Source organism: Rhea americana, unplaced genomic scaffold (genome assembly GCF_003343005.1).
Source record: "Rhea americana isolate MKP2758 unplaced genomic scaffold, rheAme1 scaffold_433, whole genome shotgun sequence".
Lineage (NCBI taxonomy): Eukaryota > Metazoa > Chordata > Aves > Rheiformes > Rheidae > Rhea > Rhea americana.
The window spans coordinates 77,123-149,211 of record NW_028186572.1 but is presented as its reverse complement, the minus strand read 5'-3'; the positions used below and the strand labels follow the sequence as shown (position 1 = coordinate 149,211).

General features: G+C 40.8%; 3 protein-coding genes across 6 annotated transcripts in view; 1 reads left to right on the top strand and 2 right to left on the bottom strand.

Annotated features, from left to right (window-relative positions):
* Positions 1 to 175: 175 nt before the first annotated feature.
* On the bottom strand, positions 176 to 10,424 carry JPT2 (Jupiter microtubule associated homolog 2). The gene is made up of 5 exons (XM_085315664.1): positions 10,294 to 10,424; positions 5,786 to 5,934; positions 5,161 to 5,303; positions 3,331 to 3,376; positions 176 to 2,617 (listed from the first exon to the last, which is right to left on the bottom strand). The coding sequence occupies exons 1-5, from the start codon at positions 10,335 to 10,337 to the stop codon at positions 2,433 to 2,435; spliced, it is 567 nt and encodes a 188-aa protein (XP_085171790.1). The 5' UTR covers positions 10,338 to 10,424; the 3' UTR covers positions 176 to 2,432.
* A 3,765-nt stretch (positions 10,425 to 14,189) lies between these two features.
* CRAMP1 (cramped chromatin regulator 1) lies at positions 14,190 to 65,209 on the bottom strand. 4 transcript variants are annotated; one of them, XM_085315660.1, is made up of 22 exons: positions 64,910 to 65,209; positions 62,869 to 62,940; positions 62,066 to 62,421; positions 52,776 to 52,969; positions 50,317 to 50,470; positions 48,117 to 48,200; positions 45,966 to 46,014; positions 38,929 to 39,014; positions 38,098 to 38,221; positions 36,919 to 37,000; positions 34,630 to 35,895; positions 31,933 to 32,110; positions 28,350 to 28,531; positions 27,455 to 27,529; positions 26,327 to 26,408; positions 25,481 to 25,585; positions 24,253 to 24,431; positions 23,721 to 23,804; positions 22,117 to 22,351; positions 21,699 to 21,863; positions 20,921 to 21,066; positions 14,190 to 18,884 (listed from the first exon to the last, which is right to left on the bottom strand). In XM_085315660.1, exons 2-22 carry the CDS (start codon positions 62,916 to 62,918, stop codon positions 18,720 to 18,722), a joined length of 4,041 nt encoding a protein of 1,346 aa, XP_085171786.1. In that variant the 5' UTR covers positions 62,919 to 62,940; positions 64,910 to 65,209; the 3' UTR covers positions 14,190 to 18,719. The 4 variants fall into 4 exon arrangements, with proteins under 4 accessions (XP_085171786.1, XP_085171789.1, XP_085171787.1 ...); XM_085315663.1 differs by lacking the exon at positions 62,869 to 62,940; XM_085315661.1 differs by lacking the exon at positions 64,910 to 65,209 and having other exon boundaries at positions 52,776 to 52,966; positions 62,869 to 63,026.
* A 4,200-nt stretch (positions 65,210 to 69,409) lies between these two features.
* The window catches only part of IFT140 (intraflagellar transport 140), a gene marked incomplete at its 3' end in the record, with an annotated part of 79,553 nt that continues 76,873 nt past the window's right edge, over positions 69,410 to 72,089 (top strand). The window contains exon 1 of the mRNA XM_085315667.1: positions 69,410 to 69,495. The remainder of the gene's footprint in view (positions 69,496 to 72,089) is intronic.

Genomic DNA, 72,089 nt, shown 5'->3' with positions numbered 1-72,089 from the left:
ATGCCTCCTGAGCTACCTGAAGGAGGATGTCCCACCTCTAAAGCCTACCTCACACTACAGAAAAGTCTGGGACTACTGCAGAATTTTTCCACTTTCAGATAACAAATTTCACCAGTGTTATGTTGAACTAGGATATGGATCAATTAATAAAGAGCAGACACAGCACACAATGGAGTAACAAAATACAGAGGTTTATTGACAAGTTCACGATTTATCAGTTGATTTCCAATCCCCTTCTGCCCATTTAGGACGAAAAAATGTTCTTATCAAATTTGCTGGATGAGTTTAAAACATGGTTTTGATTCCAAAGAAGAAAATATAAGAAAATGAACACAGTTTAGCTAATTTAAGGCCTAGTTGGAAGTTGCTGTTTAAAAGACAGGCACTGTAGCCAATACACACCAGTATTTCTACCTAATGTTTAAGGTACTAAACGATGCCAAATCTAAAGTGAGTTAATTACAGCCAGACCCTTCAATGAACATGCTCTTGATTTGTCTTATCTAGTTACCTCTTAAAACCCTGTCAGTACTGAAACAGATATGAAAGACAGAAACCTCTGAGACTCAGCCAGGTGTGAGACTCAAGAATAGCTGGTAGGAAATACACATTAGGAAGTAACGTAACTCCAATACAGGGTTGCAATCAGGATCACTGTATGTTCTCCCAGGGAGGCAARTAACAGGGAGCTCCACGTCTATCCAAAAGGTACAAAGGCATTGAAACTCCTACTTTCCAGGGCTATTCTTACCCTTACCACTACCCCCAGATACTCCACTTTCACCAGCTAGCAGCTAGATCTTTATACAGTCATCCACCTCTTCTGACATGAGCTGAACAGAGCAGTATAACAAGCTCTATAATCAGAGGATGATCAGCACCTGGCCCAGAGACAGTCTCCTCTAAAGAGTAGTAGTTTTTAGGGAACTCGGGCTATAACAGCAGTGAATAAATGCAGATAAGGCCACTTGTTCTTTGGTGTACCTGAACAACTCCTGTTTTGATATGTCAGATTTAAAAAGTCATCATTAAACACAYTGATCAGTCTAAGCAGTTAGTGTTAACATTCAAGTATCAAAGCGTGGTATGATCAGAAAGTCCATTCAGAGAATGAATGATGGAGCAATCCTCCCCAATGCAGTTTGTGAAAAAACTATACGCACCTCTTCCAAACATGATTTAMGGTAGCCAGCATGCCAAGAAGGTCTGTATTGCTAAAGTCTTTGTCCAGCTAGGATAGTCTACAGTGTGTCTCACAGCTATAACTGTGGCTTGGGGGATAATCCAAGTTGCTCTCACCCCTTACCAACAAAAGTCTGAGGCAGTCAAAGGCAAAGATAAGGCTGACTAAAGACATAAGAATTCACTAACGGAGTCAGCACAGACAAACAAAAAAATTGCACTGTGGTGAAGACAGTAGAACAATCCTGGTTTCCGCAGGGCACAAAGGAAAAACCTCTGCAGAAGCTAAGGCATTTCTATAAAGGTTGGGTCAAAGCTAGCTAACTAGACATCTCAGTTTATTCTCCATGCTAACTGTATACTTAAAGTTGCTTCTGTTCAAAGACAACCATAAAGCTACTGTTTGCACCCAAATCCTTACCAGGAAATCTGCAAATACTCAACCAAGATACTTCAAATAAAAGTCTTCTGGAAGCACCTACATGAAATGGCGTATTAGACTGATTTTACCATTTGTCAAGAGCTACTAGTACTCAGGACATTACTGAAGGCAGCAGAAAGGCCTGAATACTCCGAGGACACACTAAAATGTTTACTAATACATGATGGCTTATGAGAGTATAAGAGAAATTTTCAAAATGTTTTGCCCTTGTATTAGCAATCATGTACTAAGAAGGAAGAAGGAAGGAGAAAAAGAACCGAAGACTACAGATGCTCAAGGACACAACAGCACTAATTGTCCCAATGGAACACATTTACATTAAAGTGACTGCCAATCAACTCACACCATGAAGCTGCATTATATTACCTAGGGAAGAGCATGGCCTACTGCTGTGCTTAAGACTATTCCAGACCTGGCCTTCAGGTCCCTACCCAATCACAACGCTTTACACACTGAATGCATGGAAAAGCCTGACTCCACAAGAGTGTCCTGAGCCACTAGCTAGCTAAGAACCTAAGTCTGATGAACTCACAACAAAGCAGCATTTTTTTTCCCCACGATATCACACTAATGTCCCTCTCCACCACCCACCCAGGTAGTCTGATACTCARAAGTCTTCCACATGTCACCCTTTCCCTCCCAACCCTCCCTCCCAAAATTATCAGGTTATCCTTTCTACACTTTGGCATAACCCTCATACATCTGCCTTAAGAAGAATCTGTCCACAAACAATAGTCTATAAACTGACCTCACAACCACAGACAAGAGTTTCTGTGCAGACTCAGTTAGTGAAAGTGAACAGATGTCCCTAATAGAATGCAATGCTGGATTTCCCACCAGGGGGATTGAGAACTTTGTTGTGCGAGCGTGGCCTTGGCCCTAATCTGGGCTCATGATTGTCTATCTTGGGTTCTGGTTCCTTAAGTCGCTCCTCTTTGCCCGTATCTTTTTTCTCACCTCCACCTTCCAGCTGTGATTTGTTGTTTTCTGTAGCTGAAAACAAACAAACAAACAAACCTGTTATACTGTAGTGTTACATGTCTCCCATCCACAGCACACTAAAAATTTTTTCTCAACACCTGTTCATTTCTCCCGACAGGAACAGGTACTGAGCAAGAATCTCACTTCTCTTGTTCTTACCAATTTCCCTTCCTTCAGCGGTCTGTACCTTCAGAATTATTTTGGCAGTTTCTGACAATTAGGAGATGCACCGTACCAGTTACTGCTTTCATACGAGTTTGAAAGCAATGCTCCCATCACTCTTTAACAGCAACGAGAACAGCAGAATGCATTCTGTTTAAGTAGCTGTAAATACCAAATAACTGACTTCAGGCCAAAATTGCACATTTGAAGGAGATGGCAAAGGAGGAAGGAGCAATCTGGTAGGATGCTTTTCTGTATATACAGATTCATATATCAATCTATCTATAAATATTATCAACAGTTAGGCCTGTGTCCTCAATAAGAGGATACTAAGAGTTAGTCCTCAATAAAAGGACTATTTCCCAGAACTAAAAATGTAAGTTTTTGCTCTTAGTCAGAAATTCACTCAGTTACATTATCCTAAACATCAGCCTTAATCTTATTTTTAAGAGGAAGCACAAACAAGACAAACTATTCCTTAGAGAATAACTCAAAAAAAACCCCAACCAAACAACCCCCCTCTCCGCCTCCCAAACACACAGAAAGGGGTTTCTCTTGCTGACCTTCTAGCTTCTTTGGTGTTTCATCTTCTTTCAAGACAATATGATCCTGCAATGAAACCAAAATCTATCTTGATATATCACAATTCACAAACAGCCACTGTCACAAAACAAATTCCTCCTTTCCAAAGGATCTTGTTTCTGATCTAATGGCTTATAATGTTTTTTGCAGTAAGAGTCAACAACTGCACAGGCTGCATGCCATCCTTCCTCTCCTCTACACCTACATAAGCCCCTAAGCACTAGTAGAAGCTCTAGAAGAAGTTAACTCTACATAGATGAGCTCGTCTCAGACACAACTCACTCTCGTTAATTTTCAGAAATACAGAGCAGCACTTCAGAAAATACTGCACGTTTTTCCACTCACAAAATTCAAGTTGCAGTAATCGTTGCAAATACGCAATCTCCCGTCCATCTCTGTATTTACAATTATTCCACTGCTCTAGCTAAATTCATTGGAATTTCCAGAGTGCTGACCTCTCTCTAGCCAGGAGTTCCTAAGAACTAAGATATTGCATAAAAAATAAAAAGCAAGAACACTGGGGGGAGCCCAATAAAGAAATAGAGGAACAAAGCAAAATTTTTTCCTATCTCCAAAAGCACTATTCCCACCAAATCCTAGCTCCCAGTCTTTTGTTTTTCTTATGACTCAAATCCCCCAATATATTCTAGAATCTGCATTAAAAAATAAGTAAAATAATGCTACCAGCATATTCAAATATGGAGGAAAAGAGAAGAGGAAAGGAATTAAACTGGACTAATAGTTTTATCCTAAAATCCCAGGAGAAAAGATGTTGCTACTACTTTTTTTTTTTCCCTCTTCTCTCTCTCAGTGAAGTCTGCTGAAATAGCCCACTGAGTGGAGGTGTTCATGGGATGCTAACTTTCAGGAGTACTTGACATGTCAGGAACATTGTCAGCATGGTAGCTACTCACTTAATACTATCTTAATACTATCTTATTTTATTTATTTATTTATTTTTTAAGTGTAAGGCAGCAGCTTACAAGTCCAAATATAGGACATTTAAATATAGAAATATTTGGCAACATTTCCTCACACACAGAGAGAGAGAGAGAGAGAGAGAGAGAGAGAGAGAGAGAGAGAGAGAGAAATAGCTACACCCCCCTCACCGGAGTTTATACATCCTAGCTTTAAAACTTACAAACAAAATTTGATACAGTGACAAATGCTTGTGTCTGACATAAAAAAAAAAAAAAACAAAAAAGCTCAAGCTGCACCTCAAACTCAAGGTTGATCTTTAAATTAGCTTTTTCACTGCTGATCAGTTTAGTTTAACCTTCTGCTAACATGCTTTCATGTTGAATGTAGAAACATACATTAGACATACGAAGGGGATAGCTAGTTCACACGAAGATTTGTGACTAACTCACTGGTGTTCACTGACTCACAGAAGCAGGTGTCAAAACCACCTCTCCTGAACTGCAGGACAAAGAAGTGTTGTCTTGCTGCTGATGCTGACAATCTTAAATGCCTCTTGGCTGTGTGCTAAAAGCTATAGTACTGCACAAAAGCCCATGTACTTTATCTAGCTCCTAAACCCTTTGGCCTTCCTTCTGCTTACACATCTACAGCATAATTAATAGGGGTTTTTTGCAAACTATGGAGCACATTGAAAGCCAACACATGAAAGGTAACAGGCTAGCAAAAAAAGGCCTCAGGAATAATGCTGTCTAATTTGAAGTTACCACATGCATAATTTAAGCCTGTCATCTTAAAAAGAATACAGGTACTGCACTGCATTGCTGACAAGGCTGTATGATGATTCACTGAACTGCTAGCTTGGTTTGACAGTGGGAAAAAAGTACAAATACCTTAGGCTTGTTTGGATGCGCTCGCACAACACTAGTAGATACTGGAGACCCAAAGATATCGCTTGTCTTCCCACCAGGTGGATTTATACGTGGACGAGGCTGAGCCGAACTAGGATCCTCAAAAATGCCACTTTCTTTCCCCCCTGTGAAGTAGTAGTTAGAATTTTGTTCTAGATGAGTTAGTTTTACCACACTATATTAAAAAAAAAACTATGAGCATTTGAAGACTTCTAGTACCCTACTGCCTAGAGGCTTACTTTTGCTTGTCAGAAGATACAGCCTGAAATCCTTTGCTACAAAAATTCACTAGAGGATCTTAAATTTACAGCTGTACTCATTGCAGCTAACTGAAGACAGATCTCTAGAATGAAAGCAGTTTCCTTTCATCATTTCCTAGACTTCAGTACTAGGAAAAAATTAGACTAAGATAAAGTGCTAAAAAGTCCGAACATGCAAATCACTCGCATATTCACATCTCTGAAAGTGTGAATAGATTTAGTGCTCAAGCACACTTAGTTTGCAAAATGCAATTTAGAAAAGACAGATCACTGTTCCACTGTGAGAACACGAAACCAGCACTGTTCTGCAATTCAAAGCCCAGCCATGCTGAGGATGGTGCTCTTACCTGGAGGGTTTGTTCTTTTTGGAATGTTCTGAGGTTCTTCAGATGCTCCAAAGATATTAGATGCCATCCGGTGTGGCCTGCTGGAAGAAGAAACTTCTTCTGCATTCCCAAAGAGATTACTAGAACCACCTCCAGGGGGTTTTAATACCCTATATTGTAGAATGAGAGATGAAAGAGATGAGAATTTTTTTGAAATTTACAGCATTCAACGTATCTGTCATGTCCCTTCTTGTTCCCCCTATATGTTACAATGAAATATTCCGACTGGAACATACCTAATTTTAAGTCTATGACGTATCTACTTTTCAAAAGATTCTTAACTCAGTGTTCCCAAGTTTAGCATAAATATTGCCAGCCTCCTAGTCAATCAACTCAATCATTATGTTATCTAGCATTACTTGAAACAGTTATAGCATAACAATTTGTTCTGGGGTTTTGTTATCTGTGGTGTTGCAGAAGCAACAGGAGATTAAAACAAGACGTATGACTCAGGTTAGTATTTTAAAATAACCATTACACAGTATCAGACTTTTTGCTAAACTTCACATACTGACTTAGCATCTGTGATACAATTCAAACCCATCAGCTTTTATTTAAAAGAAAATAATGCAGTCAGAAGATCCCAAACACTAAAAAAACCCTGCTAATTTCAATCATCAATCTTATTAGTTGCTGTAGAGTTTGGAATGGAAAGGTGGAACCCACAAGAAGCCGCACCTTTAGTGGTCAATATGCAAGGGCATTAAGATTACAACTCTTAAACGGATGTATATCAAATGGATCCTAATAAAAATGGAGATTGTAGTAGAACTAGACTGGCTTCTTGAAAACCTACTAAAATTTAGGCTTGCCCTGGAGTAGTAAGTCTACAACTACTATCCATGCCTTGGTCAGCAGCCTTCAGCTCCTATTCTGAAAGAAACAGGGAAAAAAAATGTAGGGATACTTATGTATCAAAAATAGCAAAGAAGTGGACCTGACTTTGAAGATTAACTGCCTACAATCTTAGCTGAGCAGAGTTATGCCTCTCCTCACCTGGACACCTAATCTGGGACCTAAGCTAGCCTTAACTTTTATCCAAAAAGATGATGTATAAATTGTGTGATATCCACCCTGCTCTAGACAAGCAGGACCCAAACGTCAGCGTAACCAAATTAATACAACACATCTCCTTGACGGATCTGTGACAGAAGCCAGACATTTCAGGTTAAGTGTCTGCTGGGTATTATAAAAAGGCTCCTCTCAGACTTAACTTTGAATAGAAGACCTCGGCCGAAGTTAACTCCACAGAGGCAGTTATTTGGGTGCTCAGTCAGAGAGGAAGTTTTGTCAGCACTTCAGATTGTAGGATGAGTACAGCTCTTTGGGAGCTCAGGGAAAAGAAGTTCCTCTTTTGGTCTGGGTGTAGTTTATATAGTCACAACAAGCTCCAGAGAGACTGTTGTTATAAATTGACTTTTTTAACTAGCTGTTCAGTAAACAAAATAACCATCTTGTTCATTGCATAGGTGAGATCAGGTCTGAGCAGAGGGTTTATTCACAATTTAGTGTTCAGCAGACTCAAGATCGAGCTATGCTACAGGCTTTCCTTGTATTTTAGAAAACCTAAAACTGTAATTAGAAACACACATCACATGGCCAAACTAAGCATTTTGATCATTCAGAATGGTCCAGAAACCATAAAAGGCAGTTAGAGTATTTCAATTTGGGAGATGCAGGTAAGAGAGAAGGAGACAGCGAACAAACTAGAGGAGTTTGAGAAAGGCCTGTTAAGAAAGTAGCTCTGCTAGTTTCCTTGTATCCTTTAAGCAATTTCTGACTTCGTACATTCTTCTCAATTTTTTTTTTATGGTTTTACCTCATTGAATTCATCTAAAAATACAAAGTGACTGAAAGGAAGAGAAACATGTAGTTTATACAGATGGAATTTCTTACCATCCTTCTTAATAGGTGCCTATAAACATAGGCAGAAACAGAGGAACTAAATTTATGTTTTTTGGTTTAAGGAAAACAATCATAAGAAACAAATTACTTCTGGTTTTTGCAACTAGGTTCCTTAATTTCAGACTATAAAAAAAAAAAAAAAAAAAGGAGAAAAAGAAAAACTAGAGAAGCTCTATTTAGGACTAAAAATCTTGATTACTTGGTTAACAAACTTAAATATTATTACAACAACGAGAGTTAATCATATGCTATCTTACTTTCAGCTCAGTGTCAATACTAAGAAAATTCCCCTGCTGCAAAAAACAAATCAGACAAAACTTGAGATGTTTAAGAGGCACTTTGAAAGCAGCACGATAGAAGCCCGCTTTTGCGAGCATTACCCGAAGGAACGTCTGGAATCCACACACACATTAAGTGGATTTGCCTCCGTGGTTTCTGAAACTTCCAGTCGCTAGGAACCTCCCAGATAATCTGCAAGCACTAAGCTCTTTCAAGTAATAACAGTAGCTCTATAAAGTTCTAAGTAATGTAAAGTCAGGCCACTGAGTCATTCTCAAGCACTACAAAAAAAAAAAAAAAAAAAAAAAAAAAAAAAAAAAAAAAAAAAAAAAAAAAAAAAAAAAAAAAAAAATCGGGAAGTATGGCAGCAAACTTCCCCTTAGGAAAGCAAGGGCAACAGAGTTGCATACTCTATTTCAGCCAGATGCAGGGGCAAATACAGAACCCTCCTTCTCGCTGTGTAGCCTCTGTGAGCACTGCTCACTTCCTCGCACTCTAAGCTTCACTTGGCCCTAGATCGGAGCGAGATCTGCAGGTCTACCACACCAAAAATAAGACATGCTTTGAAACCAACCAACAGAAAAATATCACACTAAACTAGATAAGCCAACAGGAGCTGCTTCAGCAGAGTACAAAGATGTCTAAGATATATGTAAAGTCATTTAACTTTGTATCAGTGTCACAGGAGTTTACATACAGAGAGGTTTTGTGGCTCCTACCTAGAGAGGCTGGATCCTGTCCTTGCGGCAGAGGGGATCCTCCAATCCTCTTTTAACTCCATCTCCTTCCACCTCTGCCTCCCACTCCCCTCTTATCCCCATCTCCCCAGTCTGACCCTGCTCTCCRTTCCCTTCTCCTGTCTCCTTCCCTCTCCCTGTCTCCATCTCTCTCCATCCATCACTCCTGTGCTCCCACTCCCTCTCCCCACCCCAGCTTCCCTTAACCCTCTCCTTACCTTGTTCCCTCTCCCCTTCTCCCTAACTGCCCCCACTACTTCACCCCCCTCCCTTGCTGCCTCACCCTCTGCTCCCTCACTGCCCCCAACCCCACCTCCCTCTCCTCCTCCTTCTGCTACTCCTTCTCCTCCCCTCCACCCCTTCCTCCCTCCYCGCTCCCTCTCCCGAGCTCCCTCTTTGTTTAATCAAAATAGAACTAAGCAGTTAGTTTAATCCAGCAAAGTATTTGTTGGCTGTATCACTGTACACACCAACTGCATGACTAAAGACTCAGCTCACTGGATGCTTTTTAAGTAGTAGCTTTCATTTAAAGTATTTTTAACATCATTTTATTCTTAACAGCAATACCCCTACATTATGAAGCTGTAAAAAGGTAAAACATTTGCTTATTACCTCATTTAAATTTGTTTCCTGAATTACAAGGGTTCTGTATTAGCAGTTTTTTCCCCCCTTACTTCCACAGCTTTTGGTGGTTGTTGGGGATTTTGATTTGGGCCCATGGGACTTTTACATGTCAAGAATTGCAAAGGGGTTTGCCTTATCAGCAAATAAATCTGTTTGGAGACCGAACAGAATAAACTTTGGGCAACAAGGAGTCCTTACGACCTCTTGCTTTTGATGACACAGACTGCACAGCATCACCACAGGCGCTACCTCACAGACCTCTCTGCAAAAAGGCAAAAACCTGGCGATGCAACGCACTGCACTACTGCAACGCACGTGCCGGCCGGGCCAGGCCTGCTTACACTTTTTTTTTTTTTTTTTTTTTTTTCCCCTTTTTTTCTGTGTGCTACGAGAGACCCAAGAGAGGTTCCTCGCAGGCCTGCCGCGACCCCGCTCGCCGTTAACCCGAGAACTGCCGCAACCCGATTTACGGGTTAAGGCGGCTCCGGAGGGACCGCGCGAGGAGAACCGAAGCTTCCCGCCGGCCGCGCTGCGGGCAGAGCTTCCTCACAAGCCTTTCGAAACCCGGTCGCAGCTTAAGAAGGGYCGAAACGGGGAGCGGGGGTAGCGCACGGCGCCCTCCCAACGCCCCCCCCGCGCGGCACCGCCGCACAGCGGCAGCGACCGCTCCAGCTCCGAGCGGCGCGACCGTTAAACTTCCCCACGGGGCGGACGAGCTGACGCGTACTTGAGGCGGCCCCTGGGCCGGACGGCGTCCCAGGGGCTCCGCCGCCGCCGCCGGGGGCAGCGCTCCGGCGAGCCTGGCGGCGGCCCGGGGCCGCGGCCGGCCGCCCCTCAGCGCGGCCCAAACCTCTCCCCCGCCGCGGGCCGCGAACAAAGCCCCCGCCGCGGCTCCTCCCTGCCGCCCCCGTCCCGCCGCGGCACCTGGAGCTGGGCTTGGCCGAGTCGGTCTCGGGGCCCTGGAACATGGTGGCGAGCGGGAGGCGGCTGCAGACTCCGCCCGGCTCCGCAGCCCCGCGCGCGCGCGCGCAGCGCTCCCCCCCTCGGCTGCCCCGGCAGCAGGTAGCGCGGCGGCCGGCCCGCCCTGCCCTGCCGTTGGCTGATCCCCATGTCCATCATATCGAACAACCTATGGGAGGCGTCCTACCGCCTCGGGATCCCGCCTACCCGGTTTCCCTTCCAGCCTGAAAGGACCCGCGCCGCCGCTCGTCCTGGCCGCCTCTCCATTGGAGGAGCCGCCTGTCCCGTAGGGAGAGCTGCGCGGCCGTTGGCTGAGGACTGGGGCGGAGCGAGCGAGGGGCGGGCGTTGCAAGGGGCAGGTAGCGCGGCCGCGACGCTCAGGGTGGCGGTTGCGGAGTTCGCCGGCCGCTGCGCCGTGTGGCGGCGGTGCCGCCCGCGGGGGAGCCGCGCCGCGCAGAGCCCTGCGCAGGGGGCCTGCGGCCGGCAGCCCCCGGGGCGGCTCCGGCCTCTTTAGTTCCCTTCCCCACAGGCACCGCTCTGCCTCAGCTCTGGGGCCAAAAAAAGCTTATTTTTTTCGGCAAAGGGTTGCGGCAGGTCGGAGACGGGTCAGCTTTCGTCTGTGCTTCAGGGGTGCAGTCGCGTGGTTTTTATACAGACATTTCACCCGAAAACATCCATTAAAAAAAAAAAAACACGCCACCGAGAACATAAAGCCCCCAAATCAGGATAAAGAGCGTCCTAAGAAATAAGCCCACGGGAGATTTTCTAGCCTGCTGACTTTGGCGTGGTGTCCGTGAGGGATCGGGGGTCTTGGCCCAGCGTTCGCAGGGGGGAGGAGGTCGCGCCTTGGCYGCCCCCACGCTGCCTCTTCCCCGTCCCAGGAAACGGGGTCAGCAAACGGCCCGGGCAGAGGCAGTGAGGGCAAAGACTGCTTAAAACCCATCAGCTCTCAGGAGAACTTRTGTCTGGGCTCTGGTAAGCTGATAGGGGTCCAAGTGCTTGTTTAGCTGTTCTTAACCAAACGCGTTTGCTTGATGGTTACCTTACGGTGCTTAATGTTTGCAGACGAAGGTGAAGGTCTTCTTTAATGGTTTGGCAGCTTTCCGCAAATTCAGAGGCAGCCTTATTGCTGATTTTATCTTGAAGGATTGACGAAAAGCAGCATCTTGCATTATTCTTGTTTCTTACCCTAACGATAGTTCTTAGTTCTGACTCATACTATTCCTCCTACTTAGACAGTGTTAAATTTTGGTCATTAAAGGACAGATTTAGGTAAGCTCTGAAAAAAAATGTTAGGATACACTTTATCTCAGCATTGGTAGAAAGTGGAAGAGTCAAACATCTCTCTTAGGTGTGAGCGTGTGTCACGAGGTGGTGTAGGTGTGGAAGTTGAACAGAAAAAGCTCCAGCTTGGCCATCTACTCCAGTTTTCCCTGTGCACAGGTGGTAGGGGGCACCTGCACTCTTTGGGTGGAAAAGAGGCATTAAATAATACTCGTCATGAGCTCCTTTTTTTGTTGTTTAATTCTGCTTTTATCAACCTAATTCTCTAAACCTCCTTCCACCCATAAAACAAATCCAGACCATTTCTTCATTTGGAAAAAAATAAACTACTCTGCTCTAAGTCAATCAYATGGAACTGTTTTAAAAGCATAAAGACCTCAGATGGTGAACATTAAAACCCACTTCTTGATCTTTTCGTGAAGTTGTTTTTAGACCCATGAGGGACAAGAAGGCGATTGGGAGCAGTCCCTGTGGGTTTGAAAAGGGGAAATCCTGCTTGAGCAACCTAATGGCCTTCCATGATGGAATGACTGGCTGGGTAGATGAGAGGAAAGCAGTGGATGTTGTCTACCTTGACTTCAGTAAGGCGTCTGATGCTGTCTCCTGTAACATCCTCAGAGGCAAGCTGATAAAATACGGGCTAGCTGCTCTGGCAGAGCTCACAGGGTTGTGATCAGTGGTGCAAAGTCTAGTTGGAGGCCAGTAACAAGTGATTTAACTCAGGTGTCAATGCTGGGTCCAGTCCTCTTCARCTTATTCATCAGTGACCGGGATGAAGGGACCGAGGACACCCTCAGCAAGTCTGTGGATGATACCAAACTGGGAGGAGCGGCTGATACAGCTGAGGGCTGTTCTGCCATTGARGGTGACCTTGACAGGCTGGAGCAGTGGGCAGAGAGGAACCTCGTGAAGTTCAACAAAGGCAAGTGCAGGGTCCTGCACCTGGGGACGAATAACCCCAGGCACCAGGCCAGGCTGAGGCGTGACCTGCTCAAAAGCAGTTCTGTGGAGAAGGGCCTGGGTGTCCCGGTGGACAAGAAGTTGACCATGAGCTAGCGATGWGTCCTTGTGGTTAAAAGCCAGTGGTATCCTGGACTGCATTAGGCAATTTTGCCATCASGTTGAGGGAGGTGATCCTTCCCCCCTCTGCTAAGTCCTGGTGAGGCCATATGTGGGACGCTGTGTCCATGTCTGGGCTGCCCAGTACCAGAGAGACCTGGATCTGCTGCAGCAGTTCCAGCAAAGGGCTACTGACATGATAAGAGCCTTGGTTGTAGGAAGAAAGGCTGAGAGAGTTGGGACTTCTTAACTTGGAGAAGACTAAGCGGGGGATCTAACTCACTTGGATTTAAATGGCAGTAATCTCAAATGAGAATAAATATTCTCATTCAGAATCAAAGTATCTTTGATTTGGTTAATTTCAATAAAAATATCAAATTACGGTAATCTAAGTTCAACAGGAGAATGTCCAAAAGAGGGATTTTGTGTGGCTTACCTAACATACTTTAAATTCTTATTTTTAGTTAATTCTGTACCAACTTTTGTAAGCRTTCCCTGTAGACAGCTGTAGTTTGAGATTTGTGGTATTTTCAGTCATGACTAAATATCTTCTTCCTCTTTCGTTTATTGTTGCTTAGCATAAAATGATACTATATTGCTTTTAGGAGAAAAGTGGTGGTATGGAATAAGACTCAATTATCTTTAATATGATGAAGGAGGAAAAAATGCATGATGTACCAATTCTTTGCTGTCTCTGGTAGTCTGCTGTGGGGCATCTGGTTTAAGAACAAGCTTGCACTTTTTCAAGACTTAATTAAACTACAGCTGCCCTTGGATGTTGAAGAGAAAGGCCTGGATGTGTACAAAAAGGAACCAGACAAATTAATACCATAGATCACAGGATAATTCAGGTTGGAAGGAACCTCGGGAGGTCTCTTGTTCACCCTCCTGCTCAAAGCAGGGTCAGATACAAGGTCAGACCAGGTTACTCAGGGCTTTATCCATTCTGGTCTTGAAACCTTTGAAATTGAGACTGCACAACCTCTGCAGACAATCTGCTCGACTGTCCTCAGGGTGACGAAGTTTTTCCAGTGGTAGCTACATAAACCCAATGGCCTGGGTGCAACCTCTACCTCTCAGCTCCTGCTTATCAGAAGCTGTGAGGAGGTGCCAAGGGAGAGATCAAGATACACATATCCTCTTCCTTGTATCCTGTCCTTTGAGCAGTTGCTGGTGACTACTCTGAATAGGAATTTCAGTACGGAGAGTCCTCTGGTTTGACCCATTTCTTAAGCTGGGACACTGCTGGGGAGGGAAGCTGGAAGGTATCGACTGAAAATAATAAAAAAAAGCTGAACACTTTCTCACCATGGAAAATATAATGAAAATTCTGGGCTGAGGGAAATCAATGGAAATTGTGCCACTGATCTCAATGAAACCAGAATTTTACCTCAGAAAGCTCAAGACTTATGGACAAATGTTGATCCACAGATTCTACCGGGGCCACAGCTATGTCAATAAAGGTTAAATGGAAAATGTGATAAGGCAGGAACTGCAAATAATACACGGGACATAACTTAGACCAAGTATTAGTATGTATTTATGCACAAGAATAAAAACAGCTTTACAAGTTGAATTGGAAATTTAAACAGAGAAGTTTAACAGCTTTTGTATATTATATTAAATAACCAAAACACCTTTTTCCAAAATTGGTAAAGAATAAATAATATAATTTACAATATGGTACAAAAAATAATCAGTAAGGACAGGCATTCTGCTTTATACATACACTATATAGGTATATTTATAATCTATAAAACAAATTCACATCTCAAACAAGCCAGAAACCTCAGATGATATGGCTTAACTATTATTAAAAGAAACAGCATTAAATTTTGCTGCCAGAACCATAAGCTCTAAAGCAGTTATCATGTTTCAATAATTAATGATAACTTATTGCCGTAGTGCTTGCCAAGGTTTCACTTAGTTAACATTTACAAATTGCTGTGAAATTAAGAGATTCAAAGGTTTGAAAAGGTTAAAAAAAGTGCAGTACTTTCCTTATAAATGCATCTGAAGTCTGAGTGTAAAAAATAAAATGCAACTTAATTTCCACTCTGGGATCTGTGAAGTCAGTGGATGAAACTTTATAGATTACGTYTGATACAAGCTATTTAACTGAATTTAGAAATATAAAGAAGGGTGTCAAGAAAAGGCTAAACAAGACCATATTATAAACAGTTAATATTCCTATGCCTAGTAGATTTAGTGATAAGGGATAAAATGAACTGTGCACTTAATCAGGATGCAACACTCAGCAGACAACCCACTGTTAGCGCACACATGGATACACAGGCAGATCTAATTCTTAGGATGTGGTACTGCTTTTCACCCAGACTGATGATGACAAATACTGAATTTTCTGCCTTTCACCGTGGGGAACTACTCAGAACCTCCTTATTATACATATGGCCACTAAACCAGCATGGGGCAAGCCTACCAGAGGTTTAAAAATAAAACCATTAAAACCTGAAGCCAGGAGCAAGCCTTAGAGCAGCTAACAGCAGAAACAGAGACCAGGTTGTTAGTGTCCATTTGTCCTCTCCAAATGTCCTTCTATGCCTTGAAAATAACAAAGTTATCTTTTCCTTAAAAACAATCCTGCCTGCATTTCACTACCTACTTGCTTCTTGCTTGAGTATCTGTGTGGGATAAGCTGACGTGATTACAGAAGTGAATCTTGTTACTTCTGTTGGGGAAACTGAAATTATTAATATTTTAAAAACATTCTGGATATTACTTAAAAAAAAAGAAGTTACTGATTTATCCCTTGGCAGTCTTGGACACAAAGTGATGATGATCAGCAAGTAAAGCACACCCACCTGAAGTCTGCAACTGGTGGAGTCAGAAGTGCGTTTACATGACTTTTCACATAATAAGGATAACAAATTCCACATCAATGCAAAATTTTCATAATGATCTAAGTTATTTTCAAAATTTTCCCTGATAAGATTTACTTCTCCTGAATGGGCTTTGTTTCTAAAATGCAGTTTGCAGAGCATTACATTTCTGAAATCAGAAGCCAAATACCAAAAGTCTCTGGGAATTGCAAGTCTCAAGAGGCAGGTGGCTGCTAAGAGAATTTGGTATTAAAAAAAAAAAAAAAAAAATCTGTTTTTATAGTAAGAATTTTTAAGAAGCTGATGCTAAACACAGTTTTAACCACAAAAATTTGAGTGCTGAACAAGTACCTCTGTCATTTCCACTTTGCAATGGCAAAGCCTCATGTTCCCAGTCTACTCGCAGAGGTTCAGGATATTAAAATCTTCTGATCTCATGGACACCACTAAAAATAGCCATTATACTGACATTCATTCTACAACATCATTATTCCCCTATGGCAACTGGATGAGCTGAGAAGAGGCAGCCTGTCAGCTCCCCGTATCAGATGGCAGAAACCCACCACACATTCTGATGTACCTTGCCATACAGGTGCAGCAACACGCGCACCTATTCCAGACAACCTAGAGTGAAAATCAGCGTGACAGCCACTCCACTGCCAGCCTGGGGAGAGAGCATGGAAATGGTTGTCAAGGTATATAACCCACTGGAGACCATCAGGCTGATCTTTCAATATTTAGAAGCTTAAGAATAACAGTTCAGATTTTTTTTATACAGCACTTGATTAGAGCGTATCACATCTCCTCCTGCGTCTTGTAATCGATGGCTACAGCTATAGCAAGAGTCCTCTGTTTTTGTCCTGAAAGTTGGAAGGATTTTTGGAGGTACAGTACCTAGGATAAACAGCATTACTAACATGAGAAGCCAAAACTAAGAGGAAACACTCTGGGAAAGACTGAACCAAAATATATCCCAACTTTAAGTAAAACGAAGTTGTAGATGGAGTGACTCTTGAGATTAATGGGTGCCCTCGTCATACCAAGGGGGGACCCTCACAAAATGATACACTTAGCATTCATCTTTCTGACAGCCTTCAACTTTTTATATTCTAGGTTTACATGATCTGCTGATAACTGCAACAGAGTTCTCCAACAGGGCTCAGTAAGGGTAACAGAAAAATAAYGACAGAATAACTTAAGAACTCACATGACATGCAGTAGGAATAGAAAGCTAGCTCATGGGCATGAAAATTCTCCCTTTTTCTGGTACGGACTGTCTTCTTGCTAGTGATACGCACTTGATTCCATGTTCCCTTCATCAGAAAGGAGAATGTAGTAACCTCGCATGTGGGTTTCTTACAGAACGAATCACAGGAATGTCTTCCAAATTCCACTACCTTTAGAGTGAAGTCAACAAACTCTGGGCCACTGAAAAGAAGCATCAGAAAATGTTACAATTTCTCTTAATGATAGAGAGTGCAAGGCAAACTACGTAGCAGTAAAAAGCAAAATCTGCATAAGCAGGGTAAAGTGACTGGGAAAAGGGTGAGCCCAATCAGTGCACTGTGAGCAAGGTTACAAGAAACTCCCAGTCAAATGCTTTGTAAAAGTAGCTAAAGGCAGGTAGAACTACATCCACCAAATATAGTGCAAGTTGGGAAAACGAACCCCTGATAATAGCCTAAGAGATGGAGAAGTTTTGATTATTTATTAACAAACAGCTCTTATATAAAGTTGAGGTTTATACAGGACTAGCCCCTTGGATAAGTTCAGAGCTACCTAAAATAGCCAAGGGACATCCTCTTACTGGAGGAGCAGAGAAGTGCTTAGAAAAGGGGCACAGTAAAAGTATCCTCTCTCAAGACTGGTAGGAAAGGAAATAGGAAAAGTCTCCTGAGTTATAAAGGCAGAATCAAAGGAAAACCAGCTGTAGAGAAAGTAAGTTTAGACTGCTTTGAACCTGCTGAAATCAGGATCTGGGTCTTTCAGATATTAAAACACTACCATTAAATGCATAGGGATTTCATAGAGGGAGTACCAGATCCATTAGTGCCCAGGAGTGACTGTAATGAAAAATGATGCCCTGAGGTACTACAGAGCACCTGGAATTAGCAGGACAAGGAGGAAACAAGGAGGGACTAAGGGATTAAGCTAGGCCTTGACACCTTTCCTTTTATGACACAAGACAGATTTCAACAGTTYTAGCGTTAAAATATTATTTGCATCTATACATTATTCTTTCCTATTTCCTCTCCCAGGAAAATCCTCAGTGACATGCTGTAGCTTGCATTTTTGTGGAGAAAGATGGCAATATATACAGGTTTTGAGCAAAGCCAAGACTAATTATGACAAAGCTTTCCTAGTGATTCCCGTAAGAGCTCTTTTGCAGTGTTTCCTGACTGAAAAAGCAAACATCCTTGAGGGAAAGCAGAAAAACACCCTCCCACTGGTGGGACGAACGGTGAAATGTGATGAAGACTCTCACTTAAAAATGGAGATGAGTACAGTCAGAAGAATGATGACTGCGACACGTGATGGGGTTCAAAAACAGAGGAAACTCCCCAGGGTTCCATGCAATCTGGGAGTAGGGTGAATCAGAGCTCCCCTAGCAAACGAGAAAGCAGGTACGTGCCCTTGCTGGAATGTTCAAACAACAAAACATTGCCAAAGAAAAAAAAATGGTGCATAACAGAGTCATAGCGCGTTTGGAGAGAGTGCAACAAACTTCAGTTTGACCGATCCATAAAAAGAGTGCCAACTAGGACGTTTCAAGATGCAAAATGCTTTCCATACCCTGCCCCCCCCTTCTCCGCAACTTCAGTATGAATCCCAAATCATAGCATTTTGATTACTACACAAAAAATAATTCATGTAGGGGAGCTTCTGGCAATACCCTTTCTGCTTGAGCTGCTTCTTCCCAGGCCATTCCCCAGTACAAGTCCAGGACATAAACCTGCCATCTTATATCACTGATGCAGGGGACACATCATTTCCTACAATACTATTCCACGTTTTGTTGTTCCGAGCATATTGCACATTCCAGGACTTGCAAGTACTTCTTCAGATCTTCGAAGACAATGCTGCTCTTTTAGAAAGATGGTACAGCTGAGCCTCAGCTGCTTCTCCACAACCTGCCCCTGCTGTGATCCAGCGTTGCAAGTTCCACCGTAGCTGAACAGTCTCCACTAGCCTGTTGGTCTCGTGTGCTCACTGTGAGAGATCTCCAATAGGGGGACCACCACCACCTCCATCAAACAGAATTTCCCTCCGGGTGGGCTCAGGTATGGATAGCTCCTGGGCAAGGTCATTAAAACGAGATATGTAATCTATGCTATTCTCATTCATCATGCAAGCCAGCTGGGAATCCACCACCTAGAAAACAGGTAAGAGAAAAGAGCAGTCACGTATCAGCAGAGATTTATCTTGCTTTATCTGAGTTAGAGAATAGTTCCTATCTGTGGGTTAATGGGAGCCTCTCAAGATACTGCAGTCTGAATGGGCCTTACCCACACAGCATTACAACTACTCCTTAATTCAGCATTAAGATGCACTTTCAGAGACACTGATCAAAAACTGTTTAGATAATGCATCTTATGTACATAACTGTGTTTGAAAAGAAAACTTGATTCTGCAGGACAACAAAATTCTTTCAAAATTCTCCCTTCATTAAAGCCGATGACACTTGCTTCCTCTACAGACTCCTACACAAACCCACATTTGCCACAACAGCAACAAAATACTGCGGCTGCTCTGGTGTGCCTAAAATGGTGGCTCACCCTATTTTCCTCTGAAGGCAGTTTGTTAGATCAAGGGCTCCAGTACCATTTAAAGTCCACACAGATTATCATACACTTCTTTAATTAACACACATACTACTTAACAGATTCTTGTCAATAAAAGTAAGCAGAATCTTCCTATTTAACCCTGGAAGTGGAGCTGTGTGTGAAGTCTGGACCTGCCAAAGCCACATTAAATCAGCATTAATTTGCTGCAGCTTCTAGTTACAAGGTGTGTAGAGAAGTTCCTTATCAATATCCAGAGGGCAAAGGAGGAATGGCTTTTTCCTTTCCTCATGGCACAGCCCCTGTGGAGTTACAATGTAGCCTTATGTTATGTTGAGCCAATGACTGTAAATGATAAGATAATTTAGGTTACAAGGGAGATTAAGAGGTCTCTAATCCAACCTCACAATGAAAAGGTTTTTCTTTGCATCGAGTCAGAGCATCCCACATTTCAGTTTACATGTTTCCTCTCTTCCTCCYACCACATAACACTGTGAAGGGCCTGGCTCCCTCTTCCTGATAACTTCCCTGCAGGTACTGGATGGCTGCTATGAGGTTCCTCCTACCCCCCCGAAGCCTTCTCTTCTCTGGCTGAACAAGACAGTACGCTCAGCCTCTCCTCACCAGGCAACTGCTCCAGTCCCCTGACCATCCTGGTGGCCCTCTACTGAACTTTCATCCATTTATCCATGTCTTTCATGGACTGGGGGCTCAAAACTGGAAGCAATATTCTAGATAGGGTTTTACAACTGCTGAATAGAAGAGGATAATTGCTTTCCTCGATCTACTGGCTGTGCTGCTGTTAATACAGCCCAGGATGCTGCTGGCCTTCCTTGCTATCATAACACACTGATGGCTCTTGTTTAGCTTGCTGTCTACCAAGACCCACCATGTACTTCTCAGCAGAGCTGTTTCCCATCCAGTCAGTCCCCAGCCTGTACTGCTGCCAAGGGTTATTCCTTCTGAGATGCAAGATCTTGCATTTCTCCTTGCTGAATTCCATAATGTTCCTGGTGGGACATCCCTCCAACCCGTCTAGGTCCCTTTAAAAGTCAGCCCTGCCCTCGAGGACATCGGAGCCTTAGTAACTGCTGGTCTCCACTCTACCTCTGCGAATGATTTCAAAACAAAGGATAATTCTACCTACAGAGAAAATAATTCAGCAATATGGGGCCTTCTGCCATTCTTTCAGGTAACTTAGCATCAACCATTTCCTGATTCTTCCTCCTGGGCCTATTTACTTTTCCTACCAGCCCTGCAACTGCAGCTGCATCAGTATTAATCCTTTTCTCATCCTGCCTCTATAAAGCAGGACACACAAAACAGAAGGCTTAAAACTCTCAGTCAAAACAACGCTTATGTCCAATAAGGCAAGCATGACCTCCCCCATCAAAAAGAACATGGGTCAAAGGTGCTCACCACAGTTTCATGTAGCAGCTCTGCTGCAATATATCCTCACATCATTTTGTGTCTTTTAATTAAGACCCTGTTTTGCTAAGCTACAGTGCAGATGTCAAGCACCTCTGCTTTAAGGCAGGACAATCTCAAGAAGGTATGATAAATAATATGCAATAACACTGCACTAAAAAAGAAGGAAAGACAGCTGAATGTAATTTATTCACATACCTCTGCTACATCTGCCAGAGACCGTGATACAAAAGAGTCGCGTGAGTTTCCATCCAGAAGGCTAGGTCCTAGTAAGGAGGTGCCACTGGCAGTTCCAACAGGAGTTGGCAACATTTTTCGGCCTTTCTCAGGGGAGATGAAACTTGCTATAAAGAACAGGCATATCAGTAAGTCACTGCACTCAGTGTTTGCAACTGAGAGGTCAAAGAGAACAGGGAAATAGAAAATGAAGGACAACTATTTCTTCTGTCTCCTGAAAGATATGTGTTACCAGCATGAACGCCTTCAGCAGGCTGCTAAGAGTATGAAGAGCCCCATTACACTGGCACCATCAAGTGTTAGCTTACAGAACTCTCAGACAAACCCAGTGATCTCATCTCTTTGAGATTATGCTCACCAAGCACAGAATGAAGCCTATGTTCCAACAGCAGAGCCAAGGGCATCTTATCACTTTGGCAGAACAGCCAAAACATCTCAACCTAACTGATGAGTCAGGCTCCAAGCAGACTACAAAGAAGTGCCAAGGAATTATTTGCCCCAGGGTATAGGCTCTTGCCCCACTCTAGCGACAGGATCATTTCAGGAATGGACTTGCAAAGAGAAAGAAAGCACATACAAGACAAAAGTGTTACAAGGCAAAGCAAGAAACATAGGGAAAAAAATCTACAAAAGTCCTGCTGAATTTCCTATTTTTCAAAAGATTCACTTCTAATAAACAGGGTTTTTTTTCGAAACAGAAGAGCTTTTTTGTTGCAGTTCTTTGCATACAGATACTTACAAAACAAGCTACTGAGAGACGAGTCTGTGGAGTCATTGGGGTACCACTGGGGATCATGGCTGGGAGAGGCAATCCAGTTCTGCTGAGGACTACTGGATGGGGATGGAAGACTTTTAGAGCTGTCACTGCCATTCAGCTTTGCAGGAGAGAGAGAAACACCTTCACCTGTAAGCCAATGTCAGGAATCACTGATTCAGTCAATGTAGTAAAGTTACAGGACACTGCACTGATTTTTTTTTTWWAAAAATCCCATAAAACTACATACATCAGAAGAGAGAGGCCACCAAAAATTATCTTTCCAATAGATATTAAAAAAAAAATCCAATAACTGTTTCTTAGAAGTTTATGCTAACATCTAAGATGATAGTAATTTTTTTGAAAATTATTAATAGGAAGAGTTTAGCTAGCTCAGACTTACTGTATTGACCAGAGCTGATAGCTATTTCAATGATAGAATCACTGATCTGAGTGGCAGGTTCTCCTTGAGAGAGCACATCTTCAGGTGGTCCGGGCAGAGAAATATCCAAGAGAGCAGAGACATTGGGAGGAGAGAGACGGGTACTGGAAGCCTCTGATGAGGGAAGTGGAGGGGTGGAAAGACCATTCTGGAGAGGAGTCTTGGTTAGTTCTGACAGAGAAAGGACTGATGTGCCCTGTTGCAGAAACAGATAATTCCTAAGTTTATGAAAGACTTAGATACATGTCTGAAAAATGACAGCTTGCATCCTAAACATCAGATTAATATCAGATTTTTAAAAAAAGGACTAGCAAATTATATTCTTAATGTTCTTTGTTCATAGATCCAAAAACTCTTGGAAGTGTTTTCCTTCTCATCTAGACATRAAAGATTAGTTGGGTCCACATTTTGAATATCATACTAACACATGGAAATTGCATTATTTCTGAAAATAATATCTGTAAGCATAAACAAATATTCCTCATCCTATATCCTGCTGATCTGTCTGAAAACACATGAGTTTAACATACCAAAGAACATTTAATTTAACCTACATAACAGAAACAAGCACTCATACATAGCAACAGAATTAACATGTTTTTTGGGGGAATTTACAAGATAGTTCTTAAGAATTAAGGATTACATTTGCCTTTATATAGACAAGAACTCTACAAATACTTAAATAAGATAAATATTTTAAAAGGTTAACTCACTTTTCTGTATAGCTAGACTTGCTGAAAATCAATCTTTTTTTTTCTTAAGGAATTTTGGTTCTAATTCCTCGTCATAAAACTCTGTCGGAATTTTATCTGATGTAGTCCACACAAAGCAATCTTGAGAGWTGGAACCAGAACCTAAGACTGCCCTACCTTAAATAAATACCTAGGTAAACGTCCTGACACAAGTGCTATAAAATTTTCCTCACTTTTATGCTCTTGGTCACATTAGTTTTACCTTTTTTGCACAACCTTATCACAGGAAAAGTGGAAAGTGCTTCTATTAAAACAAACAAACAAACTGTATTCTGAGTGCTAATTAGCTAACACGAGGTCCTGGATCCCACTGGAGAAGGAAGGTGGGGACAAGATGACAAGACTCTTAGAACTTATGTGCTACTACACTTACAGTTTAAATATCTACATCTTATTGGATCTAATGTTAAAAAAAAGGGATTCTTTTAAGAGGATGCAGGCATTACAATCATGCTTTTAGTCTTAATTTTCCTTCTTCAGCAAGCAGGGCTGCCAGTTCCTGAAATCTTTCTTTGTGGTGTTTATAAATGCTTTGCTACATTCCTATCCCAAATTCCTCCACTGGATCAAGCATTAAGTAAGATTTGTTCATCCTTCAGAGATCAGAGCCTGTCAGCTTCATTTTGCTCTTTTACAGAGAAATAAATGTAAGCAGCTTTCTTGTATTTTGTTCTTTAAATTCCATCAAATGTTAGAGATTTCCACTTCCACAAAACGTAACAACGGTATACAGTAATCTAGGATCAAGGGCCTCTAACTGGTTTTCAAACTATTCTCCATTTCATACAGCTGTTCTTTCAACACATACTCTACCTGGAAGCCATCAGGAACTGCCTCCTGCTGCTCATGCCGTGTTGGCAGGCTGATGAATGGAACCCGACACCCAGTGCCTGAGCCCTAGAGAAGCACAATAGGCATTATGTGAGTGACCTAACTTTACATGAGGCTCTGCAAATACAGCTGGGGCTGTAAGAGGCAAGTGCACATCACTGTTTATGCATGCTTTGTCTATATAGCCTGCCTTTCAAAATGGTCTACATCAGATTCTGTCCCTCAAATGATATTGTTTCTTTTTGAATCCAGATTCTGGATGGCCAGCTTCCATTGGCTCACCRATGAAAGCTGCTTTACAGCATGGAAATTTGCTATCCTGTGCAATGATGATTTGATCCCTCAACCCCTAAATGCATAATACCCAACACAGATTGGGCTCACCATGACRAGAACATCTAACAACAAACCCCAGGAGAAAGCTTACTGAAGAGTCATTAATAATATGKCTTTTTACACAGTGAAAGAACAGGATGCTTAACTACTTCAAAAAGCAAGCTCAAGAGACACTGACCTCCACGGTGGTGAGGGACCCTCCATTCTGATGTGCTACGGTTGACTCCTGCCCTGTTACCACTGCGGTCACTCCGTCTGGTGACAGTGGAGATACACCTGACAAACCATCTGCATCCAGAACAGGCAAAGGGCTACCAGGGATAATACCGGCACTTTTAGCTGCCAAATCAATAGCACCTTTTACGAAACAGAAAGAAAAACACATTAGAAGCCTTTTCTTCACACAATTACTTTRTTGTGACTCTTTTCAAAGATCATTTTAAAAATATTGGCCAGATAGCCAAAATTTAACAAATGCAAAAGGCAAAAATGGTCATTATCTGATCAGCTATGTCAGCTTTTTCTTTTTAGAAAGGATAACATTTCTTTCAGCTGAATGTTTGTAACTTTTCTGCCTTGCTCCAATACATTACCAAGTATATAAAAACAGTTTGGAGAAATATCCCTGTTCTTTTACCCCTTTCTCTCCTCTACCAGTAACATCTACACCTCTTAATAATGTTCAGATAAAAAAGTAATAGTTGTTGGTTATAACATTTCTAGAAACTTCCAAAGATTTACCAGAGGAACTATAAATATAAAATAACCTTATTTTGTTATCTTGTGTCTAGAAGCCATTTAGCCTCAATATACAAMTTTATCTAGTTGCAGGGTCAAGCCCCTCCAGATCTTTTAAAATCCAGTTAAAACATCTGAATGCCTTCCTGTGGCAGTGAATTCTCCAAGCCTATTATAAAACATAGAGCTATTCACTGTTTTCAACTCACTAACCATCCTAATTAAGGGACATACTCTTTTGTTGTGAGACAGTATCTGGTGTTTGTTTTTTTCCTAATACAATGGCAATCTTTTCCTTGTAGTATCTCATGCTAGCAGATAGGCTGCTTACCAGTTTCTTTCAAATATGTTGCAACCTCTTCTCAGAAGAGCCTTACAATAAAATGTGACACAAGTRTGGAATTTCAGTCACGTATTCTAAATCCTTGCTTTTCCCGTGGGTCAGACACAGCAAAGGAACCTAGTTTGAACTGTTCCACCACTGATTGCTCCCTTTTTCCAGCCACATAAAGSCACAGAAAGTAGGACATCAGTAATATTGCACTATTTTCTTTCCTTTAATTTCAAAARGCACTAATGGTTCATACTTAGGAAAGCGAAACCAACAATGTAACATCATGTAGATCAGGACAAACTGCAACTCCCATTCTATTTCAGGAAAAACTTACTAGACAGATGGTTGGTAGCCTGTGTTGGAAGAACCTTCGGCACGATGGGACGAGAAACAGCRGCTTTATTCAGTGAGGACTGGATTGGCCGAAACGAACCTCTCCCTAGGGTGAAGCGTTAAATAACTCTCAGGCAAATGAGATCTAACATCATTAAAACAGAGTACAACACAGTTCAATGGAAGCAAAACAAATTCCAAGCAGCAGTGAGCTGCAGGAATGCAAATAGTGGAGACAATGATGAAGCAGACGTGAAATAGTAATAAGAGCTAACCAATGCCCTACCACAAAAAAATGCAACTGCAGCTGTTGATGTGTGATTGCAGCTGCCTTCATTATTTTCAGTGAAGATAAACTTTAACCTCTAATGTTGATTTTTAGATTAAGGCTGAGATGACAGGTAACTTGTACTATCATTGTACTTAAGCAGGAAAGGACAAGTGGGTAGTATACTAACTATACTGCATGACTGTACAGTATCTCAGATACTAAGAAAAGTTCAGTATGAAATCTAGACAATAATTACACTCCATAGAAAAATACTCATATCTCGGTATTTTCTTCCAAAATTTTGTCTCCTTGCAGAGAGCTCCAGAGTACTGAAAGCAGGAAAGAGTGAGAAACAGAAGAAAAAAATCCCTATTACAATCACAACGTCCATAACAATGATCCAGGAGCACTATCCTATCATCCTGTAGGAAGTTACTCAACMAAACAGTATATGACTTCGTGGTTTTGAAAGGGTATTTTCCTCTTTTCAAAAATCTTTCCTTTGTGCAGCATTCCGAGACACTTTCCAATTGCTCTCATGGCAGCATAAAAGTGATGGAAGATACGCAGACTYACCTGTTATGGATGAGTTGGATAAGATAGAAAAGGAACAGACATGCTGGGACGGATTTCCAGATGGCCTAGGGAGCAGCGTTCTCTGTGTGAGAGAGGCAACAATAGACAAAACATATTTAAACACAGCACAGAGGGTAAAGYTGGTCTTCTAGAGTTTAGAAGTTCATGAGCAAACTTAAGGATGGGGTCTAGACTGTATCTTCCATTCATCTTCCATTGCAACTAAACAAGTGTGAATTAATAACTTATGAGACAGCAACATGTACTTCRGAGTTTTTAAAAGAAATGACATTGCACAGAGCAGAGTATCTCACTACCTAAAAATAATTTGTACGTAACTTCTGGGCAGATCATAGATTCTATTCTCAGACCAGGAGAGATCAAAGGCTGTGTTAGAACTTTATAACCTTTTTTTCCCCAAGGAAGTTTCCATTATCTTGTTTCTAATCCATCTTGTGTATGTTCTCCACCTGCTACAAATCTCTTTGAAAAGTTTGTGGTTTAACAGTGGCATCTGCCTTTTTGCTGGGATCATCAGAATGGTCTAAGGGAGGTTAATACCTGCTTAAAGTGAAATTTGGTAACAGGCTGCCTCCTTCTTAAATCTCTTTCGGAAATCCTAATTTGTTTTGTAAATCAGTGTTCCTTCAAACAGAGTATGTTGCGTTCCTTCAAACAAGAGTATGTTTTCTTTCACTACACTGTCCATTCCCACCCCAACTGCACAGCAATTAGTGAGTAGGAAGCAGGAAAAACTATCTAACTGGAGATCTTGTTGCAGTAACAGTGACAGAYGAGTACACCAGACACACACGTTGCTTGTGTGTCAGTACCAGGAGGGGCCAAACAGCAGAACCTGTTTTCAGACGAGGAGCTTCACCCTGCCCCCCAAGCTGTCTCATGCACTGGGTTACTAGTGTTCTTGACACTCCTCACGTAGGGAATATATCAGGGCTGCTTACAATACAGGCTAAAACATTTGTTTCTTCAGATGCTCAGGTTTACTTTTCCAATGGATGTATGAGGGAAGTTCAGTTTTTTAGCTCAGTTAGGCCCAAGTCACGATTAACCTAACTGTTATCTATTTAGGATGCACAACAGCCATTCCACATCGCAAATTTTTCTGACCTGTACTACCAATGGCTTCCGCAAGTGTCTGTTCCGTAATTTCCTTGGCTTTGGCAAGAAGAAGTCTGACTGCATCTACAGAGTAACAGAAAATGCATGAGCAAGTATTTTAAACACCCAGACACAGAACAAATTATACCCCCAAACTCCATTCTCCAATAAAAAAAAGCTGTAACTATATACTAAAATACTGTGTTTTGTTTCAGACTGTAAATTATTCTTTCCAAAACTACCTTTAGATTAAAAACACCTCATTTTGATGCTCCCACATTGACACAGATATTCTAACCAAAAGCTGCTCGAAGTCATAGTCTAGTAAAAGCCAACCCTCACGGGATATGCAAGCCACATCTCCCTTAACTAAAAATGAATACTTCGGCTCATTTCCCATACCTTCTGCTAGAGTAGGAAAGCGTTCCACTGTGAATATGTATTTTTTTTTCCTATATTATTGAGACAAAGCTTTCTCGCAAAGAAGCCGTTTCACTGCTTAACTATTATAGCTTGGTGTGATGCTGTTATTCAGATTTTATCTATAAAATAAATATCAGCTAAATCTCAGCAATAAGGACATATTAAAATTCATTGCACAAGAAGACAGATATCAGGTTTTTTAAACGTGGCAAAAATATTTTGCTGGAGCAATTTAATTAGCAGAGTGAACCAGTTTAATCAGGCAGTGTGATAGCATTCAGGCCTGAAGAGGTGGTGTCACTTCAAAGCCCAATTATATGATCAAAATCTGACAAATCTCATCAGATATAATGCCATCCTTGAACATCACTAGAAGCATGGCTTTACAAAGAAGCCAGCGCTTTCTGTTGAACCCCAAAAATCCCATAATTCCTACTGGACGCTGGCTCAGGCGCAGCTTTTGTTCACTGGTCTCACTTACACTGATTGTGTCCAAGTGCTGCCGGAAGGTCAATTCTGCTTCTTTACTAGGCAAGAACAGTTTCCCATGGCGGCTGTTGGGTGGTAGAGTTGTAGGAACTGCAAAGAGTCCACCATCTGCATCAGCACTTCCAGAACTTGAAGGACCAGCCACCAAGAGAGGTCTAGGGAGGTTTCTCAAACCTAGAAGATTTTAAAAGCATTTAAATGAAGCAAAACTGACAAACAAACAAACAGAAATTTAGTAACTGAAGGACRAGACTGAGAACTGGGACTTATGGATTCTGGCTCTGCCACCATCTGTTTGTCATCTTACACAAACCATGAAACGGAATACTTAATGTTTCCCACATGTAAATTGACAGTGTGTACCTTCTTCACAAGGACACTGCAAACATTTACTTGCCTTGAAATCCTTGGATGAAAGGGGTTAAATGCAATTTCACACTACTAAAGAAACTAGAGCGTAGGAACCCAATTTTGAGCCACACACAGACTGTGTTAACCAGCTTATCTGTTCAGTTTGTAGAAATATTCGAGTGCCCTTCCCTAACACTAAACAAATTATAGGTGCATTTGATCCACTCCTTTTGTAGGGGAAGATAAGATAGACACAGACTCATTCTACAATCTTTACATGTCACTTAGACTTATTTTTCCAAGTGTGGTAAYTCAAATTGTAACCCCCATAAAATGATTCTGGTGACAGAGAAATCTGAGAGCAGAGACCAGTTTACCAAAAATACCTTCCCAAAGATAGACTATCTGAGTAATATATACTGCACTCGGAAATAATGGTATGTGGTCCGACTAAAAGAATTCCATTTACACTTTTCTTTAAAAAGAGAAATGTATTAACTTACAGCAGTGTGCCTGCTCTGTAGGAATCCAATCAGGCTGAAAGCCAGTATTACTAGTGCATCATCCTGAGATAACAAGGAAGCACACCTCTCTTCCGTAGAAGCACGTACTCTTTAAGTGTTATACTAGGTTTCATTACAATAGACAAAAATAGCTGTCTTCACGCTCCAAAATAATGAAAGATCCACAACTGATACTGTACTGCAGCCTCTACAGCTGGGCTGGAGATCTCAGTTGGGAGGCAGCAGGCACCTGGCTCACCCAGAGGTTGCAAAGGTAAAGCATACAGTGATGCTGCACAAGCCTGGTCCACCCTCTTGCAAATACAGGTAGTACACAACACTTTATTCAAGAAGTGTTTTAAAGAGCAWGAAGTTTTATTTGCCTAATAAACAAATGTGGAGGCCTTATTATCCCTATTTTAAAGATGAAAGGCTGACAGAAGCACTGTGGGTTGGGTCCATGGTTAAATGAAGAAATTTCCACCTCCACTCTACTGCTCTCAACACTGCTCAGTTGTTCCAAGGCTCGTTAAAAYTGCAGTGAGCCAAAGGACCTAAAATAAATCTGATTTGTAATTTGAAATGATAAAATCAATTAATGCAGAATAGCAAAAATATTAGGGCCTCCTCCCCGAACAGGAGTTAAGGAGAATTGTTAAAGGGAACACAATTTTTTTTTCTCAAAAAATGCACTAAATGATTCACTGTAGAAAGTAAGGAAACGCAATACAATAGAAGCAACTMAAATTATGTAATGATATTTTAAGTATTACGGTCATTTTGCATCACAGCTGTTGTTCTGCTCTTTTCTAAATCTCCTTGCATGATTCTTCTTATCCTCTTTTCTGTCTCCTCAGATAGCCACGTGGCTTTTGTGAAGCTGTCAATTTGCTAACCCTTTCAATTATTCTGGGGTAACCAAACTTATCCTCTAATCATTATTTTCTACTGGGAAGGCCAAATCAATTTATTTTTAATTAAAAAAAGACAAAAAAAAAAAGAAAAAAAGTAGTTAGCTAGACAAACTCAGGACCAAATTCTATGAGGAAACCCAAATAAAAGTGACCTAGAAGTTTGCCTTCTGATAAACAAACTACTGTAGTCTTTTAATAGCATCGCATGTGAGGACGCAAAGAAGCTTTATAATTACTGTATACTAAAGGCTAAAATCCAGACCACAATCAATTCATTTCCAAATTCTGAACACTTTCACAATGGCTGATAAATRGGATTCAGCAGGTCTAACAGTAAAACAGAACGTAGGGCTTGGGTATCAGTCTGACATGCTGGAATGCCATTACAGGARGCCAAAGCTGAGTGTATTACCCCAGGCAGAGCTGCTGAGGTGCAAAACCAATAAGCTAGGTAGAAGGCTGTATTAAACACATTTTTATTGCTCTTCTGTTCAAGCCAAACAGCTCAGCTGAAGCCAACTTGGCTCTCTCYGACTTGTACTGCACAAAAGCAGGAATACATACTCTACATTTGTCACTCCCTGATTTTACATGTAAGACTGTGTTTCATTATAAAACACAYAATCTTCTGTTAAACCCTAACAGTATACAACTCTACTTATTTTGATGCAGTGATGCACCTTACAAAGATTAATACAGACAATTATATTTGCTTTCGAATAAATGTACGTCTGCACCAACAAGACAGGTGTGCCTACTTCCAGGGGATCAGATATAAAGTATTTTTATCTTCTTGCTGGTTCTGTCTGGTATTCTCAGTTGATGATCCTTATCCTTACTTCAGAAATAATTCTGAAGGCATTAGGGGAAATATAAAGTACAATCTCATTAAAATGAACAAGCTGCAAATAAAGGAAGTTTGATTTTACTCCTGAATCTGATTTAAGAAGATATACCCTCCTGGCTTGCCTGCCTCACAGAAATGTAAGGATTTCTACATTTTACCTATTAAATTATTGGTCTCTTTACTAGAAATTTAAGCAAGTGTGTTCTCTGCAAGTAAGTGCAATGAAGCTTTAAACAGATATGAAAGAGCTATAACACCATTTTAAAATGAAAACCACACAGAGCACCAACTAAGGTGTTTCACAGCACTGGTTAAATTGCTTATGGTCCATTGCTCCTTACAGCACGGGTGTGAACAGCATATGGATGGCAATTGTTCCCAGGAACTCTAACACTTCCACTGATTTTTTTAAAGTCATAAAACATTTGCTGGCAAACGCAACTGGCTGAAGAATGGAACTGAAATTCTTGATCCGCATGGCTGAGGCTCACAAATTACCTCAGCTGTACCTTCTGGTAGAAAAAAGAAGGTAGTTCATAACAATCATTCAGTATTTCAGCAGAATGGCAGAGAAAATTTTCATTAAAATATTATTTTAATCAGCAAACCTTGACCAATACATTCATTGTCTAGCCCTATAAGCCTTCAGTCTCTTGAGATGCCTTACCCCACAGCAGTCACTTCCTAAGAAGAGCCAGCATCTCTGCAAGACTGACTTGGCAGAATGTTTTCTGGATTGTAAATTGTATTAATAACATGGATTGATTTTTAAGATTTAGAGAAGTACTGAATTTATGACAACCCTAAACCAAATTGACAGTATAATATTTAGGAACTCTCATTCTCCAASAATTATGGACAAAAACAGTAATGTGGCGTATAATTTGGTACAGTTTCCCAAACACTGATACAATGTACTAATGGTCTGATTTGTTGAAGTGAGTTTTTATGAACGTTCACCTGAGGAGCTGGAAGCGGCACTGGGAGAAAAAGTCTTGTTGTTGCGAAGGGCAGACTGGTTTCGTGCACAACCTGGACTCCTGGTGCTGATGGCAATCACCTTTCCTGGAGGAGTCAGTGCCTGCTCCTCTTGAGCAGGCTTTATAGGTGACGTGGCAACAGAGCTCATCTCAGGGGTCTAAAAAKGCAAGGATATGAATTGAATATAATATTTTACTGTTACAATAAATGCACTGTTAAACCTATTGGCTGCTTAGGGAGCCTTAGAAGAAAAAGAAATATCATCTTATTATAGTATGTTTAAGTCCTCTAACCACTGCTTCTGTGTATGARGGGGCAGTGTGGAAGGTTGTAATTCTTTCCCTGTGTATTTGGCGGTGTTAAGTATCATCAGTTTATATTASAGCATCAGATACCAGATCATCATCATCATTCCACATGCTTCACAGTGTGCTGGACCATCCCAGACAACCCCTCTCCCACCAAGCACCACAGTAGAGGGGAGGACAAGGATTTGCCGTAGTACCAAAAAAGGGACTGCTTTCAAATTCGATGGGAAACTGATTTTCATAAACTCTAACTATTCAGATGGTTCCTCTAGCTGGAAATATCCCTGGACAAAAATATTTTTCTATTAATTCCGATCAAGTAAAGATGAAAAGTTTGGAAAATTTCCCCATTCCTTCTCCTATTTTACACTGTATCCCAGCAATAAAAACAGAACCATATGGCAAGGTGCTCAACTGATTTTCCAGGTCTACCCAGTTAATTTCGTTAAGTTATTTATAAGGTTTTCTAGGAAAAGTGGTGTGCCACCATAGGCACAAAATTTCCACCCACACTTGATTACAATGCAATCTTCTATCGTTTGTTTTATGCTGGTAATCAGCAGGGATCTGAACAATCGCCCCATGTTCTGTTAAAGCAGCTTTTTATCTTCCCCTTTAATATCATGATGGGAATGCTGTGCCACAGTCTAAACTGACATGGACTGAATCTTTCCTGGAATTCCTGACACAGCATGGCAGTTCCACCAAGCTCTGGAGTTTCACATCCCTGAAGTATGGTCCTAAAGACAGCAACTTCAGCTTATGCGCTGGAGACATCCAGACTCCAGGAGATCGGAAGTACCCGGTGGCAAAAATACCACCCTTCCTGTTGTTAATTGATGAAATGTAGAGGATTTAAGGACAATCCTTTCCAAAAGTCTACTGTACTTTCAGGTAGACAGTAAATATTGTTCTCACCTCTTGAATATATATACATGTGTATATATATATATATATATATATATCATTCCCATGATAGTCGCTGCCCCAAGTGACCTTTTCTATGTGTTTTTCTCTTTATTTTTTCAGTGTATTTTTCTGCAATAAAGCCTGTATAAACTAGTACTTCACAAATAAAGGAAAAGGTTCCCCTTTTATTAGAATGTGTGATATTAGTACACACCTGAAAGAACTGCATTATTTTTCATGGGTGTTACTTTGATTAAGACACAAATGGTGCAGAAATGACAGGAGCACACATGAAAATACTAACTACCTCAGATCATATCTTTTTTCTCTCCCTTCTTCCTCATGCCTCCCAAATTTAATGAGCTACTCCTCTTTCTAGTATGCAATAGTTCAATCCTATTTTCTCAGCTGTCACATGTGACACTAGAAGTAAAACCAGATGCCACATGAGGAGACTTTGTCACACATCAGTGAGATGCGAGACCAGGAGTCTTTAGAATTTAAACAAGTCTGTATCAGACTGGAGCTGCATCTCACAGAAGGCGGTTTTACATTTATAAAATATAACACATTTAAAAAATCCTACATCTTATGTTTATAAAATTAGGACCAATAGGAGCTTTAGGAAAAGGGGGAAGGATAATAAGTCTCTACCAACAAGTAAAGATCAAAGAATTATGGGTGTTTGGGAATAGTGATTCATTTGCATTCTATGCTGGAGTATGATGCAAAACTCATCAGATCCCCATCATCCAAATTTAGTCAGATCTGTCGAATTCGGTCTCTTTTGGGACTTTGAAAGAACATTTTACTAAGTTTCAATCAGTTACACTAGAAGAAAATGGCTGCGCAAATTGTCACGGGGCAGATCTTAAACTCTGGTTAAAAAGCCCAAGAAGGAAAGCAGGTTTATCCTCAGTTGTCTGCCCTAGGAAGAATGTATTTTTCTGGGCAAGTCAAACGTGTTCCTAGAGTCTCGGAAATAAAACATGAAACTCATTTTGCCGCTTTTACAAAAACCACTGCAGTAGACCAAAGTATTCTGGCTACAGTATCCCAAATAAATCAATTCTTTCCACATCTACACTTAGTGTAACTTGAACTGTGTTAACACTGAAATTAAGGGTTGCAGTTCTCTTTTGGAGCGTTAATGTTAGAATAAAAGGYACCTAATCTCATGACTGATCTTTTCAGCAGTCACATTAAATGTTTACTGTAATACTACTGAAACTGAGACCCACTGCAAACCAGAAATTAAAAGGCAGTAGAAAAAACAGATGCAACATATTGAGAAAAAGTCCACTGTGCAGCAAGCTGTTTTGAAATGTTTTTTACRTATGTGACTGCAAGATCTTAACAAGGCTAGTCACTGATTTACTATGAAAACAACAAGGATGGGCAACCACTYCCCAGATCACTTAACCGAAGTTTAGCTTCTGGAGAAGTGAGAGCTACTTACTGGTTTGGGATTGACTTCAGTAGAGATGAGTTTTAAAAGGCAGTTTAGGAGTCTCTGCTTGTGAAAGGTGGTACATGTAGGAACAGCACTTGGTTCAGATGTTTGTTCCCTAGCATCCTGGGTTTCTGGCTCCAGGACAGCCAGCCAGTCATATTCCAGCTGCAGCTTGTTCGGCTTGCCCATCATGAGGTAGACTTCYGCCAGCGTAAGGCTCTCAGAAGTTCGTAGACTCCATCCTTCTTCTCTAACCTGTTGAGAGAGCCTGCTCGGATCATCCTTGAGAGACTTTGAACTAGATTGTCCCTGAGGTGGAGGTGGAAATGAGGAGCTCAGCTTCTCTTGAGAATCCTCCATTACCGCATCTGTTATCTCCTTGGTACAAGTATCAAGCTGTAGGCTGGGACCATGGCTAGCCTGAGCTTCATATCTGGACGGGCCACTGCTGGGTGAAGCCACACTGCCTCTTGGCAGCTGTGCTGAATAGGCATCAGACGTCTCCRTGTTCCCACTTGGAAAAGCCACAGGAGAAGTACTACCAGCTGCTGCAGTACAGTCTTTTCCATGCAGTTTGTCTGTGCAAAAACATTTCTCTGGAACGATCAGGTCCTGACAGGACTTCATGTACCGTGGGAACGGATCCAGCAGAGAGAGCTCCTCCACATCAGGGATCTTCCTGCAAGCACAAGCTGTGCTGCATGATGGCAGTACAGTTGCTTGGTCACTGGCCAGGACCTCCCTGCCCTCCACACAGGTCACTGAGCTTGGCTTGTCATTGTTCCCTCCTGGATCTTGAAGTCCAGAAGGTGGCTTGTTGAGAGAATTAGTGATGCCAAGATTTGAGGCTGTTCCTTCCACCAGACCAGTCTCTGAGGAACCGTCTTCAGTGCTTGCAGAAGCTTCARCTGTGGGCTGAGAGGCTCTGCTTGATTCTGTAGCGCTCTCTGCCCTTCCAACACTCTTACCACCTTCTGTTCCCCGTGCATATTTTAGTTGTCCCCTAGCTGTCCCCTGACCACTCTGTATGCCTAGGATTTGTGCGGGGGGTAGTAAGTGAGAGTCTTTTGTGTTCTGTTTGCACTTGCCAGTTTCCTGCCAATGTACTGTGCAGAAAGCCTTGGAGTGGACCACTCTGGCTACCCCAGGCAGGGGCGTGAGTGTACAATTCTCTCCTGGAAAAAGATGGAGCATCACTTTCTCCTCTGARAAGCTGCCTCTTGTTTCTGAGTCTCTGGTGTCTTGAAGCTGCCGTTCCTCTAGTGTTTTACGCTAAAAAAGATRTGTCAAAGAATACAACCACCATCTGCATCTTCAAAAGAAGCACCTGGTAGCCTACTTTGCAAATAAAAAGAAAAAAAATACATAGCTGATCAGGGATGTGTACTCTACTTAGTATAGACATGAATACTCTGATCTTCTGTGTTGATATGGGCTATACTGAAGACTTACTAGAAGCAGCAAAGTAAACCTCTGTTCCAACCAAAATTACTGATCTCTGTTTTGTGCTCCACTGTGATTTTAAAAAAAAGTCACTGCATAGTAAAACAGACTCTCCTTTCTGTTCAGCAGCCTCATTTYACATGCTTTGACATCTAAATTTCAAGTGCTATGCTGCCACTTTGTCCAGGCTTACAAATTGAAAAGAAAAGCCCAAAAGTCTGAATAAAACGAAAATAAACAGGATACAGCATACTAGTTCACACGAGAACATAATGGCTGACATTTAACAAATCCTTCTACTGCATGGGTCAAAGTTCAGAGATAGGGATACCTCCATAATGTGTCACAGGGCTTGGCATGTAGATATACTAGGCATATAGTGTACATCACATCTATATAYTTAGTATGTAGATATGTGCTAGGCAGCAGCCGCTACATAAGCAACAAGCTTAAGCCTTGATGTGGTAAGACTATGCAAAGCAAAGGGAAAGCTCTGTCCTCAGTCTCTTTGTTGAAACTGTAAACAAAATAGCTAATTATTATCAAAGCTTCTACAATATAATTATCCATGATGAAATGGATTCAGCTCTCTGTTAACAGAAATTAAGTAAAGGCAGGGAGCTTCACTATTGCCAACTAGCTTTTAAGGGGATCACAGCAGAGAAGAGTTTAGGCAGAAGTGAAATGCTTTAGGCTGCCAGCTAAAGGCTCCCTCACATTAGTGATGCCAAGATACTGACCTCAATCTTTATTAAACATGGTCTGGTAAATATGCTGGGTAGATTTACATTTTTGACACAGAATTGCTCCCAGGACTCAGCATGTAGAACAAACTAAGCAGGAAAAGGATACGATGCGCACTTCGTGGAGAGCCCACTTCTGCTTCAGGAACTCAATGAGGCTGGAGACCTTCCGGTGCAACTCCACTATCATCCTGTATGTAAGATATACAAAGCAAAGGAACAGAGGAAAACGTCAGCAGAAGAGTTCAAATCACAGCTGCAGCACTAGAATGGGAATCAAGGGAGAAACTGTCATTCTAAAACTATCCGCTCCCAATCTCAAAGCAAAACGATGAATTCTATCTGGCAATGCTAAAACACAGACAACTCACAATTGTGAAATATCTCAAAAATCTATCAATGACTGCTGTGACTTGAGATATCAGTTTCTCCACATGGAAGGAGGAGATGGGAAAAGAATGGAAGAYTTAGCTAAACTGCAAACTGCAGGCAGAGGACAAAGTCAGCATACCAAATACAGAAAGGAAGGGGAGCAAAATATATTTGCTTTTTGCCCTTAATGCGTTTTACAAAAACAAAAAACAAAACAAAACAAAAAAACCCTAATGCTAAAAATCCTCATTCTCTGTCTGCATAATATTTGGTCATCATATGGAACTGCTCTATTTGAAAGAGCAATCAGCATCACAAAGGTCTACTGTATTCTGCTCTGAGTCCTGGACTAGATATAAGTACTWAAATGAACAGCCAGTGATAACACTGGAACAACAACATCAACTACATTTTGTGGGAAGGAGGTTAATCTATAAACACCTTTCTTTTGGCTAATATCACTGTGTTTAAGTTGACATGTTCAGCGTTTTGGTGCAGGCTCCTCTGATCACTGATTTATTTCCCTTCCCTGTGTCTTATGGCGTATTCAGCATAAAGTTTAGAAGATCTAGTGCTGCAAGTAAGTGTTTTACTCACGTCCTCTGCTCTGACAACTGTATGTAAATGGCACAAAGTGTATTACTCTCGAATTCTAGAGGCTCCTTTAAGTACTCAAATAAAAAGGTATAAAAAATAATGCTAATCTAGTTGTTAAATTTAAGGTCTCATGATCTGCAAGAATCACGTACTCTGGATGGACAAAGCCCTCAGAATAAGTACATTTAGGTAAACTGCCTTATTCAAATACGTACTGCCTGGCTGTCAGACAGAATTCTGAAAAGAGAGAAGATGCTTGAATGCTGCCCATATATTTCTCTACTCTGTGCTGAGCACTACAATTACTGCTGGTGATTACCTAAGCCGTGGATTCTGGGCAAGACTCTGTACTCGAGCCCATGCATGATTATTTCGTGGCTGCAACTCCACAGGGACCTTGAGAGGAAGACGCACTGGTTTCTGGTCCTCTTCATCACTAATGCCTGAAGGGAAAAGAAATAGAAAGGGCAGAGGTCAAAGCAAGGATAACTCTGTTGGGCAGAAAGCAGCATACTCAAATAGATGAAGCAAAACATCACAGATATGGGCATCATCCAAAGACAACTTAGGTAGCTCAGCTTCACCAGTGGAACCTGCTTCCTTAGATTACCTCCTCTTCCCATATATTAATGTTTTTCCTTGGAAACTGCAGTGGTATTGCAGCTTCTATTTGAGTGTCTGGAAACTTTATACAAATATATTATTTCATATCTTTAAACTGTACTGATGCTACTTACTGAGAGAAAGAGATCATACACAGCTGAACTGGAGAAAGCAAAAAAAGTCTTAAAAAGCTCAATGCTAAACAACATACTGCTGCTTATTCACTGGCACCAAGAAGAAGACAGCACAATCTTCATATACATTAAAAGCACAAACTGGCAAAGCAAAAGTGATCTTGTCTGATGCAGCTATTTCCTTTGCAGCTTAGCTAGTGTTATATYCCAAGATTTAGGGAGCTAGATAAGGATTAAATTCACTGGGACTACATGGGCTAAAAAGACAATAGGGACGTATCTGCGCCCAAATCAAATGTAAAATGGCACTAATTCTCCTGCCAGTGATATATGTCTCAAAACAGGCCTTCTCTCTCTCATAGTTTTCCAACCATCTGCTGAAACTCTTTCACGTTCCAGTGTCTGTTACATACCATCTGGATCACAGAGTTTCTTCAAAGCCCTGCACATTGGAGCTTTGATACGAAGGTTTCTCCCTTTGTAGCGAACAGTCGTGGCCCTAAATATATTGGGAAAAAAATGTTTATAGGCATGCTGTACRAAAGTTTGTGAATATACACGTATTAGTGACACAAAGTCAGATATAATCAAGTCTACAGGAATGAACAAAAACATGTAAGGGTTTGTAGTGTGCATTCAGAAAGGTATTTAAAGCCTTCAATCTATTCTAGCATCTTATTCRTCATTACAGAAACACTACTGTCGTAACCCTCCTCTTTCTAATTTCCATGAAACACTGTGTCCAGGGCTATCCACTGAGGGAGGGATTATGCTATATAAAGAAGTCCAGAATTATGTTAGTTCAGTCAAAGATACCTTCAGAGACAGCTTATCCTAAAAGACAACTGCATTTGCTTTATTCTTTTCCTTTTACTCCTAATACTKCACTATGAAAAAAAAAACAACTGAAGTTCCACTTCATAAAGAGTCTTCTATTTTGGAATACCTATGTCACATTTGTTGCCAAAGTGAAGTCTAACTACTTGTGCAGGAAACTTTCACAGTACAATTTCATTGGCTTTTAGCTTCAATACTATATTAACAGCTATGAAGATCCTTAAAATCAAGGCTCCATTTTATGTTTTCAAACATAAGAACTATTTAATTTCTTTCTAACAAGAAAACAAGGCCATCTGAGTGAAGCTTAAAAGGCATGTATTGACACCAACAAAGCTACTAATAGCAATATTTACCACTTACTACCTCAACCACTGAGGATCAACTACCATACGGTTAAATCCTTGCAAACAAATCCAGCAGGGTTAAAAACTAATCCTTGCAAAGAGAAAGAAATAAATTACAAAGAATGTTCTTACAAGAGAATCTGATTTTTCTATCTTGGAAGGAAGACAACAGTAGGCAGAAAGGATTGCTAGTCTACACTGCTGAGAGGGAAAGCCACAAAGGCACAGTAGGAAGTGAAGTCAGATCTGAGAAGATGGAGTTCAAGAGGAAGCAACTCAGGAGTTTGAACTATTAAACTATGAACTTCTACAGATTCAGAATCTCCCAGGGCTGGAAGGACAGATTTCCAGAACCTGCACTGCACTGAGCTATCAAAAAACAAGGCAACAAGTTGAATGGACTCTGATACAGAGGAGGTGATAACTCACTTCTGAAAAGAACAGAAAGCTCTCAAGTGCGATAAAAAAAAAAACTAGCCAGAGTGCTGTTTAAGAGAAAAATGAGAACAAAAAACCTCCCAAGAGCTACTTGCCTAGTTCTAAACAGTGATTCCTATCTTCACATCTGCTACAGCAGACAACAATACTCTACAGTTGTTACAACAGAGGCACTGTWGCTACTTTTCCTCCTCCTTCTTCAACTTAAGCCCAACTTGAATTGTTTGAAACCACACAGTAGGTCTCACCAAGTCCRACAGCCAACCTCTGCCAATGAAAAGGCTTTTAAAAGGCACAATAACATAGGCAGACCTCTACGCAGTGGAGATGAAGGTAAAACCACGGCAAGTGGCCATCTTAGCCCTTAAATGGGATACTGAAGTGTACTGACTGCAGGTATGATTTATCAGAACRTCAGCATTCTTTAGAAAATAATTCTTCTGAAATCAATTTAATCACATGCAGCTAACACTTTAAAAAAAATTTAAATACATTCAATACAAATGAAGACAGGACCAGTATGAATCACCCCACCCTCACTCACTCAAGTCAAGTTAGCTAGCACTGCAACATAGAAAGACAGGAAACAAACTCTGCTGCATCAAATTCAGCTGGTGAATGTATGAAGAACTGAAGACCTTTCCTCTTGGTTCTGAATCTCTAGGTGGAGAATCTCCACTTTYTATCATGAGGACAAACTTTAGTCTTGAGCAATCAGAAATGGATGCATAGTGCAAAAGTGAGTGGTACTGTACCTAGCAGAAAAATGAAAGGATTTGACAGAAAAGAAAGAATATGCAGTGGATTAAAAACTCCAGATACCTGTTACTTTTCTCTGCCCAGTGGTTACTATTGTTTTCTCCAAAACAGCAACTGCAAAAATGGCAGAGGACTACAACTCTTCCACTCTTCTATGGCTCCTAGAAATGTTCTTGTTACCTTTGTGATATTGTACTGCACAAAGGTAACATATGCCAGTGATTCGTAACAAATACATTTTCCATTCAACTACTGGGATTCACAGAAAGCTCTAATTACTCTAGACAAAAAAATAATACAACACACTCGAGCTTGAAATTCCAGACTTCCAATGTCACATCTCTTATGCTATCATGGTATCAAAAGGTTATGGTATCAAAGAGCTCCGTTCCCACCATTAATGCTGTTCCTGATACTAAGTAATTTTATAAAGCTCATGTTAAGACAATAGGAAGCAAGAATGCTTAAGACTGTTGGAAAAGAAGTCTGGGAAAGTCAAAGAATGGCTGTAGGGAATATAACGTTGCTATATGAACAAGCTGAAACAGTTATCTTTCTTGTTCTTGCAAGCAGTTAGTTCAATCAAAACCACTGTAATAATCTCCTTTSTTAGTGAAGACATGCCTAGATGCTCCCTCCTCCTAAACTGTGTTTAGGAGGAAACACAGTTTCATAATGGTCTTSTACAAAATCCACTAAAGCCAGTGGAAAGTAACGTAATCAACTTAATTCACCTTGAAACAGGTCCCTAGATTGCAAATCTACAGTACTATCAACTGCACCTAGGCACTATAGGCAGTGCCACGTACTTCTTTTGACTACTTATACTACCTGAAACTGTTTCTGCACCTTGATTTTACTTAAATCAGCACTTTTTCATCAAATGTGTCCTTGAAGTAGCCTCATAAAAACACAAAGTTGTAACAATACTACTATTTTAAGTTTAAYAGTGTAAGGGTGTAAGTGAGGCAAGGTTGTGGGAAGAAGCATTATTTTTTCTTAGACTAACTCATCTACTATATAGACCACAGAAGCGTCTTTCTTCACATGACTTGAAGATGACCTAAGGAAGAACGTGGATGCTCAGAAGACTGTTTCATCCACCTGTATCAGCTGATCTAATAAAATACATTTTCTGTCCCTACAAACTTCACTTCAGATTAGCAGGAAGACATTAATGTTAAAATTTTACATGATACAAGAGATGTTCTGCCTCACCTACGTAAACSTGTAATTGTTTAACGGTAATTTCAAGCTAAAAACTGTAGCCAAGGGTTGGAAATTATGCATCAAGAACCCTGAAACACCATTGTAATTTCTCAAGATGGTAGAACATCAGTAAGAGGCAAACGTTAAGATTATGCTAAATTAAACATGACAAAAAATGCATATTCCAGAACCGTTCATTCAATAGACTGGAAAAACAATTTCTCTGTTTAACCTTTTACACACACGCTACATTGCCTAAGTAACTGATTCAAGAAAAAAGAGGGGAAAAGAAATGTATTGCTGTTCAATTTTCATATTCTTCTTTTAAAATCTAACTAAWTGGTCACAGAGCATTTATGACAGTTGAGTCAGGCTACCTGTTAATTGTTCCTCATTGATTTGTCTACCACCTGCTCCGCTGCACCRTGGGCTGCAAGTACCCAGGATCAGCTACCACTGCCTAACAGCGTACAAAGAACAATCCATCAGCAYTGTAAGCTCCTAGCTGCATTTGTAYCTGCACCTGAAAGTCACAGAGAGAAAACTAGCCAAAAATCAGAAAAGGAATGTGAAGAATATATTACAGAAAAGACATTAAAAAAATCCAGAAGGAAGAAAAAGTGATGGAGGAAGAAAGACAAATGCAAAACTGCTGACAGTCCTAAAACTAAAGCAGCAACTACTGTATGCCTTGAGTATTGAGTAAGAATAGCAGCGCAGAACTGAGCATCAGAATATGCTCTTCATAAATGAACACAGAACACGCAKGAATTTACATTAAAAACCTCATGTGCAAAGTCACCGGTTTCTTGGAAGAGACTGAAACAGAAAGATCAATACCTGTTAAGAATTTTTTTTTAAAGACAGATATCAAAGGCAAATGTCTTATTTTGTTTTTTTTCCCCCCAACTTGAGATGACATTCATAACGCAAGTAAATGCTAACAGACATTGAGCAGTAGTGTGTTTTAACAGCTGCTTATGTACGGCATTTCTTTTATTTTGTATTTCTCTSTTTCTTAAAACTCATCTATGAGTGCTAAAAATTTACAAACGTATCAGAGAATGAATAAATTTCCCCAAATGTATTTTTAGATATTTTTAATTAAATGTAAAGATTTTTACCAAGTCTAAGTTTAATAAAATTGTTTAACTCCTGAAAGTGAAATAAAACAAAATCCTTTGGTCTAAGTCTAYTTAAATGTGTTTCTGAACAGTTCTCGTGTACGGCCACAAAGCTTCTATATCAAGCTTCTTTCTTATACATCCTAGTCACATAACCCAGGAACATATCATTGCTATAATAAAAACTCGTAATAAAGGACTGAGCAAAAGTGACTCAGATTCCTCATAATTTCTAACAGTGCTTTGCTCCGTAACTGTCCTGCTTAGTGATTCTAAAAAGTTTAAGCAGCTCGTGTGGCTCAGCGTTGACATGAGTATACTGCATTACATGGACCGCTAAAGAAGCTGCCAGAGCAATTCTTGCCTCCCCAAGCATTTATAAATACGCATCTRTTTCCTAAAAGGCCACTGATTCATGTAACGACAACAGTACCAAAGGCTACAGACTAGTCTGATTTTTAACGCTTCTGAAATTTTTAAGACAATTCAGAGAAGTGTAGCACTGAATGGTCTTAGCTTCAATAATCAATCAGGGACATTTCACACAAGACCTGCTGTTATTTGGAAGAGATAGATAACTTAGTTTTCAAGCACTACTAACCACCTGTGGCCTCGGTTATCAGCTCAACCAGGAAGATTTTCATTAAAACTTTGCTACAAGCATCTCACGGGGTCCTTTGGCTTTGATAAACTGCACCATTATTGTAGAAAGCCAGAGCTGATGCGTAATATAAGCGAAAGAAGCACAGGGCTAGAATCTAGGATTCAAGGGTCTATATTCAGTCTGCCAATAAACTGTCAGGTGGCTCCTCATAATCTCCTGATTATGAAGAAAGGTCCTCTCCTGACCCTTCTTACCAGCCAAACGAGGCTAACATTTACCTGCTTCAGGAAAACACCAGAATAAAATAGTACTAGCAATAATGATAGGGATTCAGTTTCACTCAAAACTTCAACATAGTGACAAACCTTAGGAAGTGCAGTGCACTCTGAGAGGAAAAGAAGGAAAATTAGCTTTGTAAGAAATGTGTTATGAATAGAAGAAAAAGTTTACACATAGATAGAGCTATCAGAGTTTTCTAACATCACTGAACAAATTGGAAAGAGAAAATCTAACCTAACGGAATATATGCGATATGTTTGCTTGTGCAAGTATGGGCTGCATATCTCCCTGAACATACAGGAGATTAAGTCACATAGTGTAAACAGGCAGATATTAAGAGAGAGAAAAATTTAAACATCATTTCCTTGCACAGTTTGCTCTTGTAAGAATGAGAAGGTTTCCCAGTAAATGGGTAAGAAGCACAGGACAGAAAAGAAAGCAAAGACATGTCTGTCACCTGCTAGACAAAAAGCAAGAGCAGGTTTTTCTGAACTGCCTGAGAACAATGTTAATAATTGTGTACACTTTAGTTTTTTGTAAAATAAATAAATATATATATATATAATATTAATATTTTCAAATGTAAAGACTTCTGATTTCAAAACTGTTACAAGATTGACTTTTATAGACTAAATACCTTGCCTTTACAGAAATCATTASCCATCACTTTCAACTACTTGAGTTCACCTAACTAAGGCCTTAATCACATGAAATGTTGTAGATAAGAAGTCCTTCAAACAGCAAGTACTAGACTGATGCTTTAGTTTGCTAAGTGGTTGGTCTCATTTACTATGGCTTAGTCTATTTGGATGACATAAGTATTAGAAATGCTCCCCAGTACAACACAGAGAGGCCAGAATGATTGCCTATATCCCGAACTCAGGAAATGCTCAGGAAATTAACTTCTTAGGGGGAAAAAAAGCTTGGCYCAAGCTTTAAAACAAAAATCAGGGACATCTCTGATAACTCCAATTAAAAAAAATGTTTTAAGCATCATTTTATTATACGAAAAACTTACTGATAGGGATGATGAGAAAAAAGATTTTCTTAYTACACAAAACCCAACCCAAATGGTAATTTCTGCTCTTATTTCAAATTTCATAGTGAACAGAAAAATGAACAAGTGATTTCAGAAACAATCAGATTCAAGACCTGCAACACAAAGGCACACTGTACAAAGTGCAGCTCTCAGSAGAAGGAAGGTTAATGAATTATAAGGTACTCATTTGGAAAGCTCAGTTTGCGAGCAATAAAAAAGCACAACACCAAGTACCTATTTTACGTGCAAACATTTCAGGTATTCCCTCAGCTCTAACAGTAGGACAACTTCTAACCACTTCTGTATTCTAAAGGACACTGGCAACCAGGATCAAATCCCCCAAACCCATACTTCTTTCATGAAGTGAAAGAGACTATTCATTCTTAAAGTAAAGCAGATACAGAAGTGACTGGAGGGCTGAGGTCCAAGGTATACTGGAAGTGCTGTCTGAGGTTTGAAAGTTAGGACTGGTGAGCATTGTTGGCAGAAGCGCATGGAGAAGAACTATATTCCCTATATTCAGTCAACTTGTTTTCAGTGCCATAGCTTCTATAAAGAATTCTCATTTCAAGATTTTCTTAAACTTCTTTCATCATTTGCTTACTAATAATAATTAATGGCTTCATAGAAAAGGAGGAGAAAAAAAACAATACATATATACAACATATATTCACCAYGCTGAATCAAAATGAAGCTCCAAGGAAGTACGAGATGCCCTCTAGACTCTAGATGACCAGTTTAACAATCAACGGTTCAAGAACTGCATGGCAGAACAACTTAATTCCACAAATTTCAGGAAGAAGTTCATACTTACCCAGCCTGAATGAGCTCGTTGAGTTTAGCGGCATTCTTGTCATCCATACCTTTCCGTGAAAAGGGAAAAAACAACGTATTAGGATTTAAGTTATATAATCATGACCATTTCTGTTCTGTTTGGTTTTCAAAGCTATTATATTTTATTCTCATGRAGAATTAATGGGCATAAATGGGCTACAACATAAACTTCCTGCAAATACCTTGTTTTCATAGTGCGTAAGCTTTGCACCTTCCTTGCCATGAAAATCACGTATTACGCACAGACTAAACGACTGAAGTTTTTAAATACTGCAGAAATCTTGGGTTGCTGAGTATTAATCTGACACTGCAGTATTAAAAAAAGCAAGCTTCTCGATCTGCATGCTCAACCTCTGTTGCTAAGGCAGCACAGCATAATGAAAGAGCATCAAGCCCTCACAGGTCTGGATGCGGTTTAAAAAAAGCACATCTAACTGACACTTTCTATGTGCTATACTGCACTGTTTTATATGTGTTAATTATTGTAACTGGATTTATATTTTCTATGATGGGAAAGTCCAGATCTATTTACAGTACAATTAACCTCTCTCTGGCAATGCGGGAAGTATTCCTGTCATACTTTTATTCCTCACTTGTTCTACAGTTCATCTCAATTTCTAGTAAGTTGGGCCTGGGTGAATACCACAAAAAAAAAGGGGGGGGGGAGAGAGAGAGAGAGAGAAAGAAACTACTTTCATCAGTCACGGAATAGATCTCTCATAATCTAGGTGTAGAGACTTGCTGCTCTGGTCCATTTAGTGTTGAGGAAGAGACTCGAATTTCCTAAGTGACAGTGGGTAAAAATACGTAACCGGCTGCCAAAGTTATATAAAGAGACAGAAGCACAGAGCGTGCATCCATTGCCATGGTGACTGTGTGAAACCTTATTTCCAGCCATAGCCAAGGAAGGTCTGTTGATGCTTTTAAGACAAGATGAGGAGAAAAGAAACACTAATAGTGTTTTCTATTGACACTGCAATCTGTCTTGCCTCTGCACTTTTGTCATGAAGTAATTCAAAATTGCTTCTCCAATGAATAGACAGAATAAAGTCAGTGCAAACATCCATGACAGTCTGATTCATGAGACGTTACAGTAAAATCCCAAGTGAGGAAATAATCTTGCAGAAAGTCTCCCAGCATATCATAATTCCATTAGGCACTGTACATGCCCACTCATTAAATCTTTCTTTTTTCTTATTTATTTTTATTTTTTTTACTTCATAACTAACACAACTTAATACAGAAGTGAAAATATTTGGACGATTAGTTCCCATGTCTCACAAATAAAGCAACACATGTAGAAGATGCATTACTTTCAATATGGCACTGGCTGTATCTTGGGGTCAAATGAAAAAAAATACACAGAAAAGAAGGTATACACACACAGACTAGAGCATACAAGCACAAGCTTGTCTGCTGTTGCGCCAACCTAGCCACATCAGAGCTCTTTCTAGTCTGGAAGCAATAAAGGTGATGTGAAAATGGTACTGAGCCTAAACTCAGGTATCTTGCTAATGCAACTGTGTAACAGAAGAGAGGAGAGCATGGGTAGGGCACATATTCATCCATCTAAGCTTGTCCTTATGGACAAAACCAGCCTCTGGGGTTAACAAGGTTGGAACGCATCTTGGTTGGCTGGTGAGGTTATTATTGCTGATTATGATTAATAGTGCTTCAGGATTCATTGCTATGTAAAGATTTAGAGCCTGATTTGTAGAAAGGCATCATCCCAGATTTTGATTGTGTAGGCAAAAATAATTACAGGTGCAAATATTACCACTCATACATTTAATTGCTTCGTTTTCAAGAATAATAAAATACATATCTAAACTGCATATGTATTCACCTGTCATCTGTGAGCTTTACATGTGCTGCTTTCTGCAGACAGTAGAAGCTAGAGAGATCTGTCAAGGACAAAGGGAACTCATGTAGCAGGCTAAGAAGGTCTTATAAAAATAAAAATACATTTCATGAAATTCTATACCACAGGTAACTGCAACAGAATACAATGAACAAACACCCTGAAGGACACAAAAGTGAAACTATTCTAGACATGGCCAACTTCAACGGTAGGCCCTCCTGATTCTACCATATTAAAATAATTTTCAGTCATCAGGGAATTCATACTCACATCCCCCAATCTTTTTCCTCAGTTCCCCATAGCAGATTAAGCCATAAAGCTCCAGGGAGGATTTTTTCAGCCCTTGTGAAAACACTGAAAAGCAGAAGCGGCGTTAGTGAGATGACATAATCCACTTTGTAGGTGCTCATTTGAACTTTGCAAACAAAATAATCTTCAGTGAAAAGATAAAACAATTCACCTTTTCAGTTATGAGGCAAACACTGAAGGTGAGACTAAGTTCTATTTCAAAAAACACTGTACTGAGAGGGGTTCACTGATTTCCTATTAGTAACTTTATTTCTGGGAAAGGCAACATTTTTTTAGACAACAACAAAAAACCCCACAAGGTAGCTTTCACAGAATTTGAACAAATACAGTTCAGTGTGAAAAATAAGCATCACTTAACTGCCTATGATTTCTAAAGGAAACATACTGATGACCCCAAAAAACACATATAGAGCTCTTTTTTATATGAAAATTCACAGATAAATTTGATTTTTTCAGGAGACACAAATGCACATTGAAGATTTTATGCAAATTCCAGATTTTAAGTTTTTATATAAAAATTGCACATATTTTATTCAGCTTTAGTTTTTCTCCTTTCATATCAACATATATGTGGATATTATTATTTCTGATACAATTATACATCTATAACATCTGTTTATTCTCAACTATTCATTAAGAATTCAGGACTCTGACTTGCAAACACCCTTAAGCTCAAAATTCAGGAACATGTAGTTTTACCAATACTAAAACTAATCAAAGCACTGCACTACCTTTTAATTCCTACATCCAATGAAATTTCAGACCTTAGAGGTTTAGATACAAAATTCTGCTTTATCCAGACAGCAGATGAAGTATGCCCATGACAACCTTTTTTTTAAACATGTCCTACACAAACTAATTTTTTCCAATACGACGTTTGCTGTGACATTTACTTTTAAATAAAATACTAATGGCTTTTTTCATCTCAAAATGCCATCTTGTTTTGAAAAAAAAAATCAAAAATACACCTTAAACTTTAAAGGTGTTTTAGATGTGTAAGTCCTCCTTCAGATAAGTTTTGAAAGTGTTTTAGACATGTAAGTCATCCTTAGACTTGTATGTTTTAGATGACCTAATCCTATGAACTGCATTTTACATTATCTTTGCATTTCTTTCTCTTTTCCTAGAAGGATGCGATCATACCCCTTACAGGTCATTAGCACTTGAAGTTGGACCCATTTCTTATGACTGAGTTATTTTTAAAAGACAGACAGACTATAGCCACAAATTGATGGAATAAATTAACTGTTGAGAATTTTGCCGAAGAGGAAAGAACTGTTTGAACACTACGGAATTCAACCACCATGCAACTACTATAGTAATTTATATAATTAAGAGCATAGCATCAGAAGGACAGGAAGACCCTGGAAATCTTTACCTGATCAACATGCTAACAGGAGAACTCACATGCTTTATAATATCTTGACTGAGTCAAAAGAACTAGAATTTAGCAATATCTGTTCACTCAGCAACAGATTTTCTTTAATCTGCTATTCAGATTAGGCTAGAAATTGACTTGAATATGGTGTATTTGATAAAAATCAAATATCAAAAATCATAAATTGCCAGTAAAGTTACATAACACCACTAAAATTTCATTTAACTACTCAATTTCCTTTTCATTCAACAAGCTGTGGAAGAAGAGGGAATAATGGGAATAGAATTCAGCAGCTTGGGAATATGGAATCAGTGACACAATTTCAGGTTTATTTAAAGTGTAAATAAATATTTCAGTCATTAACACTATGTCAGAAATTCCCCCAAGGCAGTGAAAAGTATGGCTGGGGGTCAATTTGCTTGATGATAACAAACGTGACTGTAACATTTAAGTAGCTGTCCTCATATTCCTGAGAATGGAACTATACTTCTTTAAACCTGGCTCTTCCATACAATTAATGGTTGAAAGAGCAATTATTATTGTGTGGTGAACTGATACAGAAGCAATGATGATACTATCACCATTTTTTTGGGAAGTATTTTTCAAAAAAGATGCCTCTCGGTATGGTTGCGTTAAGAAAAACACAATGCATTCACACATATCTTAGTACTATTCAGCATTTATTTTTTCATCTTCACCATTCCTAGCCCCTAGAATGGCACTAAAAAGTCTAACCCTCCCAGGACTGAGCTCTACACTAAGCCCACTTCATTTTGTACTAACCATTATCAAAGTCAATGTACTTCGAGATCTTGTGCCAGGTGCGGTAGTAGAAATGGCGAACTTGTTCTTTGTTCTTCACCATGCTTGCTGGTTTGCCTTTCTTTTTGTACTTCAGGGCAATGTTGTTCTGGATAGCCTCAAAATCTTTCCCATGCTGAAGAAAAAATAAAACAAACTGAAACACTCAAAATCAAGCCTATCTCTTGTCATAAGATAACTCAATAAACATGAGGGATTTGGGGGTTCTTTGTGGGAAATCACATTTGAACGGTCATAACCAAAATTCTTGGGTATTAGAACTCAACAGGGCAAGGGTGACATTGGTTTATTTTATCTAAAATGTACTATAGATGTCAAAGAAATTACTTTCCAATTAAAAAACCCCACCCCTTTCAAAGTAAAAAATAAAATTTACAAACTTTTTTTTAAAAAAGATGTTATTCATAATTGCTCTGGATAGCAGAACTGAAAATACTGACTTTGTCATTTTGCTTTATTTCCCCTGCATTCCTTCCCCTCTTCCTCCTACTTCCATTTGTGTCTACRGGAGATGAAAAAAGTTTTTTATTTACAGTAAATTTCACATTCAGGTTCTTAGTGGTACAAAATCTGAGTTCAAGAAATGAAGGAAAAGGGTTTTTTTTTAATAATAAAAATATTTTCTTACAGAAAACACATTTTTACAGTTTAAGTTATTGCAGAAGCTTATTCTCAGCATAAAAAGTGAACCAAGACACCTAGGTATCCCTTTAAAACCACTTATATAAAATCTTCGGAGACTAAAAAAGGAAAAGGTAAATTTTACATACATTAACAATGAACTCCTGCTATCACAAAATTTCTGAAGCACTCAAAAAAGGCTGGAGCTGATTTACATATGATTACAGAGAATGAAAATCTCTTTTGAAGATAATGACAGAAAATAAATGACTAGAAGTATGAGATGAACCTAACTGAGCCCCAAACTCATCCCACAGTGCATTTCTGAACTTCTTCCTGAGCGATCAAAATTAAATGTTTCCTTTGAACTATGGACGGACTTAAATTTTACACAATTCCCATAAATATTGCTGCGAGTCAGAGCAATTAAAAAAAGACTATACTGTAAGTGTTCACATTTTCCCCCAAATACATACATAAAACATAYTTACCACTAAGAAAGAGAAATGCACACATCTAAAGACCCCTCCACACCACTGAAGGACTTGTCATTACTTTTGTTTTCATGAGATAAAAGGTAAGATGATCTAAATTTTTCCATGTCTCCCATCCAAGTACTGACCTGGTTCAAATCTATTTATGGTCAAAGACTAAACCTAGTGTCTGAGACTTATTAAATGGAACCTATTTTCTTATTTGATAATATTATAGCATGATCATATTCTTTTTCTAAGTTGAGATGGGGTGCTATTTTTTTTCTCACTTGAAATAATCAACATTAATTCTTCAATTATGCTTCTATTATAAAACTGTATTATTATTACAGAAGTGATTTTCACTTCAGATGGTAATACATTCATTACTGAATTACGACAATCATCACGGTACGGGTCCAGTTCTGGGCTCCCCAGTACAAGAGCGTCACGGAGCTACTGGAGAGAGTCCAGCGTAGGGCTATGAAGATGATCAGAGGACTGGAACATCTGCCCTGTGAGRAACGGCTGCGAGCACTGGGCCTCTTCAGCCTGGGGAAGAGAAGACTGAGGGGGGATCCTATCAATGTATACAAATATCTAAAGAGAAGATGTCAAGGGGATGGGGCCAGACTCYTTCTAGTGGTGTCCAGCGAGTGGTCGAGAGGCAACAGGCACAAACTGAACCACAGGAAGTTCTGCCTGAATATAAGGAAAAACGTTTTGACTGTGAGGGTGACAGAGCACTGGAACAGGTTGCCCAGAGAGATTGTGGAGTCTCCTTCTCTGGAGCTATTCAAAACCCACCTGGATGTGATCCTGTCTAACATACTTTAGCTGATCCTGCTAGAACAGAGGAGTTGGACTAGATGATCTCCAGAGGTCCCTTCCAACCTCAGCCATTCTGTGATTCTGTGACTCTTGTAGAAGGTATTTTTTGCGTTTTTAAATTTCCTTGCAGAGCTCATTGGTAGTGGAGGTTCATTCTTGTCTGTTTCATTTCTATTTTTATTATGATACTCATCCTTAAAGCTAAAAGAAACCGCGGCTGAATATATGAGAGAGAGATCTATCTCCCTTCATGCATATTTCCTGTGTATTCAGGAAAAAAAAAAGCTTGAAACTTTTGAAAGGTGGCTTTGATTCACAGATGTTTTATAGCTAATTGTACAGACACATATTCATATATATATACAAATGTATGTATCTGTGCATGCAATATATGCATAAGGCAGTGCTCCTGCAAATCCCAATTTAATCAACCTTCTTAGGAATATCCAGGCACCAATGGAAGCTACCCAAGATGTCATTTTTCTTTACACATACCTCATACAGCCCCTCAAAGAAAGTATTTTTGTCTTCTGTGCTCCAAGATTCCCACTGCCGTCTAACCTTCTTCCCTTCCTCCTTCTCTCCGGTCGAAGAGCCCAGGTTTCTTGCCGCTGACTTGGAATTTGCTGCAGGAGTGCTGGAAGAAATTCCTTGTGTGCTTCCAGATGTAGTCCCTCCATTATCTGCTGCTGCAAAAAACAAGACTAGAGTGAATATTAAACCAACAGGAGGATTCGTGGATAAAGATAGAGAGGGATTCAGAATTTTCCACTTTGTCACCCTCATTCATATCATGTTTTTTCAAGGTATGTCACCTGAAATATGACAGTCAAATAACAAGCTTTTTAAAAGATATAAAATCTCAATCAGCAGAAAACGAGGGGAAGGTTTCACTGGTTCTCAATTGGTTCTCAATTTCCAGAAATAAGAAAGATATGCAGGAACTTATTGAAGTGACCTCTAAAAGACAACAGAAATCACTAAAAGACATCACACTCTCCATTGCCTATATACTTGTGCATTCTGCAATTACCTATCTGCGGCTGAAGGGCATTTCTGTACGATGCTGAACAACCGATATGACCAATAAAGCAAACGAATAACCGTGAGAAAATATATATCGTTTCATATACTTATCTTTGGTCTTGATCCTATGGGCTTCCTAACATYTGTTATTGAATGGATTCAAAGATCAGGCCATAAGCATGTCTACTGTAGATCATCACGTCATTCAATGCATCTGCATCCTCAAAAATCCTACCCTCAAGATAAAGAACCACGCTCAGGCATTTCAGGATAATTCAAGGTATGACACAGGTGGCAAGTCTCAATCCTCTGATTCCATCTTAGTGTGGCTTTTGGAAAAAGGCACAGAAGTGTAACCTTGACGGTACCTCCGTCACTTTGCTGGCCCACCATAAGAACATGGACCAGGAGAGTAATATGAAGTTCAGAAATATTAGAATTTTGATAATTAAGTCTGATGGAATTAAGAGAATTTTCTGTTTTTTAAAGGAGAGGAGAAGGAAAATTAAGAAGTACTAAAGAAGATGGAAGAATAGAAAAAATTGCAGAAAGTAAAATAAAGACAAGAGCTACATATAATGCAGTAAGATTCTATTTTCATCACTTAATTCAGAACAAGCTATTAACCTTCTGAAGACATTTTAATCATAAAAACATTATCAACAAACTAAATCTGTGACTTATTCAAAAGAAAAAAATCAAACTGAACATCATGATAGCTCTGAAATCATAAAAGATTATCAAAAAGTTAATGCAGAAATCTGAGAGGTCTCACAAATAATGTACTTTGTTTTTTCCATGCAGAAATAACCATACTTAGAAACCGTGCTCTAGCTTCCCAGACTCATGTGCATCAACACAGTTCTCTTTTTTATGCTTAAGTTTAAAGTGGTCAGTTACCTTTTAAAATTCAATTATTTGAAGCAGTTTGTCTCCCTGAGAAAGTCAGTGTTAAAAAAAGCAAGCTATCAGAAAAACCTAGCCTCCCCAAATTATTCTTCAGTCATCAAGATTTGGGATATCCAAAACCAATCCGTATATTACCATAGAAAAGTATCACAAAAAACAACTGTTAAGGGCATACTATGCTTTAGAGATTTAAGACTTGCACATAAGTCTTAACTGTAACTACTCAGTTGCATTTTGAAAGTGGTTCCTTGGGATGATAAAACCATGCTACTCCAAATGCTCAAAAAGCTGTTTGTTCAAGCAACAAAAAACATTTGAAACAAAATCTGGAAGACAGTTTGTAAGACATACAAATTTACTTGTGCGTGTGTGTGTGTGTGTGTGCGCGCACACACACACACACACACAAGAGCAATAAATATTTACTCGGTATGAAATATGATATAGCGTCAATTTTAAGGTTAATGCTTCTTTTATTTCCAGGAATTGCCATTTGATCCTTTCAAAGAAAATTGTTGTCACCACAGGGAAGCACATACAAAGAAGGATGGACGAAAAAGAGATCAGGTAACTAGAATTTATCTATTTTCTGAGCCTTTACCAGCCATTTGTTAAGTGTTTGAAAGTTAAGCAATTTTAACTTAGAAATTATGAACGTAAGTCCTTAAAAGAACTAAATCATTTGAAAAGGTTAAGGAGGTTGAATAGCTGGCTGAGAAGAAAAAAAGCATTTTTAAGACTCAGAATCACTTATTTATTCTGCAAGTGAATATGTGTGATCAGAATTTAGGAATCTGCATACAATAAAAAACTAACCCTACAAACACACATCTTAATGTTTAGAATTGCTGAACATCAAGAAAAGGGAATTCAAATATACCAGTCTTCAGTCTCAATCTCTCTTGCTGCTACTGCTCCCAATATGAAATACTCTGTTTACAGCAAGATGGTTATAGGACTGCATAACTAGGTCTGATTGCAGACCTCTACCTTTCTGAGAAATCATTTAGAGGAACTATCAATTACAAAAAAAAATCTCTTTATGTAGAAGTAGAGACCTAATGTCAGCTGTCAAGTACATGTTTTATCACAGATTTTCTAAAGATTATATAGCATACATGGTACACATAAAGTTTTAATGACTAAAAAGCATAAGAAGCAAATTTATCATACTATCACCTCCAGTTTCTTWAAAAAAAAAAAAGAAAAGAAAAGAGAAGGATCAAGTTCAGTAGATTTCTTCTAAGTTGCATGTAAAAAGCAAAATGAACAGAAGAATTCTACCGAGACTCCTCTCCTCAGGCCATGCTAAGGGCTCCACCGATTCAATTTCTACAAAGGATACATAGCTCGAAATTGCTCTTCTGTTCCTTTAGATATTCTATTCTATTCCTTTAGATATTCTGTTCTATTCTATTCCAGACTCCCTGAATGACAAACTGTAGTCCCTGGAAGTTCATCACAGCCTTTCTTGTTTTAAACACAAATAAATTACTATTCAGACAATTGTTTTGAGTCTAATGTGTCAAGACTTTGAAAAGCTAATATTCTGTCACCTCTGCAGAGAACTTAGATGTCATTTAATTCTTCTAGGAATTAAGGAGCCTGCTCTATCATCCCTTGGCATAATCTTTCCTAGTTACTATTGTGCACAGTGCTATTTCTGTAGGTTACCAAAATCTACACTAGAATATACTGAATCTCAGTAAGGAGTAYCATTTATTCTAAAACATGGCATTGTAAAGCAATTCAGGATAAAAGGCACTGAAAAAGTGAAAGTAGTTACACATCATTATGATTCACCCCACAAATTCACGGTTTCAGTCTTATTGTATGAGGTTCTTGTTATATATACAACAGCGAGCAACTTTGCCTCATCTCATTAATGATTGATAATCATCATCATTAATTCTCAACAATTGATTATTTAAAACTTAAGCGATGCATTAAAACAAAAATATCTAGTAAGGTGAGACATACCAGTGTTGTTGTAGAATTGCTRGAGAGAGGAAGGGGACTTACCCTAAGAATCTGGTTAGGTGCCTGTTCTAAGTAAAAACGTCTATAAAAGGAGATGAAACAAAGACCAGACGGTCATTCTCACTCTGTCTACTGATCCTGCATTGCACAAATCACAAGACTGGACATCCCACATGATTGCAACTCTGACAATCCCTTCCTTTCACTCCAGGATGCAATGGAGAAGCGGTTCCTGCATAGGAGGCACAAAGCAGCAAGTTTGGAAGCCAAGGGCTCAGCACTTTCACTCAGGTTCATTCCACAGATTTCAAAGACATCGGGTTTCTGTACTTGATAATTGCCTATAACTTCTAAATCATAGACCAGAGTATCAATGTTCCAGAAGAAACTTACTGATTCTGTTAATCTAGCATTTACATGCCCACTGGAGTAATATACGTGACTGAGATGTAGTATGAGATGATGCTGTTTTCATCATTCCCTTCTTTACTATCATTAACAGGCTGTCTTTGTAATTCTAAGCAAAATACAAAAAATTGCAAAAAATATATAAAGGAATTTAAAGACTGAAGTTTAAAAATTTGGTATGAAAATGACAAACAATGGAACACTGCACATGTCAAATAACTGAGTCACTGATTGCATTATTTTCTCATCATGACTACAATCATGACAAGTTTTTCCTTCCAGGCTCAAGGTAGCACCTTAGTGTTTGCTCTTCCTATCTTCCGATTTGCTTTCCTCTCCAAGAATTCTATCTGAGAAGAAGATACAGAGGATAGAGTGAGGGATCCACTTTGCAACACGTCAATCTTTCTGTTTGAGAATTAATATAACTGGAAAACTAATTCCTAACCTGTTTGCTTCTGCAGTAAATGGCGTGAACTCCTGAGAAGGGTACATCTAGAACAGCACAAGCCATCTGATATGTTCATACTGTATTAGGTTCTTACTAATATCCAAAGCTTTAAACACAACAGTTAAATGTCTTACATTTAACAATGTACAGACTCATCTAGCTTTTTCTGTCTCTTACTATCTGGAAGAATGTCTTCCAAAAGTGCTGATTATCAAACAGAGTCTACACGCAAAACTATACTGAATGCTTACTTTTCTATGGACAATACATATTTGAACTATCAAAGGCAGCAACATCTGAGCTAACCCAATACAGCTGTAAAATGTGTACCATCTTAAATAAACAAGGTGCATTTAGTCACTCCCCCAACTCCAATAAACCAATATTCTGCTCTCCCATTAGAGAAACTCCTTAAAAAGAAGAATGCATTATAAGCACATATACCAGGCATAAAGCTAAAAACTCCGGTGTATTTCTGGTATACAAAGTTGCTTGAGTAGTTTAGCACTGGAGAAAAAGAAATTGGGATACAAGGAATCAGCCTGGAAAATACTTCTAGGTTTATGACAAGAAATGAAGGAACAGCTCAGTATTTACAAGCACGAAACCTGTAACTTAACTAACATTTATCCTATGCCAGCCAACAAGACAGGTGCAGTGATGAAACGTCTATCTAGGTAACCTTGCTTACTACTTCACTTGAAGTATTTTAAAACACTAACATGTATCATTGATGTGTGGTTCCCTCTAAACCACACAGTTGTGCAGCCATGTGCCTTGCAGACAAGCACCTTTCCAAGTTCAGTACCTACTGCACATGGCACATGAAACAAAATCCTCCTCTTGTGGTGTGACATGATGTGAAAGACACTGCGGAGTTCTGGTGCCCAGCCATTTTCAAAGGAAAGGAGGGAGAGCCTGGATAAATGGGAGGACAAAGAATGAATGAAAGCATGTTAGGCTGGGAGGGAAGGAGAAATAACAACTGTAAATGAGATGGGCAGAATTAAAGAGATTAGGACAAAGGATAGTGCTGGTAGTTTGTAATCAGTCATTCACTCCCTAGAGAAATAATGCTGGAGGAATGACATTTCACTCAAATTTACAATAAATTATGCAACACATAAATTTGGGAAGATGCAATAAAATAATTTTCATAGCGTAAGTACAATTAGATTTCTTGGGATACATGCCCTCTTCATACAAGAACAGAGTCAGTAGTTAATCTAATCCACATATTACAGGACATGCAACTTTGATCCAACTTTGATGGGCTGAAACAAACTGTGGTCTGCTTTCTAGTGAGTTTTATAAGATGTCAAAAGACGGAACATTTTAATTCAATTAATGTTTTCAGCTGAGTAACCTTTTTTTTTCCTTGAATAAGAACTACTAATTACTATAAAACAAAGCCAAATACTTTTGGGGGATCATTTTGTGAATAAATCTAGAGCAACGGCATGAAAGACATGCTTCAAGCTTCAGCTCATCACCACAGATTTTGTTACTATTTCCTCCTTACTTCATTCTCCATTTGGAAAACAGATAAAAACATGGCAATGAGAATGTCTTACTTTAATTCAGACTAGGTCTACAGAACACAATTGCAAGTCTCTGCATTTTGTTTTGTCATAATGGTCACAACATAACACATACACTAGCCCCTCACTCATTTTTTCATGGGAAAAAGCCTTCAAACACACCCAAAAACCTCAGCTCAGCAATGGTGTAGCATATTTGTATATGAGAATTAAACTCTCAGAAATCTCTTCAGCAACCTCCCTCCATCTTGGTCTGCTTCCTCCCTCTCAAGAAACCTTCATGCTTTTGAGCTTTCCTTCTTAACTGCCTCCACCCCGCTATTCCTTCAGGCTTCTCCCTTGACTTTGTATAAGMTATGTAAGACTTATATTCAGTACTGGTACTTCCAAAGGTGTGCATTATTTGAAGTATAGAACATAAATTTGGAAATATGATAAAAAGATGATAAATACTTAAAAATATGATAGTAGGTATTCTGAAATATATGTGTAGATTTAGATATTTGTGCAGCAAATTATATAAACCTTTCACCAGCTCAAAACAGACAGGATTTTGAAAGGGAAACAGTTTTCAAATATTATCTTACTCTGCTGATTTTTACAAAATTTCTGCCCTAAACTCAAAAATAAAAGAACCCAACCCCCTCCGCAAAAAGACAGCTTCATCGTAAACTGAAAATCAAGAACATGTATATACATTCTCCTAGGCAGAATTTGAGAATTCTTATTCAGTCTTCCATGAAAATACATAGTAAAGGAGAAAAGCTAGCAGCTGCTGAGTGGCCCAACTCTTCCTACCATTTACAGTGAAGTTTACTTTATCAGTAATTTGTTTGCTACAATTACTAAAGCCCTAAAAGCACCAATGCCAAAACWAAAGAAATCTGTGATAGAATGAAAAAAAAAATTTGTTTCCAAATCTCTTTTAAAGACATAATTAGGATCAACCAATGCCTGTTGAGTAACTACATTTTGAAATTAAGTTAAATGATCATACTCTTTAATAATACCCATCCTGATCCTCTTTCCAATGAGATTTCACTTTGGAATACACTGATCCTCAAAGCAGGATCAATATTCGTTAAGAATATTTTAAGGGTTTCATAGCATTGTTSAAAGATCATCACACTAACAAGTTTCTAGTACGGATCAAAGATGGTCTAGACATTCCTGCTGGCCAACATTAACATTACCTTTGCAGTTATCACCTTGACTGTGACATGCAAAATGGAAAAGCCCTGCATTTTCAGAGCTGATCCAAAAGACTATGAATGCAATTGAGCTTTTTATTATTTTTATATTTAYAGGGGTGAGCAGGAAAGCTAGTGGGAAAGAGAGTGCAATGAGTTTAGTCCCACCTTCATTAGTAACCTTCATCATTCAATTAGCTCCTTATTGGAAGCCAGCCCTGTGTGATACCTCCCTTGGAATGGAAATCCCCATTAATTGTGATCACAAGACATTTCTAAGGGAGAATTCAGACAAGTCTGGAAAACATCTCAGTATGCATCTCTGAGTGTAAAGAAATCAAATCAGAATGGATCCTACTCTGCTCTGTTCTCCACAAACTGAGAGTTACAATCTCCACTATGCCAAAGAAATTAGCCCCCACACATTCACATTAAAACTAGCCAGGCAGAGCTGTGGCTGGTCTTACAACTCAAAAAGTGATAGTATAACCATAATTCTATCACTGACTGTCATTCTCAATGATTTAAGAATTTTCCCCAAACCAGACACATAGTCAGGTACCTAAATTTTATGCACTATTTATCTATGATTGATAACTGAAATATTAAATTATATTCTGCATATAATTTTATTCTGGTTATTTCAGAAACCGAACTACAAATTAATTAAGTTTGCTTTTCAATTTAGTGTCAATACACCTTGTTAAAACTATTCCACTGCTCTAAAATTGGAAATACATGTCTATTTACATATGCAAACATGAATACACACGTGCACAGAGACAGCAACACGTACTCATTCACATGTGTACACACTTTCAAAGCAATGGAATATTTTCAAACACCTATGTTCTACACATCAGTCATGGATCACATGCATTCTAAAGAAACCTTTCCTCACATGTAGTACTATTTACAATTCTTGGGATCATTATCTGCAGCTAAATACTCCTGGGTATTTTATCTGTTTATTTGGTTTAATGAAACTGGGAGGAAATGATACAGACCCTTCAGTTCTACCTTCCAACATTATACATAGAAGAATTTCACTTAAAACAAAAAGTTTAAGAGATTAAACAGGATTTACTACAGTATTAAAAATATTTTAGTCAATTATATAAACTATCTGTGAAACAACAGATTTCAGTAATTTTTTGATTATATGGCAATATCTAAAACATCCCAGTTTGCAAAGGACTGCTTTCTGACTGTAACATTAAGCTACCACAAGCCTTAATAAAGTTTACTTAATAATCAGTATGTGCAGATCACTGTAATGGAGAGAAGTGAGGTAATCTCCAATATATATTGATACGATGTGGACTTTTATTTAGTTTCTGACAGGTAAGAGTAAACTTTGTTATTTCAAGCGTTGAAAAATCTAGAAGTTTTGTTTTCCTCAAAATTTAAGGCAAAATAATGCTTCAGTATTTTGCACAAGGGATCCAAAACTATATTCAAGCACAGCTCAACTACAGTGCCAGGTGTCAACCAGTAACTGCAGAGCACATACAATAGTACCAAGACAGTCAGATATCCTTGCTGCCTTCTAGCTACTGAAGAAAGGAAAAGCCTTGAAAAATCAAGTTCTTATCTACAATGCTAGAGTTAAAAAAAAATATATAGATGTAAATGTATGTACATATATTTATATACCTTAATTCAAAAATCTCAAATGATACGCAAAAGCCCTAATTTTTCTGAAACAGTGATGTAGTGCTGAGGACTCATAAATGCTTGGACAACAAAAATTTCAGTGCGTTTACTTCACAGCTGTTTCCAAAACAGTACTTTTGCTAAAATGGTGACAGAAATAAATGAGGGGAAGATCAGTTTTTTAAGCTTTTGCTTTTAACTAGTACTCAAAAAATATTTTGTTATTACCTAATGATAGAATTCGGACTGCAGCCACCTGATTACACAGCTTGCTAGAGTCCAATTTCCTAACCAAAACACAGAAATTTCCTAAAACTCAAGACACATGGAAGGCAGGAATTAAAGGTTCTCTTCAGTAACAGAGGGAGACTCCCTCCCTGCCCATACACGTCCCCGAACCCCATTTTTGCAAGTGTAAACATGAGAGTGGGCAGCAGAGAAGCTGAAGCCTTGGGACACAAAGAGGATTGCAGCTACTGCGAGAGAAACAAGCCCCCAAACACCTTCCCAAACAGCAAACAAAAGATGGCATCTACAGAGGAAGAATGACAACCCCTAAAAATACAGGTGGCCCCCCTCGCTGCCCCCCGAACCTGTGTGTCCGAGGGCGACAAAATACAGTACCTTTGCCTTTTGCAGTAGTGCTGCTGCTGTTGCCAACTGAAGAGGATGCCTGAGAATCCTTCTTTAACCTCTTGCTCTGAGGTCTGACACTGGACCTGAGAAAATGATGCTGGTCCTGGCTGTGGGACGGCTGGAGGGAGGAAGGGGCCTGCGATAAATTGGGGTTCGATGGGGGGTTGTTGTTAGTGTTGTTGTTAATAATCTTCTCTTCTTTCTTTGTGCTGCTGCTGCCTGGAGCTGCCTCTCCTCCTCCTCCTGCCCCTTCTTCTTCCAGGGACTCCTCATCTCCTCCTGCTCTCTTGCCCAGCTTTTTCACCCCTTCCTCCCCGCTGCTCTCTCCCAGTTTCACTGTCATCCTGTTGGGGAGGAGAGAAAGAAAAGAAGGGGACACAAAGTCAAGCCACAGACCCCCCCAGACAGGGAGAAAAATCCCTGGGCTGAGAGGGGAGAAGTTTAGCTGCAGAAATTCCTCTCAACATGGCCGCCGTTGTTTGTTACTAAATCCCCTTTCGTTTGCTGTCCCGACCCAACAACCTGTGCCGAGGGGCGGGAGGGGCAAAGGCCCACAGGAAACCCCCCAAACCGGCCTAAAAGGGAGCCAGGCTCCCCCAGCAGCCCTCTGGCACCTTCCCGGAGGGATCAGGGGCGCCTTTGGGAGAGAAATCGCCAAGCCAAACTCAGGCGTTTGGAAGCGCTCGACAGACACACAGAGAGAAAAACCAGCCACCAAAGCCCCGGCGGAGCAGGGCAGCGCGGAGCGGGGCCGGGGGCCCGCAAAGTGCCTTGCCCCCACCCCATCCTACCCATTCTGCTGTTCCTCAGGCCCAGGGGGGCTCTTCTTTCTCCTCACCATGGAGCCGAGGTGATCCGACCTGCTGAGGGGGGGAAATTCATATTCCTAGATGCAGCAGCAGCGGCGGCTTCTCCTCCTCTCTCTCTGTGTGTGTGTCTCTCTCTCTGGGGCTGGGACTGGCCAAGGCTACCAAGATTTCCAACTCCCCCCCTTCCACCCTTTCCACCCCCCTCCAAACGGCCCGACACCTTTCTGCTTCTCCCCAAACAGCAACTCTGCTCCCCGGGAAGGTGCCCCAGCGGCAAGTGCACAAGGCGCCCCAAAAGCTTGGCCGCCTTTGCAAAGCAGCATCGCGCTGGAGGCTGGTCGCCTGTCAACGTCTGCATTGAAAAACCGACAAACACCAGGAGATGGTTTGGCTTCCCAAAGCCACCAACTTCTCGTTTGCTACGTCAGCAACTTCCAGCATTCTTTAAAATTAATGTACACCCCCCTTTTTTGTTGTTTTAGAGCCCACAAACTCCACAGACGTTTGCAGCAGCTCCCCCCCACCACCTGTGCAGTGCAGGGTGTGCAACTCTTAAGAGGYACTGTAACCGCTTGGCCAATATTTTTTCTTTTTTAAAAAAAGAAGTTTTAAAACATTATTTGCTAGAAGACCACTATAAGGACTTTCTGAAGCGCATCACAAGACACCTCAAATTCCAAATGTGACATTTGGACCTGCTGCTGGGATGACCACTCGCTCCGCCTCTAAGTTTGGTTCACAAATCCGCTCAATATAGTGTATATATATATTTTTTAACACTCAGAACAAAATACCAGACACAAATCAAAAAAGCTTACAGCAATAAATCRTATTATCTGCTAAAGCCCAACAACTCCTTTTTTTTAAAAAAAAGAGTATAGACATATTCCTGACACCACACCTAATAGAAGCCAACTTCCAAAAAAGAAACCCTGCTACAGCAAAACAGAAAGAWGGATCACTTGCAATGCCATATCACCACAGCAGAAACCACAGTCCAAGTTTTAATTAAGGAAAAAGAAAAATACCAACAAGAGAAGGAAATTCCCAATAGCACAACTAAAACGACAGAATTAACTATGGTAAGACAGACACCAAAACAAYGTGTTTTAAAATAAACCAGGCACATCAGCACTATACAGGACGCAATTTTGTGTGATTATTATTTGTGACATATTCTTATCAATAAAATGAGCCTTTCCATTGGCACCTTCCAGTCTYTGCAAATGGTCTAACAAACTGGTTTGAACTGTAGCTCTCAATTCGAATGAAACGTGGGTTTCATTACCTGACAGATCACTAAGTACGAATACAACAGGGTCCCCCACGCACAATGGAAAACACAGTGTTGTCGGTTATTCTGAAAGCAGAAATCTTTACGTTCTCTGACACTTTGTGCTCAAAAGCTTCAGTTAAGGAGGGCTTAAGCCTCCTTGATTTCAATTTTAGTTTTATTGCCACAAATTAAACGATGCCTATACCGGCATTCCCAGCAACCCTCGGAACAGAATAAAAAAATCATATCCCTTGCCCAAAAGAGCACGCCTGGGTGGCGGTTACAAGACCAGGCTAGCAAATCTCACTCTCGACCCTTGCTTCCCCACATCTGCCTCCTTAACACGTCCTGACTAAACTCCCTGGCAGTGCTCTGCACCCAGGTTATCCCTCTCGGGTGCCTTCTTCCTCCTCTTTCCCCTGACACTTGCTCTCTTCTTTGYAAAGGAAAATCTTGCCGGCTTTATTGCTTTGTTCCCTCCGATCTTCATGCTTCGGTGCCGCCCTGTCACTCTGCCTCTTAGAAACCCCCTCGCCTCTCGGAGGACGCGCTTCCCACGCCGTCCACCTCCCCAGCGACCCGGGGGCTGCCGCTTCCCACGCCGTCCACCTCCCCAGCGACCCGGGGGCTGCCTTAGCGCGCTGCTCGCGCTGGGACCGCCGCTCCCCCCCCCCCGGCGCCGCTCGCCCCCTCCGCCCCAGCCCGCTCTCCCCAAGAGGCGCCATCCCCCGCCCCGGAGGCTTTTACCTGCCGCATCAATGCCGCCTTGCAGCCTCCGCGCTCCAGCTCTGCCGGTGGTGGCTGCTTCGGATCTTCGGGCACCTGCGGCGCCAGGCTCCCCCCGGCTGCACCGCGGACGCGCCAGCTCGGGAGGATGCCCACGCACCCCAAGACCAGCTCGGCCCCGGCGGCCTCCAGCGGCCCTCCCAGCTTTGCTGGCGGCGGCAGCCCCGCTCCCCACGGCGGAGGCGAACTCTTCCCCAGGCTCCCGCGCGACCGCGGCCGCGGCCCCTACCCCCYTCGGCCCCAGCAACCGACGGGGCCCCCGTTGGGCCTCAACGCTGCCGGCCGCAGCCGCGGCCCCTCCGCGCCCGCGGCTCGGCCGCGCTGCCCCCGCCGCCGGCCCGGGCGCCGCGCTCGGCCCCAGGCGGGCCGCGGATCGGGGTCCCGGCCGCAGCTGTTCCGCTTCCTAGTCACCCTGCGCCGGCGGGGGAGCGGGGCGGAGCGCGGCGGCGCGGGCCCAGCTGAGCGCGCGCGACACTCCCCTTCCCGGCACCCCAAACAAACCGCCCTATTGGCTGGCGGCGAACGGGCGCCAGGCCGGAGGCGGGGCCGCGCCCCCAACGCTGGCCAATCAAAGCGCGGCGCGGGGAGGGTGACGACAGTTTGACGCAAAGGAAGAGGAGGTGGCCTGTACCCCTCGGGGGGGAGGCGAGAYGAAACTCAAGAGCTAGCTGCTGATTGGCTGAAAGAAAAAGCCAATGGAGGACCGCATAGGCGGGGCTCTTGGCCATAATACTGACCTCATTGGTCAGATGGGCGTTCATTTGCATGCGGCGTTGTATTTAATGTCCGTCTGCCGGCAGCGTGTTTTAGGGTGGCGCCTGAGGGAAAAGCCGGGTGTGGGGGTGGGGGAGGTGCTGTCGGGTCTGGGTGGGTGACAGCAGCCAGCTGCGGCGAGCGGGGTGGCTGTGCAGCGTGCAGTGGCTTTGCGTAACTGCTATGCTTTGCTTCGTTTGCTTTATTGCTCCACTGGGGTYTACTGTAGCATCTTGTTGCTTGGGTTTTAAGCCAGAGGGTAAAATCAGTGCAGGGCTTGCCTGTGTTGGCCACAGGAAGGCCTTCAGCCATGGAGCTTCTTTCTGGCCTGCTGGCACCTGCTTGCTGTGTGCTGTTAGGCCTCATGGTGACTGAGATGAAACCTATTCCTCTCACTGCAGCTTGTGGTGTGGTGCAACTAGGCTGTCTCAAGATGCAGCCTTGTAGGTGGCTGTGTAGTGCAGTGGCTGATCCTGCAGGCTTGGGTTGCCTCTTTACCCTTGGAAGAGGGTGAATGCCAGTGTTGGGCACCCTTTGCCAAGTGAGTTGGGGAGCAGCTCTATCCCTGTAACTTCCTGTGTGTTCATGGGACCAGGCCCTAGGTTTAAGCTCAAACAAAATGCTTGGCTTGTTGTATCTGAAAACCTTGCYGGATGAAGAGGAGACTTGCTTAGCTGTGGTGGGGCTGTTGGATTGGCTGCCTAGTGCCTGAGTGCTTGTGTAATAGGTCTCTTCAAAGCTTGGAGTTGATGGCTTTTTGATGTAGACTAAGGAAATTGCCAATTCTTGCTGATTTTGTGTTACATTTTTTTTTCTCCCCCAGAGTTCTTAAGAAACAGTGAATGCTGGGAGCTTAGCTGGGTGCTGGGGGCTGCTCATTAGCTGGGGCCCTAGGGAGCTGGTGGGCCTGGGTTTCTAGAATGCTCTGAGCTCAGAGGGCTGCTGACCTGCCAGAGTCAGCGTGGGGGACCTGCTGAAGAACTTCCTTGTTTGAGGTGGGAAATACTAGGTCTCTTCAAAATATCCTGTGACTTTCATRAAATACTAATCTTCCCTTGAGGAAAATCTTCACAAATCAAACTAAAAAGCAATGGTTTAATTAYTCAGAATTTTCACAATCACATGTAGATATTCAGAGTGGGCTCCCACAGAGTGTCGGAAACATATCTTTGAACTAAATTTACTTGAACATGCCTAGAGCTTAACATCGTCTCCTGTAAATATTCTGTAATATGCAATTCTGCATATTGTGATTAACCAAGCTTACTGCTCTAAATATCGTTTGTGAATCAAGAAGAACTAAATTACGTATTAATCTCGTCTGTTAGCATGGTCTACTGTCCATTTTCAAATTTAYATTATACCTTAATTAGATTTTTCTTTGTGTAAAGTGTATTTTGCAGTCTTGTTGCGTAGCACAAGATTTTCTGACTTAAACCARCTAGTTTTGCAAATTAGTTTGACCTCAGCTGAATTTAACAATAGTGACAGGAAATGATGCATTCTGCATGTACAGTGCCATATATTTCCATGGTGCTTTGCAAACGGATATGAAGCTATGTTCAGTTCCCTARGGGGCTCAGAATTGAAGGTTTCTGTTTGTATGTGTAAATAACTCCATATGCTTGAATAGCCCCACTGCTTCAAGTGAACTGTTAAAACATGAAATTGCTCATGTGTGTAAATGTTCATGAAAGAATAAATTAAAAAATCAAGTGCTGACAAGCAAGGGGTAGTTTGTGTATGTCAAGATACAGGAACTACTCTTCTCGAACATGGAGGTCCGCAATCGTGCTTTGGAAGACTTTCACAGATAGCAATAAACACTAAGTTTTTATTTTTTTTATAGACTGTACAGAACATCAATTTGAGTTTGTTACACACTGTATTTTGTTATAAATAACTACATACACTGCATGCTTAATAGGAACAAATRTTTTTTCTGTTGCCTGTTTTGTCTATCAGAAAGACAAAGTTTTTATTTCTAAGTGTATATATGTTGGGCTTTTAGTTTTACATCTAATGTGCACAACCCTTTTACTTACTACAACATTAAACTACTTTTCCAATGATCTTAGTTTTTTTTTTTAAAAAAAAACTGTCAGTATAGTGTATTTTCTCTCAAGATTACTTAGAAACTGTTAAATTTCATTCATAACTCATTCTTTCTTAAARGCTCTTCAGGTGTTAAGTCTGGCAAACAATAATGGATGGGCTTTGTGTTACTGGAGCAGGTTCCCCCCCATTCAGGTAAGAGGATTTAAACTGAAGGCCAGACTTAGGTTGTTATTCCTTTACAGTTTACTGAATAGGGAGCACCTAGTCATGCATCTTTATTTTTCTCAATGCTTGAGTGCAAGCCCTTAAAACAAGGTGTGAAATGCCCAATGTGTTATTTTACTCCAGAACCTACACAACTAGGAATGTACGGTTTAAGTATTAGGCAAAACTTTCTGTGTAACACTGTAGACAGCTTTCACAATGACTGTATTTAAAACAAAGTCTCAAATTTTGCTTTTAAGGGAGTTAATGTTTCCTGTAATGGATTTTTATTCCAGCCAAGAGAGGGAAGATGGACTAGATGACTGCTTGAGGTGTCTACTATCGCTATGTTTCYGACTTGCTTCTAGTTATGGTAGTTTTCTTAGCCTGGTTCCCTAAGGAAACAAGGTAACTGCACAGATGGCACCTTCCAGTCTGCTCGGAGACTCAACTTCAACTGAATTYGGTCTCAAATACATTGCTTTAACGCACACAGTGAAAATATGCACCTGGATGGATCCAGAAAACAGCTTAGTAACTCTGCCTTGGGAGTAATGGCAAAATTAGTCAAGGCTGTTACTACAAATCCAAGAGGTCACCCAGATGAAATACTATAAGTGACTCATCGTGATACACCGCTTAAACCAATACTCTTGTATACGGCCAAAGCTGATGTAACTTAGTGTGTGTGTAAATTGTCAGTTAGGGTCATAGTAGAAGTGTGACTTCTTTCCAAACGCTCTTCTTAAATTCATTTACGCGAACCTGCGTGCGGACTTGCTGCGGCTTCAGYGGAACTAGGCCGGCTGGCAGGGTTTACATGGGGCAGCACGTGCGTTGGGAGAACTGCGACTTTCTCAGACACCTTCGGTAAACCCGGCAGCCGGGGCTGCAGGGAGGCRTGGCGCAGATGAAGATCAGTGAGAGGAGATGTGGCTGAGCTGGGCCRTGCGCTGGGGCAGGGCTGGTGGAGAGGAGGGTTGTGAGGGCAACTGCAGGCGGCCTTTGAGGTCGTTAATTTTACTGAGATGTTCCTAGAAAAATTTTGCTTCTATTAAAATAATAGTAATAATGAAAGTTCAGATGACTCTTCCACACAGGAGTAATGAGTGCTGGGCTGTATCATTACAAGTGCGTTTGCATTACAGTAGCCTTTGATTAGCTCAGACCCATTGCACTGGACACTTGACATGTGAGCTGTGATCTGAACAGCTGGTGATTAAAATTCCCATTTCCAGAAAACGGGGGAACTTCCAGGTCAAATGTAAGTCAGTGGAGGGCGGCCTGGATTGGGGGCTTTAAAGAGCAGGCTGTTAAATAACCCACTCTGTGGGCGGGTAGCGGCGGCCCGGCCCGCCGCTGCGCTCGGCACTTTCCGTCTGTCTCCGCTCAGCCCGCGGGCCGCTTCGGCTGTTTCCGCTGCTCTTCGGCTCGCGTTCGGGTGTTTCCGTCGCGGGGGATCCCTGCGTTGTCACGGGTGACGCTAAGCATCGCGGAGCGAGCGGGGCCTCGCGCGGCGGCGCCGCCGGCAGGTAAGCGCGGGCGGCGCGCGCGCGCGGCCGCCTGCCATGAGGGGGGACGGGGGTGGCGGGGAGGGAGGCGGCTGCGGCAGGCCGCGGTTCTGCCCCGGCGGCTCCGCTGCGGGCCCCCGCGGCTCGCGGGGAGTTGCCCGTTGTTGTTTGGCTCTTGGGCAGCAACGCTTAAAATCTGGCCACTGCGAACCAGCGTGGTTTCAGCCCGCGCAGCGCCCTGCCCTGTACACAGGGGRAAAAAATGCGTTAGAAACAGGCTGACCTCGTCCCTGCGCATGTGTTTTTTTTCACTCCCATCTCTCTCTTTGTGGCTTCAGAATTTTATTATTATTATTATTAATTATTTACTATTTAGCAAAAAAAGTGTGTTTAGCCATTTACCATGCTTCTACAGCATAACTTGATTTTGTATTCCAGTTTCTTAGTTTGCAGGCTGTTTTAAATACTTTAAGCTTAAAACGCTAGCACTCCTTATAGGTAAGGATTGTAGGAAAAAGCTGTGCTTTTTATACRGTCACATTATCACCCAGAACATGTAAAGAACTTTAAGAACTGTCACCCAAGACAGAATAGCATAAATGAGAAGAACTTTTTTTTCCTGAATGTAAATTATTACCCTTTGAAACACTTTGATTCATTCTGGCTCACTGCTGTCATTTGTAGCAAAGAGACGCTTAAGGTCCCTTACTTGAATCCGAGAAAACTTCGAGTAAAACCTGTTTGCCTTTTAACGGTTTTCATTTTTCAACCGTTGACTTTTTAAGTAATGAACTGAGAGGTTTGTCTGGAAGGAAATCGCCCCCTAGCAAAGCATAACCTTTCCCTACTCATGCAATTATTAAGATTTCCAGTGAAATCTTCCGTACGTCTGTGTTGTGGGTGCAGACAGACGTGACTGCCTTGCCAGCGCTCCGAGATGGCCTTTCCTCGATCTCCTTCAGTTCAGAAACTGTAGGACTGTACTGGTGTAGTGTGGCCTGTGAGCTAATGCACCCTAAATTCAGGCTTGGTTTCCCAACGGGCCTGGTTTCCCGGCACAGAACCGTGTTTGGACTAGAGCTGCCTTGCGCCTGGCTAGTTAAGGACAGGGGCAGAGAATGATCTCAAATCTCTCTGTGCTTCTCTGTGTAAATATACGTTAATGGTCCTAAAAGGTTATGAAGTTTTTATGAAGTACTTGCGAGTTGTTTCAAGAGCATCTGTTGGGTCTGTTGGGATGCTAATGAAGCCAGAGCCTTAAAAGCAATGACTCAAGTAGAAAATTTTTGCTTTTTCAAATATCTAATCTCATTAAAGAGATGAGATCCCTGGGCTTGGTCACATTCTCTTTCGTTCCTCAAAGCGTTTGACTTTTAAGGAAGTTCTTGTGCTTTAGACCTTGGAAAAAGTAGGACACAGTGTGCCAGAATCATTTGGAAAAGGGAGTTCTACTCCTTGATTTCCAATTTTCTTCCTTGAGAAGACGTTTTTGGAGAGGCATCTGTCAGCTRGAGTGTAAATGCATGAGCTTTTCAAGCAATGGTAAATATGTGGATAATGAATTCCCAAGATTACAGCAAGCGTAAGGAATGATTTTCAGTGATTTTTGCACCATGAGAAATGTACCTATATAAACTATTTATTTACATATAGCAATCTCCTAGGTCATTTTGCATAGATRTCGAGGAGGAGAAAAGTATCTAATTTTAGGGATTGTGATAGGGATGTAAATTTAGGGTTGACATAGCAATATTACCAGATCTTACTTTGGTGAGTGCTAGTCCATTTTTTAAAACATAAACAGTTCTGGCTGAAAAAATGTTCTTGCTCTGCATTAATGCCAAAAGGGGTAGATAGGTGTAGCTACCCTAATTACAACAAATTGTCACTCACAGGTAGTGAAGCAGACAACATGGCTTGATGTGAGTTGGTCAAAGGGCACAGCTTCTAAAGCTAATTGAACTTACCTCTCTGAGGGGGACTTAGATAGTATATTTATGACTGCAAATGCAATGAACACTTAGCAGGAAAAAAATTGTCTCTAGAAAATGAATTACAGCTCTATGGTTTTGTAGGGTGAAGCCTTTAGTGGTAAGATTCTGAATCTACAAATCTGTTTAAAAATTGCACCTAATTAACCTGTAAATGTTGAGCAAAACAGTATTCTTAATTTTTGCTCTGCGTCTTCTTTCCACTGTACAGGTTAGTTTTCCTTTCCTGGTATCAGTACTGAATTTAACTGTTCTTATAACCTACCTAGTGAAAGGTGCAGAATCTGATTTTGTTTTTCTTTTTTGGGGGGAGAGACAACATAACGTTCTGAAAACAAAATACTCACTTTAAGTAAAGCCATAATATTTGAAGGGAAGAGACTTTGAAACAAGAGTCTATGTTCACATCCATTTTAAGGACCCTCTTCGTGTGTGATTAGTGACCTATGCAAATSAAACATCTGTGCGTGTGCCCACAAGTTCTTAACTCATGGTCTAGTGGCTCAGAACAAAAACTCGCTCTCCCCTAGCAGTGTCAAAAGAGCCTTTTAAACCTTCCAAGGCTCTTCCAAGAACCCCAAGGTTCCTTTTTAAATTTTTTTCAAGTCTTTTCAGATCTTAGCA

Bases quoted from the DNA above. Each gene is read 5' to 3' on its own strand.
- JPT2 (XM_085315664.1), bottom strand. From the start codon at position 10,337: ATGTTCCAGGGCCCCGAGACCGACTCGGCCAAGCCCAGCTCCAG. The intron at 5,935-10,293 runs GTGCCGCGGCGG...TCTACAATATAG, and splicing joins TCGGCCAAGCCCAGCTCCAG to GGTATTAAAACCCCCTGGAG. The intron at 2,618-3,330 runs GTCAGCAAGAGA...GTTTGTTTTCAG, and splicing joins AACACCAAAGAAGCTAGAAG to CTACAGAAAACAACAAATCA.